General features: G+C 36.3%; 5 protein-coding genes across 7 annotated transcripts in view; 2 read left to right on the top strand and 3 right to left on the bottom strand.

Annotated features, from left to right (window-relative positions):
• The window catches only part of LOC107780028 (uncharacterized), a 14,695-nt gene extending 10,285 nt beyond the window's left edge, over nt 1–4,410 (top strand). The window contains exons 9-13 of the mRNA XM_016600535.2: nt 963–1,020; nt 1,117–1,231; nt 1,355–1,424; nt 2,640–2,711; nt 4,071–4,410. Of these exons, the coding sequence (XP_016456021.1) occupies nt 963–1,020; nt 1,117–1,231; nt 1,355–1,424; nt 2,640–2,711; nt 4,071–4,187 (432 nt within the window). The 3' untranslated portion in view covers nt 4,188–4,410. The remainder of the gene's footprint in view (nt 1–962; nt 1,021–1,116; nt 1,232–1,354; nt 1,425–2,639; nt 2,712–4,070) is intronic.
• An 8,768-nt stretch (nt 4,411–13,178) lies between these two features.
• Nucleotides 13,179–27,646, bottom strand: LOC107780029 (vacuolar-sorting protein BRO1-like). Of its 2 annotated transcripts, XR_012706882.1 has the most exons (10): nt 27,084–27,610; nt 25,652–25,959; nt 24,402–25,355; nt 19,388–19,477; nt 18,444–18,512; nt 17,473–17,613; nt 17,042–17,090; nt 15,929–16,032; nt 13,495–14,168; nt 13,179–13,410 (listed from the first exon to the last, which is right to left on the bottom strand). XR_012706882.1 is itself a non-coding variant. In XM_075248503.1 (9 exons), the coding sequence occupies exons 1-9, from the start codon at nt 27,448–27,450 to the stop codon at nt 13,581–13,583; spliced, it is 2,670 nt and encodes an 889-aa protein (XP_075104604.1). In that variant the 5' UTR covers nt 27,451–27,646; the 3' UTR covers nt 13,179–13,580. The 2 variants fall into 2 exon arrangements, 1 of the variants encoding a protein (XP_075104604.1); XM_075248503.1 differs by having other exon boundaries at nt 13,179–14,168; nt 27,084–27,646.
• A 1,295-nt stretch (nt 27,647–28,941) lies between these two features.
• On the top strand, nt 28,942–32,218 carry LOC107792799 (uncharacterized). 2 transcript variants are annotated; one of them, XM_016615046.2, is made up of 3 exons: nt 28,942–29,140; nt 29,946–30,019; nt 31,017–32,218. In XM_016615046.2, exon 3 carries the CDS (start codon nt 31,042–31,044, stop codon nt 32,044–32,046), a length of 1,005 nt encoding a protein of 334 aa, XP_016470532.1. In that variant the 5' UTR covers nt 28,942–29,140; nt 29,946–30,019; nt 31,017–31,041; the 3' UTR covers nt 32,047–32,218. The 2 variants fall into 2 exon arrangements, with proteins under 2 accessions (XP_016470532.1, XP_016470523.1); XM_016615037.2 differs by having other exon boundaries at nt 30,983–32,218.
• Nucleotides 32,219–32,566: 348 nt separating this feature from the next.
• LOC107792815 (fruit protein pKIWI502) lies at nt 32,567–38,958 on the bottom strand. Its single transcript, XM_016615057.2, has 5 exons — nt 38,211–38,958; nt 37,281–37,380; nt 36,920–37,015; nt 36,744–36,824; nt 32,567–33,056 (listed from the first exon to the last, which is right to left on the bottom strand). Exons 1-5 carry the CDS (start codon nt 38,789–38,791, stop codon nt 32,994–32,996), a joined length of 921 nt encoding a protein of 306 aa, XP_016470543.1. The 5' UTR covers nt 38,792–38,958; the 3' UTR covers nt 32,567–32,993.
• Nucleotides 38,959–39,772: 814 nt separating this feature from the next.
• LOC107792824 (ATP synthase subunit beta, mitochondrial-like) lies at nt 39,773–44,517 on the bottom strand. Its single transcript, XM_016615066.2, has 9 exons — nt 43,905–44,517; nt 42,071–42,146; nt 41,893–41,981; nt 41,693–41,810; nt 41,497–41,600; nt 41,239–41,397; nt 40,931–41,155; nt 40,522–40,833; nt 39,773–40,196 (listed from the first exon to the last, which is right to left on the bottom strand). Exons 1-9 carry the CDS (start codon nt 44,376–44,378, stop codon nt 40,083–40,085), a joined length of 1,671 nt encoding a protein of 556 aa, XP_016470552.1. The 5' UTR covers nt 44,379–44,517; the 3' UTR covers nt 39,773–40,082.
• Nucleotides 44,518–71,721: the final 27,204 nt, after the last annotated feature.

Here is a 71,721-nt window from a genome sequence, read left to right as displayed (position 1 = left end):
CTGACTTGCTTATTACGAAAACGTCCCTTTTCTGAGGCAATAAAATGTTTGATATGGAAGTCTTTTAGATGCTTCTGACTTCCACTCGACGTCTAACAAAAGTATTCCGGCTAATGGTAGCAAGGGGAGACAAATGTGTCATGTGAAATTTGTATGACAAGAAGGTTCCAAAAGGTTGCCCTTCTTTTCAAACATTGTGGATTCGTTAAATGCTTGGGAGAACTGGGAAACTAGTTGATGCTAGGAAACTGATTATACACAGCTGAGTTATGCGAAGCAAGAGTTGTTTGAAAGGGAAATTGGCAGTGGGTATTTTTTTTTTTTTTTAGGTAAGTAGTTCGCAACAACAACAACAACATACCCAGTATATTCTCACAGTAGTTCGCAGTGGGTATCTTAATCTAGTGTCAGTGTTGGTTTCAGTATGCTACAGAGGTCAATATAGAAACCTTAATAAGGTTGCACCAAATTCAGTGAAAATTTTCTCCAATTCAAATTATTTTGAGTCTTTTTTAGTTAGATGATTAGGTGAAAGCAGTTCAGGAAAAAGGGAAACTTACTAACAAATAACAGTTAGTTAGAGAAGGCATAAGGCTTGATGATATGCTAGTGTCGAGACGAAGTTTAAGCATTCAGGGTACTACAAGTTGCTAAGTAAAATCAACCGAGAATTGGCCTTATCTTTCTTACGTTTGACCTACTGATCTATCCAGTTTACCCACTTAATGGATTGAGCGAGTCTCCATTTTTACTGATTGTACTGGCAGGTATTCATCAAAAATTAGTTGTTTCTTCTTCATCTCTTGCATGTTTTCAAGCTATTGTAGAACCGTTAAGGTATTACTCTTACAAGAGGAAAAAACAAGTGTACAATTCCGAATCTGTTTGTGTCAAGCACTTCTATTGGTTGTGTAGAACATCTATCATGCATGATGTTTGAAGAATTTGGTCCTCTCTCTCAGGGTCAGAGTAAGGCTAAGCGGCTTTCTTCCCTATCATCATCACTTGCTACAGTTGATTGTAAGGATTTTTATTCATCTTCTTAGTTAAAAAAAGAGTTCGATAGTTGATCATCCTCATTATGGATGAAGGTCTTAACAGAGGAATTTCTTGCAGTGAGCCCTTCATACAAAAGAGCAACCATGGATCTCCTATCTGAAGGTCTTAATAAAGGATATGCAATCATAGGAAAAGTTCTGTTCTTCGCTAAGAATGAGAGTTTAGCTCCATTGTAAGTTACCTTGATTTCTACTACCTAGAGTAGCTCATCTTTTATCACTTTGCTCATTATTTGTTCCCCTTGCAAATGATGGCATTATAAACTGATTTTTGAACTTGTACTTGTATTCCACAGGTACTACGTGCTATCTGATTCCAATCACACGTTTTATGTAATTTCGGTGTATGGTATTCGCAGTGATGCTGTAAGTCATCCTTCTAGAGTTGTTTAATGTCTTTTCATACAGTTCTTTGTTTGTGTTACTCAGTTCATGAGAAAGGGGATCTTGTTTCGTAATTGAAGAAACATAGGCAAGTTAAGCAACCAACATTTTTTGATATTCATGTCCTTTTTTTTTAATTAAGTAATAAATTTCATTAAAACAAAAGGCAAAAGATGGCCATATACAAGAAGCATACCAAAAATAGAAAACCTTACAAAAAGACATGGTTTCTACGAATGCCACCCACTCATCTATATAGAACCCTGTGGGTACACCAAAAAACTATAATCTAAAAGAGGTTAATATTCATGTCCTCGTTTGTGCTTAACAGCAGCGGTGGCAATATGCCTGATAATTAATACTCCCTCCGTTCCAATTTATGTGAACCTATTTGACTAGGCACGGAGTTTAAAGAAAGAGAGAAGACTTTTGAACTTGTGGTGTAAAATGAGTCACATATATTTTGTGTGGCTATAAATCATTGCATAAAGGTAAATTGTTTCCAAATAAGGAAAGAGGTCATTCTTTTTGGTATGGACTAATGAGGAAATAGGTTCACATAAATTGAAACGGAGAGAGTATAATTTTTTTCTCATTTCACTTTTCCTTCTTGGAAGAAGAATTAGTTGAAGTGTAGGTATCGTACTTCAGAAATACCTTGGCCTCTCTTAACATAGAAGAAGAAAATGTTATATAGCTGGATTAACCATGAGCCTGAACAGTCTATTTCATTGACCTCCAATAGTATTACTGTAATGTTGAACACCGCCATTTAAGTTTTCATTTTCAGACATCTTCAAGAAGAAATTTTTTGCCCAGGCTTGTTCTTTGCATTAATGTAAAAAGTGAATGTATCATTCAAGATCTGATTTTGATCCACACTTCAGTCTGACCCTAGATTCGATAAAGTGAATACATTCATTAAGTGTTTCTTACTTCAAGATTGTGAATTTATCGCCTCCTCTATCCTGCATTGACTCAAAATAAACAGATTAAATTAATCAGAATATAACACGTAGAGCCCATAATAGATTACTTTTTGAGAGGGAGAATTGGTGAATGTGGAACTAACCATGAATATTCTATTTTACCTGAACTTAAGGAAGTAACTAGACACTTTTGGGTTGCTTTGATCCTTTTCCCCAAGCTTCCCTTAAATTATCACTTAATTCAATTATAATTTACTCCTACTGACAGATTAAAGAAGGAGATCAGGTCACCTTAATGGAGCCTTTCTACCGTTTTGTAGATTTTTCTTGGAAAGGAAAGGTAATTATTTATGTTATTATGCAGTAATTGCAGTTTAGTCTATTTATTTTGGAAATGTCAGAAGTTCTTCTCTATCAAAAGCTTCTTGGTCCTGGCCATCCGTTGGTTGCGGCCAATATTCTGGCTTTTGTCCATTGACAGTTTAATGGTTCGATCTGGTTTTATTCATAATCGCATCTGCAAGTCATATCCTATGGGTTTCAGCGGTATCTTCTCTAGTAGAGTGGTGTCTTTTTATAAAAAGAACTTTCTCAATGGAACTAAAAAAGAAGAGTTTGAGCTCTCTTTTTCTCCGAAATTTACTTTTAGCCACCTGTGGCGGCTATGTGCATGTATTCCAACAGGTATATATTTTGGTAATGGTTATACTTATACTAGAGAGGAAATCCTTGAAACTCGACCTCCCCTTACTCCACACAGCTGGTTTGATATACAATGCACGTGCCAAAATCAGGTGTCTGTTCCACTTTAAAACATGTATGTTGTTTTCTGTTTTTTTCTTTCTGTGAACACCTCCGGACACCCCTTTATAATCATTAAAAGATGGTACTAGCTTGCGAAAATCATTGCATTTATCATGAATTTCACTTTATCTACAGAATAAGCAAACTCATTTTGTAGGCTTTGACCATGGCCCAGGTAAAATTGCCGTGTTTGTTATATGGTGATAAAATGCCATCTGTGTTTTCTAGTAGGTTTGGTACTCTTGTTTACTGTTCATGTTGAATTCAAAATCCTACTTACCCACTGAACTCTAGCCAGGCATCCACACTATTCCAAACCCAGTTCAACACACACCTGACCCGCTTGCTCCCTGTTCTCACCCTCTGCTGCTATGGCTAGATCGTGGAAATTTGTAGCATAGGATACAGTTAAAAGCAAAAAATTCTGATCCAGCAGTGGATAACATTAATTCTAATCACCTCTTCCAATTGCCAGAAGTAGATAGAAAAAATGAAAGCAAGAAAGGATTACTGAGTTCGTTGTCTTTCTTTGAGCTCCTAGTATAGTGATCCTTCTCCAACTAGGATATAATATTGCCAACATTTGCACCAATTACAAGTGAGAAAACCCATAGGAACGTCATTCTGTCTTTATGAATATCTTTATAGAAGCTGTCTTTAAATAGAGGGAATGTGAACCATGTAATTTAGCAATTTTTGAAGTTGAACAACAATGAACTAGTTTCTTACGGATTCTGGAATGAAGATTGCCACTTTTGGCATGTGAATGGTATTGCACAAGATGGTTTAGGCTGGAATAATTTTATGGCGTATGTACTAACCAGTTGCCTTTTACATGTGTTTTCACAATAGTTTGTTCAAATTCTCATCCTCAACAAGTTAATTTTGAATACAGCGGTACCAATTCAAATCAGTACGAGTGGATTTTGTGGAACAAGTTCTTGTAAATGGAAAATGTTTGTTTCCTCATCATGCAGCTCGTACATCAATCTATGCGCAACTCAAGGCATGAAGAATCGATAAATACTGATCTTGGCAATTTTCTTGTAAATTTTGGCAATTTTTTGCTGTGAATTGATTTTCATGTAAATACTGATCTAGGCAAAATAGCTGATTAAAGTTCAAGGAGTGCTTGTTAAATTGCCTGTCAAGCAAAATGGACTGGGCTTTTTGGTCTTCCATGTATCTCTTTCTTCTTCATCTCAAAACTTATACACTTTCTCAGGTGTTGAAAATTGATGTGCGAGAAGCTCTTTTGCTTTCTTATTTTGTCTAATGTCAACTAACCAATTCGTTTCCTTAAGCATGATTTTGGGATGATATGTTTTCTAAGTAGATTATTGACTTCTTAAGCAAATGCATCATCTAATAGCATCAACAGCCATCTGATTTGCTCATCCTAAGCTTGAAGCGGACTTGATCTGATGATGTAAGTTGATTGACTGTACAAAGTTGAAAATGGTCGGATTCACGGAGAAGGGATTTCCCGTGTGTTAGTATAACTTATCTTTCGAACACTAGTTCATCAGTTGAACCGGAAGAAAAAAAAGAAAAAAAAACTACTTTTGATATTCTTTTTGGGGTCATAAGAATATTATGCACGGTCACATAAGACATGAATTAATGATTATGTCCATTTTTTCGTGGACCGGACTTCGATTGGCCTATAAATTAGTGGAACCATCGGATACTGCCTTGTGAGCAACTCATCGTGACTAGCGTCTTTGTTTGGCATCTCGGGGTCATAAGAGTACTATGCACGATGACATGGAACCTACCTATGTTGTGCATGGCTAATTGGATCCTATCGGTGCTCAAAAAGTTGATTGACACGAATTAACCTGAAATATGGTGGATCCATCGGAAATGACTTGGTGACTAATCTCGCCATGCTTGCCATGACTAACATCGACTTTTAGCATTTTGGGATCATGAAACATGATTTAATGATTATGTTTATTTTTTATGTATACAACAACAACAATCCATTATAATTCCACTAGTAGGGTCTAGGGAGGGTAGTGTGTACGCAGACCTTAACCCTACCCTAGGGTAGAGAGGCTGTTTCCGAGACCCTCGGCTCCCTCCCTCCAAGAACTCCCCACCTTGCGCTCTTGGGGTGACTCGAACTCACAACCTCTTGATTGGAAGTGGAAGGTGCTCACCACTAGAGCAACCCACTCTTATCTCATTTTTTATGTATGATGATGATTATACATGATGATTTTCTTGAATTTGGTGACGGGCTCCGATTGGCCTTAAAATTGGTGAATCCAACTAATACGGTCTTGTGAGTAATACTCACCATGACTATTGTCTTTTTTGGTGTTTTGGGATCAAAAAATAAGAATTAATAATTATGATAATTTTTTCGTGTAGTCACGGAGAAGCAATGACTATTATTTATTAGGTCATTTCTGACGGGCCCACAAAATTTATGCGATTCGGGGTCGGTCGCTCGAATTCATGAAGATGGCGTGGACATTAACACACGAATAATCGAAAATCGTGTTGAATTCCTGTTTTATGGCCTTAAAACGCCAAAAACAAGGAACGATCATGGATAAGCAATGACTATTGTTTATTAAGTCGTTCTGATGGGCCCACAAAATTTTAGACCCAAATTTTAGAAGATGGCGTAGACATTAGCACAGGAATAATCAAAAATCATGTTGAATTCCTGTTTTGTAGCACTAAAATGCCAACAGAAAATGAGGAATGGTCATGGGAAAACAATGACTATTGTTCATTAGGTTGTTTCAGATGGGCTCATGAAATTTTAGGCGATTCGGGGAGATTGGGGATCGGCTCAAACACTCGAAGATGCACATTGGTCTCGACCTTGTTGAGCTCTCCCTGATCAAAAGGTCCTATTTTGATGCCTCTTCGATCGTCTCTAACTCCCTAAAAACCTAGGTTTATCTGAATTTCTGTTTTATGGCCCTAAAATGCCAACAAAATAGGAACAATCATGGAGAAACAATGAATATTGTTCATTAGGTAGTCTTTGATGGGTCCACAAAATTTTAGGCGTTTCGGGGCTAGTCGCATAAATTCATGAAGATGACGTGGACATTAGCACACGAAAAATTAAAAATCGTGCTAAATTCCTATTTTATGGCCCTAAAGCGCCAAAAAATGAGGAACAGTCATGGAGAAGCAATGATTATTATTCATTAGATCGTTTCTGATTGGCCTACAAAATTTTAGCTGATTCGGGGTCGGTCGCCTGAATTCATGAAGATGGCGTGAACATTAGCACACGAAAAATCAGAAATCATGTTGAATTCCTATTTTATGGTCCTAAAACATCAAAAAGGAGGAATGGTCATGGAAAAGCAATGATTATTGTGCATTAGGTCGTTTCTGATGGGCCCATAAAATTTTAGGCGATTCGGGGCTGGTCGCCCTAATTCATGAAGATGGCATGGACTTTAGCACACGAAAAATCAAAAATCGTACCAAATTCCTGTTTTATGGCCCTAAAACGTCAAAAACGACGAAAGTTCATAGAGAAGCAATGACTATGGTTCATTAGGTCATTTCTGATGGGCCCATAAAATTTTAGGAATTTAGTGGCGGTCGCCTCAATTCATGAAGATGACATGGACATTGCATACGAAAAATCGAAAAACGTGCTAAATTTCTATTTTATGGCCCTAAAACACAAAAAATGAGGAACTGTCATGGAGAAGTAATGACTATTGTTCGTTGAGTCATTTTTGATGGGCCCACAAAATTCTAGGCGATTTGGGGTCGGTCTCCTGAATTTATGAAGATGGCATGGACATTAACACACGAAAAATTAGAAATCGCGCTAAATTCCTGCTTTATGGCATTAAAACGCCAAAAAAATGAAGAACAGTCATGGAGAAGCAATAAATATTGCTTATTAGGTAATTTTCGATGGACCCACAAAACTTTAGGCGATTTGGGGCCGATCACCCGAATTCATAAAGATAGCATGGACATTAGTATACGTAAAATCAAAAATCATGCTAAATTCCTATTTAATGGTTCGAAAAAGACAAAAAACGAGGAACAATCACGGAGAAACAATGACTATTGCTCATTAGGTCGATTCTGATGGGCCCACAAAATTTTAGGCGATTCGGGACCGGTTGCTCGAATTCATGAAGATAGCATGGATATTAGCACAAAAAGAGGTCGGTCGCCTAAATTCATGAAGATGGCATGGACATTAGCACACAGAAAATCGGAAATCATGCTCAATTCCTGTTTTATGTCCCTAAAATGCCAAAAAATAAAGAACGGACATGGAGAAGCAATGACTATTGTTCATTAGGTCATCTTCGATGGGCCTACAAAATTTTAGGCGATTCGGGACGAGTCGCCCGAATTCATTAAGATGGCATAAACATTATTAGCACACGAAAAATCGAAAATCGTGTTGTATTCCTATTTTATGACCCTAAAATGTTAAAAATGAGGAACAGTCATAGAGAAGCAATAACATTTATTCATTAGGTCTAGGGGTAGCAAGTGGGCCGTGTCGGCCCCTAAACGGGCCGATCTCGTGGGCCGGTTCCGGTCCTTAAATAAATGGGCTAAACGGTCCCGGGATAAACGTGCTTTTTGTAGGAATCAGTTCGGGACCGGACCCATGAACTCATGGTCCCGGGCTAAACGGGCCAGGTCTGCGGTCCCAATGGGCTAAACGGGCCCAACGGCTAAGCAGTAATTTTTTTTTTTAAAATTAAATATAAATTAGAGATAAAAAGATGTTAAAAAAATATCAAAGGCAATGCCTTGTAATTTTATTATAGCAATAAAAAATATGGCAATATCTTTCTTAGTCTTCCTCCCCCAATTGGAATGAGCACAACAAAGTGCTAATACCACCATTGAGAAGAAAAAGGAACTAATCAAGATGTGCCAAAATACAAGTTACATAATACATACTAATTTTTGTTCATACAAGTTACATGCTATCTCTTACAAACTTCATAAATCCTTCAAGGTTCGGAGGAAGTTCTGTTGGTGGTGGCGTAAAAGTAGCTTAGTCATCGCCGCTTCCGTTGTCGGGCGAAGCAGCATCCTCAGCAAGTTCAGCTAGCATTTATTTGTAAGTTTTGTCTACCTCTGATTGTGATTTATCAAGTCCAAAATTTTTTCTTTCCAAACGGATCCAATCTTTGAAAAGTACTGATTTTTCCAAGCTCTCCCTCATAGACGCTCTATAATCACCGATTTGAAGTCTTGCATGACTGAAAGTGCTCTCTGATGCCACAGTTGAAGCTTAAATAGTTAAAATGTCTCGGGTCATCCTTGAAAGAATCGAAAAGTATTTTTCTTTGTCCTTCCACCATTGCAATATATTAAAGGTGTCGTCGGGATTTACTTCCTCAAGTTGTTGCGACAAATAAACTTCAAGCTCATTTAGTTGTGAAAAATCATTACTACTAGAACCAAAAGAACCCCTAAACCCCGCCCAAACACTAAGTCCTCTTACTCCCGAAGAAGAAGAAGAAGAAGAAGTTGGAACATTTGGTCTAGTATGATTCAATGCAACTTGATAAGCATTATAAATAGTTTCAGCATTTGTTTTAATTGAGGCTATTGCTTCCGGAAGTTTAGGCAACTCATCATCTTTAAGTGTTAAACCATTATAAACAGTTTCATACCAAAATTGAGGACCTCCTAATTTTATACAAGGATTTAACAAAGCAGTAACACCATAAATATGGGGAATAGGGAAAAAAATATTTTTTAAACTTTTTTCTCATAGAATCAATAGCAAGTTGATAAATTTTCCTACCCTGTGAAAAATGAGCAAACAACTTTACAAGTTCTGCAATATAAACTAAACAGTTAAAAATAGCAGGATAATATTTCCCAGAAAATTCTTTTGTAGAAATATGAAAATTTTCTAAAATATCAACAAGCATTTTAACATTAGCCCAATCTCCATTCGTAAGGTAATCGTCATCATCACTTACATGTGCATTAAACGTTGAGTTTCTGGGGTTTCTATATTCATATGCAACAACCAAACTTTCATACTTGTAATTCCATCTAGTTGGACAAGGTTTAGAAACTTTTCTTTCTCTTAGGCCACAATCATCACATCTTTTAAAATATTTCTCTAAGTCTACTTCTACAGTTTGAATGAAAAAGCCAGATAAGAGCCATTTTAACCTTTTCAATTTGAATATTTAAAATTCTCATACCATCACCCACAATTAAATGGTAAATATGACAAATACATCTAACATGAAAAATGTTACTAAATGCAAGATTTAGCTTAGTGCTAAGCAAGTCTATAGCATTTGTGTTATTACTAGCATTATCCATTGAAACCGACATTATTTTATCACTAATACAAAAATACCTGCAAATATCTGTAATTATGCTAGCAATAAACTGCCATGTGTGACGTGAAGCAATTATTCTATAAGTAATTATGCGCTTTTGCATTATCCAATCTTCATCAATCCAATGACATATAACAGTAAGGTAATAACAGCCGTTGTTACATCTACCAATATCAGTTGTAATAGCAACACGACAATTTATATGAGTAAATAAATAGCGCAAATATTGTTCATATTCATGCTTATATTTATAAATATCGCTCTTTACAGTTGTGCGAGGAAAACCTTTATAAGTAGGATTAAAAAAAATTCTAATATAATGCACAAACGCATGGTCAAAAGGAAAACTATAGAGTAAGCACATAACAATTACCACTTTTTTCAATTTTTCCCGATCTTTTTCTGGATCATAATATAAGTGTTAATTTCCGATTGAAATTGATTTGAACCGGTACTAGGGTCAGCCTGACTAGTACTAGGTACACTTTTCCCCTCGGCTAGAGCTTTCAGATGTTGATATCTGACGTTATCTTTAGGGTATTTTTTTATGTGTCTAGCCAATGATCTTGTCCCCGATCGCGATCCAGTATATTTAAAAGCTAACTCCATACTACAAGTTTTACACTTAGCCTTATTTTTTGGAACTAGTTGAGTAAATAATGGCCAAATAGGAGATCTTTCATGCCGTTTGGTAGGTTCTCTAGAAAAGGTAAGGACAGTAACGGGAGTATCAAATGGATCATCATTTGGATTCGCAGGGTTATCACTAGTTGGGTCAACATCAAGAGCAGGACTAGTGGGTGTATCATCGTCCGGTTGAGTTTCATCAAGATCAATTTCCTCATCATCATTTTCATCAATAGTATTATAATTATTAGAATAGAGAGCATTCATTAATTCATGGTCTAAATGTTCACCGGGTGTAATATTATGGCAAAATTCAGTGTCGCTAAATTGTAATAAACCATTATCGGTATCAAGAATAGCAAGTGTAGGACGGGTATGGGATTTGGTTCGGGGAGCCGGGGGCAGGGGAGGAGGAACAACAGTACCACTAGATTCGCCAGTCTTGGATTTTCCCTTATTCTTATTTTTACCAAATATATTTCTTCAGGAAGACATCCTAATTAATCAAGTAATAGCAAATAAATAAAACAAACAAAACTATATTATTAAGACTTAAGAGTTAGAAGGAGTTTACCGAATTGACGAACAACTTGTTAAAAATTGACTATCGTTGAAGACTTGAAGACTTCAATTCACCAACTTCACAATTTTTTCACAAATTGTAACAACCTCAATATTTTTTGACTATTTTTTGGAATAAAGTAAGTAATAGTAGCAACCTCATTTTTTCACAATTGTTTTGACAAAGTAAAAAATTATAGCAAGTATAGAAGAAAATTAGAGAGAGATTTTGATAGATTTATATTGATTTTGTAAGAAAATGAAAGAATGGGAAGGGGGTATTTATAGTAGAAAATAGAGAAAAAGTATAATAATAAAAAGTTTGGGGTTAAAACTAAGTTGGGCGGGTTAAATGTCTATTTTTTAAATAGCCAACGGTTATTTTTTAAACCCCTAACAACTCTTTTTTTCAAAAGCCAAACGGCTCTTTTTTAAAAAAAAAAAATATATATTCGTTGGGCCCGCTAAGGGACCGGTCCGATCCCGGTCTCTTGGCGGACCAAACGGGCCCGGTCCTAACGATTCCTAGCTAAGAACCGGCCCATGAGATCGGCAAGAGCCCACCTCTAGCGGGCCTAACGGTCCAGCCCGTTTAGCCCACTTAGCTCGTGGGCCAGGCCCGACCCACTTGCCACCCTTAATTAGGTCGTTTCTGATGAGCCCACAAGAATTTAGGCGATTCGAGGCGGTCGCCCAAATTAATGAAGATGACGTGGATATTAACATACGAAAAATCGAAAATCATGCTAAATTCCTGTTTTGTGGCCCTAAAACGCCAAAAACGAGAAACGGTCATGGACAAGCTATTACTATTATTCATTAGATCGTTTCTTATAGGCCCACAAATATTTAGGCTATTTAGGGCTGATCGCCCAAATTCATGAAGATAGCGTGGACATTAGCACGCGATAAATTGGAAATCATGCTGAATTCCTATTTTATGGTCTTAAAAAGACAAAAAAAAAATGAGGAATGGTTATGGAGAAGCAATGACTATCACCCATTAGGCGATTCGGGGCCGGTCGCCCAAATTCATGAAGATGGCATGAACATTAGCACACGAAAATCGAAAATCGTGCTAAATTTCTATGTTATGGCCCTAAAATGCCAAAAATGAGGAACGGTCATGGGAAGCAATGACTATAGCTCAATAGGTCGTTTCTGATAGGCTCACAATATTTTAGGCGATTCGGGACCGGTCGCCCGAATTCATGAAAATGACGTGAACATTAGCACACGAAAATTGAAAATCGTGCTGAATTTCTATTTTATGACCCTAAAATACCAAAAACGAGGAACAGTCATGAAGAAACAATGAATATTGCCCATTAGATCATTTCTGATGGGCCCACAAAATTTGAGGCAATTTGGGGCTAATCGCCCGAATTCATAGAGATAGCGTGAACATTAGCACACAAAAAATCGGAAATCGTGTTGAATTCTTGTTTTATGGTCCTAAAAAGAGAAAAACGAGGAATGGTCATGGAAAACAATGACTATTGCTCATTAGATCAATTATGATGGACCCACAAAATTTTAGGTGACTCGAAGCCGGTCGCTCGAATTCATGAAGATGGCATGGACATTAGCACAAGAAAAATAAAAAATCGTGCTGAATTCCTATTTTATGACCCTAAAATGCCAAAAATGAGGAACGGTCATGAAGAAGCAATGGCTATTTTTCATTAGGTCATTTCTGATGGGCCCATAAATGTTAGGCGATTTGGGTCGGTCGCCCGAATTCATGAAGATGACGTGGACATTAGCTCACGAAAAATCGAAAATCATGCTAAATTCCTATTTTATGGCCTTAAAGCGCAAAAAAATGAGGAATTGTCATGGAAAAACAATGACTATTGTTCATTAAGCCGTTTCTGATGGACCCACAAAATTTTAGGCGATTCGGGGCCGGTCGCCCGAATTCATGAAGATGGCGTGAACATTAGCACACGAAAAATTGAAAATCGTGCTGAACTCATATTTTATGGCCCTAAAACGCCAAAAAACGAGGGAACGATCATGAAGAAACAATGACTATTGAGTCATTAGGTCATTTCTGATGGGTCCGCAAAATTTTAGGTGATTCAAGGCCGGTCGCTCGAATTCATGAAGATAGGTGTGGACATTAACACACGAAAAATCAAAACTCGTGCTGAATTCCTGTTTTATGATCCTAAAACGCCAAAAAAAAAGAGGAACGACTATGGAGAAGCAATGACTATTGTTCATCATGTTTCTTTGATGGGCACACAAAATTTTAGGCGATTCGCCGCGAGTTGCCCGAATTCATGAAGGGGTTTACAGGCCTAATTAAACTTGACCTGTCACATCTGAGTGTAACATCTCATTTTAAAAAACTATAGTAGAGAGCACCACTACACTGAAAACGAGCAAGGAATTAAAGACAGACATGCAGTACAGCATTCTGAAACTTATACAGTTAAACTATGGTGCCACAAAAATACTGAAATCAGAAAGAATTGTTGAAAATCCATATAGGTGGAGTAAATTTATAGTAGGTTTTCACCAGTATAGTGTTCTATCTAGTTAAGTTGTATATGCTCATGTCCTTAAACAATGGAAGGGAGGTCAATAAACACCTAAACATCACACTTTATTGTTTACTAAGCACTAGAATTTTAAATTATTGATCCAAAATACATTTGAGTAGAGTCGCGCCGAATAAAGCATGATCATACAAAGAGACCAAACCTATACAAACAGGTAAATGTAGATGTATTAACTTGCATAAGTTGTAATGTGAGCCAATGGAGAGCTAGCATCAATGGAGAATACCTGATCGAATCCCCTTTAGAGAAGGACTCAAAAACTTACTGAGACAAAATTGTCAAGGCTGCACATGAAGACAAATAGGAAAACTATCATTGCCGGTAATAGCCACTCTGATGGGGAGGAGGATGATATGGAGAAGGGACGGTATAAGGAGGTCGAGGCATAGAACCCAGTTGCTGAGGAGGTGCAGGTTGTTGTGGAGATGCATTATAGTAGGGACCCCGCCACCCAGGATACGCAGGTTGGCCATACTCGTGGCTCGGTGGTGGTTGCTGTTGATGTTGAGGCGGTGGATATGGGGGACCGGAAGTTTGCAAATGATAAGGCGGTGTAGGCTGCTGAGGAGGACCATAAGGTAACGGATTTTGAGTATAACCAGGCATCGTGGGCTGCTGCGGGTTACCAGCCATTGCGGGCTGCTGAGAGGGGTGGTAAGTAGGAGTCGGGGGTCGAACAGCGTTGGGCATATTCGCAGGGTCTGTTGGCGGTTGGGGATTGGATCTTGGCACCTGATGGGACTGAGGAACAGAAGGATAATTATAGCCATTTGAACCTTTATTGTCCTGGAAACTGAGACCTGAAATTTGTCTCTGAACCTCATCCATCATTTCTCGACACTGTATGTTTCTTGTCATCACAAAATCACTGCACTGTTGCTTTACATTTGTGATCGCATCCTGTTTAACCCATGAAAAATAGAATGTCAGTTCCTCATCCTCCGTTGAAGGAGCAAATAGATATCATATTTGAAATGAGATCAGCTCGGGGACAATAGAGAAATAAGATATTGAGCAAGACCTGCCTAAGTCGGCAGTCACAGAGAGTATTCAAACCAACTAAAACGAAAATCAATTATGTAAAAGAAATTCTAAGCTAAACGCACATTCCCTTTCCATCCTGATTCCAGACCAACTTACTGCTTTCGTTCGGTTTTTGTGCTTTAGCTTTCTAATCCCAGTATAATCCTTATCCTTCTTCATTTGTTTCTAGCATATAATACTCCTATATATTTGGAAAGTAGTATTATATTCCTTACAAGTTCGATTGCTACCTATGTTCCTTACACACGTACTAGGGTAAGAATTAGTTTCTATAAATTGAGTGATGAAATTAGTTAGGAAGCACAAAAGACCAGGACTCTGTATAATAAAAATTCAATAACAAAAACTTGTACAATCAAATGACATTCATAAATAAATCAAGGCACGTGTGTAAATTATTATTTAGTTGTTAAATTTGAGTTCTTGAAACTTTAAGAATCGGCTAAGCTGTTAACCGAAAGATAAGATAATGTAGAAAACAACTAGAGTATCATATCTTCTTTTTGGATCTTATTGTAGTAGTTTCTCTTTACCTTAGATGATTAAGCAGGTATATTTAGGAGTACAAAGAAAAGTTGCAAGCAAATAAAAACATGAACCAAAGTGAAAAAAAGTACATTAGGCTTGGTGGTTATAATTAGCTCTCATGATGTAACTATACTTTAAAGTGGAAATAATACTTACAAAAAGAAAAAACATAAATTCATTGAAAATAGTTTGAATAGGTGCTACCAATAATATTTAAAAGGTAGAGAGGAACATTAAATATCGCGAAAAGAAGGCCCATTTGTTTAAAAGAAGAGAGTGTTACAAATTCCTCTCTAGCATTTTAAAAGTGAAGAATAACTTCTTTGTTTTTTCTGATAGATTTAACAAGTCAAGAATAACTTTACGGAGTGATTGTATTACCATGTGGAAAGCCACTTCAACATAAACTGAGATGAAAAGAAGTGACACAACTAAGAAGTGAAACAAAAAGTAAGATAGCTTAAATATAGTTGGTAGCACGCAAAAAATGAGGTCTCAATGAAATGAAACCACAGAGAATTCACTCAATAAGTTCCTTTTTCGATCTCTTACAACTTCCAAATAATTATCATATGCAGATATACACACTGAAGAATTATCAATTCTCATGTCATATTTGATAAATTAGATCAGAACTTTCTATTAAAAATTAACATGTAATAGAAAATGAAACTTAACACTAAAAAGAGAGAAAACAACTCAATGACAGGATATTTCAGAAAATATGTTTTCTCAATAATAGAATACGATAAAATAAACACTTCTATTTTCATTTAGAAATAATATGCAAATGGTAGATTTTTTTTTTGTTTTTTAATACAAGCAAGTAAACCAATAATTAGGTGTAACTGAACTTCATGCCCTATCCTACTTCAGATAACATTTAGAAGAGGTTACCCATTGAATGGTCTTTAGCAGTATTGGAATACCATCAAAGATAGAGCACATCCATTAGGCTCACAAGCTTAAGATTTAATTGGAAGAGGAATTTAACCATGAATAAAATCCATCGAAGTAGGCTAGCCAACCCCTCCTCCCCTCCCCTCTCCCCTTTCTCAAAGTTCTCTAACAGATGCGAAACCTCATACCTGAAGTGTAACATAGAACTTCAATCCCTCGTTGATATTCTCCTTTATTTCTCGGTATTTTGAAATGGCAGCTTCAATTTGCTTATAGATTCGCTCACGGGATGCTGTAACATTGAGACATACACATTAAGCTGATAAAAATTAACTAATACTGCGTGAATTAGAAATCAACATTGGGACACTAATAGCAAAAACATTTCAGAGTAAAACAAATCAGATATCTAAAATCATATTTCGGTTGAACATGGTCATTGTTCCTTTGTTGGTGGTGGCTGCACATGGAAGCAGAAAGCTTCTACAATTCCTGACTCATTGACAATATTATACATGCCTTTTGGCTTAATTTCATAGCTCCTTAGGGTGTCCCTGGTTTCTAATATGTGTAGGGTGCACAAGGAATTCCACGCTCATTACTTTTGGGTCATTATGTTTCTAGGCATCTCATATTGGCTATTGCTAAATAAGAATACTAAATTGGTCTTTGCTAATTGACATTTTATTTGTGTTAGTGGAAAAGTCTCTCTTGTTAGTATCTCTCAATGTTGTATCACCACATGACATGTCAAGCAAAAAACTCAAAATTCCCAGCAGAAACCCTGAATTTTAATAAATAAATAAATAACTATTTTTTCCTTTGTAATCCTTTTCCACAAACTTTTTCTATAAATTGAAGTCACCTCCTTTGAAAACCATCCACATTGATCAGTCATGCTCATGTTGAGTACCCTCTTTTTTTTCCTTCATCTTGTAATGACCAACATATTTCCTGAGCTGAATTTTTAAAGTGGTAAAGGTTCACTCATAACTGAAAAACAGAGACTCTGGTGCAACAACCGAGAGCCTTGCGCATCCCGTCCAGCAAATGCAGATCATAAAAGTGGAAACATATCTTAATATGGGTGAGCCAGCAGCTCACCATGTTCCTGGGGAAGAAACTTGCAAAAACAAGAGACTGCAACTACATCTGCAACCTACTAATTATCTTTTCCAGTTAGTAAAGTGAACAAGTACACATACAAAACTTGTTTCCCAGTGCCACAAGGAACAATAAAAGTCAAAGCTTCACCATGCTTCAGACAATAACCCTGAAAGATAGAGCAGATTAAAACGTACCTTTATAATCCTCAAGATTGAAAATGGAAGCAAAATCCTCATTTTGAGCCTGCAAATGAAAAATATTGTTAGAGAGGATTCAAAGAGATACATTAAAATAATAAAGTCATTGTAGGTTGTTCTTTTCAGAAAGTGGGATTTTTTTGTCATTCGGCTTTAGTTTTCCACAAAGATCCTCAAATGTTAAGCATTTTTATTGTTCCCATACTACTACAAATATCAAGCCAGATAAATAAAATATTTAAACACGGAAAAGGAAGAAAATGCAAAAGGTGACATTGGACTAGAATGTGCAATACATGCATCATCAATTTACCAGATCAATATCCCTAGAATAGTTATGATATTTAAAGCTTAATGCAGATGCTTCAGCATCAGAAAGAAAAGAGTAGTAAAAGAAATTTCCCAGATATAGAAACTTTATATCGGACCTGAATTTGCAGCAACAGTTGTTCTTGCGCCTCAAGGTTCTGTGCAATTTCTTCACAAATATGATCATATTTTGCAATCTCCTTTCTGAAAAGATCCTCGTGGGAACCAGTGGATGTCATCAGCTTAGGAAGTATATCATCCTGTGCAATACCCCACAATATAAATGGTAAAGCTGGATCTCGCAGATCCTGGATCAGTGAGCAAGGAAGCAGAACAAATACCAAGAAACAAGCACCTTTCCGATGGAAACAGAAATGTTTGACTAAGACAAGTGCAATTCATTTTCAGTGACCTGTTGCCGATGGATGACGATTGAAGAGAAACCACTGAACCGAGTGATGAAGTAGTGTTAACCTTAGCTTCTTTAAGACTAATGCTATTTTAAATGTACTAAGGAGGAATCTGTTTTGACTTCCTAAGCTCCAAAAGGAAATGGAAGCTCTGAGAATCTGGTAGACTTAACAAGAAGTAGCTAATACATAACCAAAACTAGGGTCACGATACACTATAATGCCCCCAGAAGGACCAAGCACATAAAATTAGATGCACCAAGAGAATTCACTAACATACAATGAACAGGCCATCACTGCCAGGACAACCAAATGCAACGTTCCTTTTTATTTTTTGGGTTATTAAGCAAATGCAAGGATTTATTTACCAGTCCACAATACTTTAAGCAAACATATTATTTTGCTCACTTTGGTGCAAGCTTATGTGCTTGTACCATGATTAGTACTGTCAAGTAGCAGACAAAGTAAGACCTCTTACATGTGAACTAGCAAAAACCTTTGTTTCCCTTCTTTCGAGGAATTCAAAAGATCATACTTGTTCAACAATCCTATGAGCAAAAACAGAACATACATAACAACTATATATATTAGCTAAAAATTTCGGACTTAAATATATGCCCACCTCTTTAAAATAAGAAGTCAAAAGTTACACTAAGGTACAAGTGGCTATGTTATCATACCTTCCTCTTCATCTCTTTCAGCATATCTTCGAGCCCTGCCCGCTGAGCACCAAGACCTTCTAATTGTCTCTGCAAATATAAGCACCAATAACTTGAATGAGTCTGTGGAGGTAGTTATTGACTTTATTTCTTTATTTTTTACTTTTTGAGAAATAATCTATGGAAACTATTATTGTAGCTGCAACTTAAAGATTGTTCATCCAATAAACAAAATATCCCACAAAATGGATCCAACAAAAGTCACGAACTTTTTATACAACAGTAATATCTAGGCCATCTTGTGTGCACCTCAACTATTCCACCGTATACTTGCTACCTCCCACCGGCACAAGTACCGGGTAACACTCTCTATCAGGGCTTAGGCAGACAGGAAGAAATTCAACTATTTTGCATCTGTCATTAGTTTCCAAATTACTTTTGCAACATTCAAGGCTTACATGCTTCACAACACCCCAAACTTGCACATTGATTTGTTCGACACGAGAGGACTTTAAACAAGATTATCAGGCTACAATTGCTCAAATTTATTGAACTTCATTAATCAGGCTTGTTGTTAAGCTTTCTTTTCTACTGTTGTTACATACGATGAATTCATGTTTCCCATTTGTATTCACTAATAGAGTATTCTTTTAATACACCAAAACTTGCAGCAAAAATTTTCACATGTTGTCTCTGAAGAAAAAAAGTACTTCATTCTGTATTATAAGTAATTAGACAATTTTCAAACTGAAAGTAGCTATACCTTTATAAGAAAACAAACAGGTGCTGTATACTTTCTTTTAATAAATAGGTTACATTAACCCGTAACGTTCTTTAGTAAGCATCACTAGGTGTTTTCAAGAGAATATTCTATAGCAACTCTAGAAACACGGTTGCAACATAACCCATAATAAAGGATACAGCAAGAACGGCAACACACATGTAGCCTGGTTAACTAGTCTTACCAAGCTCTGCTTCAGAGCTCCCGCAATGGCGTCTTCATTGGCATCCAACGACATGATTGGTCTTGCCAAGGTTGGAAGAGCTGATTCAATCTATCATAGAGAAAAATACACAGGTTAGCCTACGCTTCTGCTAGCTACTCCAGGAGATATATAAGTATGTAAGTAATGACTTTAACTATTACATGGAATATACATACAACAAACTAAAGAGCAAGCACTTCAAAGTTGTGTAGTCAAAATCAAATACCAACGAATCCAAATCTAGTCATTTTAACCGGTTAAAATAAGAATGGCAGCATATATTAAATACATATTAAGAAAATCACCAAGCTCTCCCAACGGCACAAGCTGTCGACAGATTTTATCTTTGAAAGCTCATGAACTCAATTTCCACAATTTGACAACTATCCTAAGAACACCCACTAATAATATGTCTATGTATAGAACCAACAGTGTAACGATCCGACTTGTCGTTTTGAGAATTTACGTTCCGTTCAGTGACTTAAGGTCCCGAGCAATTTCGTAATATGTATTATGACCCGCGTGTGGGGTCGAGTTTGGTTTTCGGAAGATATCGGAATTTAATTGAAAGAACAATTCTCATTTATAAAGCTTGAATTTCTAAAGTTTGACCGAAGATTTGACTTTTGAGTAAACGACTCCGGAATGGAATTTTGATGATTCCAATAGCTTCGTATGGTGATTTCGAACTTAGGCGCATGTCCGGATTTGGATTTGGAAGTCCGTACGACAATTCGACGCATTTTGGCCAAAGTTGAAAAATGGAAGATTTTTACAAGGTTTGACAGCGAGTTGACTTTATTGATATCGGGGTCGGAATTCAATTCTGGAAATTTGAACAGCTCCATTATGTCATTTGTGACTTACATGCAAAATTTGAAGTCATTCCGGATTGATTTGATACGTTTCGGCACAAGATATAGAATTTGGAAAATTTCATAAACTCATAAGTTCGATTCGAGATGCGATTCGTTGTTTCGGTGTTGTTTGATGTGATTTGAGGCCTCGACTAAGTCCGTAATATGTTTTGTGATTTGTTGGTATGTTCGGACGGGGTCCCAAGGGGCTCGGGTGAGTTTCGGAGTGGTTTCGGACCATTTCTAGGCCATTTTTAACTACTGATTTTTGGCTACAGCAGTGTGCATCGCAGAAATTTCTGCTGCACAGAGCTGACTTTGGAAGTTTATATCTCGTAATCTGTAAGGAATTTGGAGATGATCCAAAAATGAAAGTTGTAGCCCTTTGAGTCTAGTTTCCAGAAATGTAAACCATTCATCATTTGGACATTTGTACAGAAAGTTATGATCGATTAACTGAAGCCTGGTACTGCAGTTGTTTTGCCTCGCAGTGAGCATCGCAGAAATTTCTGTTGCACAAGACTGACTTTGGAAGCTTATATTTCGTAATCTATAAGGAATTTGGCGATGATCCAAAAATAAAAGTTGTAGTCCTTTGTATCTAGTTTTCAGAAATTTAAACTGTTTGGCCGTTGGAGTTGGGTACAAAAAGTTATGGTTGATACACTACAGGTTGTTTGGGAAGAGTTTTGGAAGAGTTTGGTGTTTTGAGCATAAGCATGTAATGATCCAAAGGTCCATTTTTAGTTCTAGAGATTGAAATTCGATTTCGATACTTCCGAGAGTTTGATAATGAATTATAGGAATGATCTGGAATGTTTGGTCCAATTTCATCAAGTCGCGATTGGGTTTTTAGCGCGAAACATGAGTTAATTGTTTAACGAGCGAAATTGGTATCGCATTGAGCAAATGAGCTCCGAATTGAATTTCGATTAAACGACTAGGTTCGTATTATTATTTGTGACTCATAGGAACAAGAATCGTCGAATTCCGATTTCGTATGATGGAGTTAAAGCCTTTTTAGTGAAATATTAAATTGTTAGTGCAAGCAGGTTCTGGTGCGGACCTTTAGTGACGGGAAATGGACTTCTAGTGACGGGAAATGGACTTTTAGTGACGGGAAATGAGTTTTTATTGAGCAGTTTTGTTTTTTTAGCTCATTTCAATATTTTTGAAGCTAGGGAACTCGGATTTGGGCGATTTTTGAGAGGATTTTCACCAAATGGATTAGGGTAAGTGTTTCCTACTCGGTTTTCATTATATTTCATGATTCCATGATTATTTTCATCTTTTATTAGTGAATCAATTGGAAGAAAATGGGACTTTTGCAAAATCTTTCAAAAACAAAAATTTAAGATTTGGAGGTCGATTCGTTGTCGGAATTTGATAAATTTGGTATGGTTGAACTCGTATCGGAATGAGTGTTCGGATTTCGTGAAAATTCTATCAGGTTCCGAGAGGCGAGCCCCGCGTTGACTTTTTAGAATAAAATTTTAGGTCGACGTTTTATTATCCAGAATTATTTTCGATGAATTTTAATGAAATTATACAATTAATTTGGATAGATTTGAACTGTCTGGAGGTCAATTCAAGTAAGAAGGCTATTTTGGAATATCGGCCTAACTTCAAAAAGGTAAGTATCTTGCCTAACCTTGAGTGGGGGAAATTACCCCTTAGGCATTGAGTCTTATGTGAAAATTGTGTAATTGAAAACCATGTACGCGAGGTGACGAGTACGTACTTGGTTTATATGTGCAAATTACATTGGTTGAAATTCGTAGACGCCCTCATGTATTAAATTGAAAAATTGTTGGAACATAGTAAATCCTTGTTTGTTGAATTTATTTTTATATGATAATTTGGTGTGATTACCACCTTGATTTTTATGTGAATCCCGTTTTTTTGTTGAGTTGATATTTTCTGGAGATAATTTCATTATGGATTATTCATTTGCAAATAATTTATTAAATAAATTTAAAAGGAGGCATTAATCTATTTGCCAAAAATTTGGATTAAAGAAGGCGTTGCCGCTTGATGAATTACTTTCCAGTTCATGTTGTTGAAATTGGTATTGAGTTATAAAGGCCATAAATCATATTGAGGCAAGGTGTTAAATTGTGAAATATTATTTTGTTGAGTTGTTCACTCCCGGATATCTTGTTAAGATTTTGTGCACATTATGGTTGAGCCATGGGCTCCTTATTGTGGAAAATAATGTATTGTTTATTTTGTGTGGCAAGTTGTAATATTTGAGCACTTGGGGTGCAATTTGTGATATGTTTTGATATTTGAGCACTTGATGTGCAATTTGTGATATGTTGTAATATTTGAGCACTTAAGGTGCAATTTGTGATATGTGGTGATATTTGAGCACTTGAGGTGCAATTAATAATATGTTGTGATATTTGAGCACTTGAGGTGCAAGTTGTGTTATCCTATGATAATCGGGCACTTGAGGTGCGAATTGTGATATATTGTGATATTGATACGCATGCGGTGGTATAAGGTCTGGGTGTTGAAACGCATGCGGTGAGATAAGGTGGGCTTGATACGCGTGGCTAGTAGGGGAACTACTAGAAGCCATGTGGTGTGATAAGGGTGGCTAAAACGCGGGATGCTGTTTCGAAAAAAAAAATAATTTTTAAAAACTAAATGTGAAGGCTCCCGCGGTGATATAAGGAAAGACTGAAATTTATTTAAGATTTGGGACTACGAGGCGGTACCTCGGGAGTGCCCTTTGTTGATATTTCTCTATGGTTGTACTTGCCTTTGGTTATTTTGTTTTTCCGTGATGTGTAAATTCTTGTGTTCTTCCGTGATGTATTATGTGTTTTGTATTCTTTGTTGTATTGTGTTGGCTTTGGCTCTTCGTACGAGACTCTGAGGATTTGTGTTTCTGGTTTTTACTGGTTTTCGAGGTTTGAGTTGTTTTGAATAAAAGAAATTGCTATTATGTTTTAATTTAATAAATTTTACATCCAAATCAGTAGCTATCGGATGCTTCATTTTAATTGAAATGTCATTTTCTTCACCCAAACGAGTTCAAAAAAAATAAACTCATTTCTTTGTTGATTTCTTACTTGGTTTAAAAATTGTAAACTTACTTTATTGAAAATAAATTGATCCTGCGGGTCTTATATACATTGATATTTTGGTACGTGAGTTGTCCGTGCGGTTGTAATAGAGATATGGGCACAAGGTGCCGTGAAAATATGAAAGTGGGCTGAAGACCCGTATTTTATGATTATGAAATAAGGTGTCACAGAGTGACTTTTATTTGAAAGAAATATTCGAAAGATTTTTATTTGTAATTTATATGTGAAAGATTTATATTTGAAGGACTTACATTTGAAAGATGTATATTTTGAAGGACTTGATTAATTGGTTGTACTTGTGTTCATTATTCGCTTGAGCAATATTTATGGTATTCTTGTTGCCTTGCTGTTTATATCACTAGTTGATTATTGTTGCTATCACTGTTATTTATCTGTATATTATTTTTGTATGCTATATTGCAAAGGTTATTTGACTAGTGAGTGTCTTGATTGTACCTCGTCACTACTCCACCGAGGTTAGACTTGATACTTACTGGGTACCGACTGTGGTGTACTCATACTACACTTCTGCACATTTTTGTGCAGAGCCAGGTATTGGGGATATCGGACTCGGGCAGAGTTAGTGTGTTGATCGCAAGGATTCAAGGTAGAGCTGCTTGGTCGTCGCAGTCCCTTGGAGTCTTTCCATTTTATCTGTCAACTCTTATTCGAACAGTATTATATATTCAATCCTTGAGATCATTGCATGTATTCAGTTAGACTTCGTGACTCAGTACTACTAGTCTTGGGAGGTTGTTATATTTGTTTCCGCTTTTGGTTTCGACACTTGTATTAAATTATATGTTTCAAAAAAAAATGGCTCGTAATGTAATTGTAATCGACTTACTTAGTCTTAAAGACTAAGTGCCATCACGACGCATGTGGTGAGATTTTGGGTCGTGACAAACAGCATACGACGACAAATTTCTTTTCTACATGTCTTGATGAGTAAAGTTCATCGACAGAGCTAAATACGCATCACATGACTAGTTATCTAAAATAAGGTTTCACAAAGAATCTAAATGCTAAATAAATACATACTGGATGGCGATCAAGGATTGACATGAGTGCTGCATGATCCTTCACTGATCGTTCAATCCTGGCATCACTCTCTGCAGCTTGCTTCAAGTTAGCTGCAAACCTGTTCAATCTGTCCTGTAGGTTCTTTGTTAGAGTACTAGATTGAGGCCTTGTCCATCGTGTTCCAAATTGACTTCTAAATTGAGAATCTTCTGTTGCTTCTTTTTGTAAAAGCTCCTCAGTTTGGACCAGTAATTCCTGGTTCACCCTCTTCAGATCTTTGAGCTGCTGCAGCTCAGCTTCTAAACCAGCTGGACCACCACAAACTTGAACTGCCTCTACATCTTCTTTTAAGGCCATGGGCAGAGTTAAGTTTCCCTCCAAAGCAAGAATAGAATCAGGCAAGTCCATTTCCCTGAGCTTAACTCGAGCTAGCTCACTTCCCTGTTGCAATCTCTCAGCTTGAGACCTAATGACATCATCAACCATTTCGGTGTACCTGGAAAGAGCTTTAGCGCTGTTATCAGGAACAAGACTGGCAAACATCTTCTCCTTGCTTGCATCCAGGACATCATTCATTGGCATAGGCTTGACCAATGAAAACGCTGGAAGAGGAGCCAGAGAACTGGCTTGTGGAACTCTCATGAGGTATACTCTATCATTCTCCTTCACAGCTCTCGCCAAGTTTTGATTTAAATTAGCCTCGAGCTTATTAATTGCATCCAAGAGCTGCTGCGCTGCTCCCTTTGGTGATGTTTTTTTGGCCTCAGACAATGCACTAATCCCACTCTTCAACCTCGCAATTTCCTCTGCAATTTCTTCTTTCTCGTGGAGCTCCATACCGTACCTATAGCAGGCCTCAGCATAAAACAAGGCTGCCTTGAGCTGAACATGAGCCAGCCAACCCTTGTCAAAGTGGTAGTTCAGAGGTGCAACAGTTAATGCTGCCAAAGCTTCCTCGTAATAAATCCCTGCCTGTATTCATATGTGCAGTGCTCATTTTAAAATTAAATGTTGCATGTATTAGTGCAACGAGAAAATTCACCATCTTACACCAAAATAGCAGACAAATCAGAAAATGTCATTGCCAACATAATATCCAGAATGGGTTTTTTTAATATATTATCAAATATCAAGGATGCATTCGCTGAATCGTATGCAAGTCGAGTGTTTGTTATCTTCCATACAATCAAATAAAAGGTTGACTAAACTACAGAAAGTATGAAGTGGCAAAGGCTGAAATAAATAAGGTATTATAACCAATAGACAACCTGTCTTGAAATCTTTGCACAGACTCCAGGGGTGCTTCCCTTGGCAATAGTATTCTCAAAAACGCACTCCTGAGCCTGAGCTAGCATGAGTCTTTCCAACATCCCAGCACATTCCACTGACATGTCAACCGTGGTGGAGCTACCCATTGATGCCTTCATTGCCACATTGTCTCTCAGGAACGCAAAAGCCCCAGCTGCAGCAATAAAGGAATGTGATGCCTGCCTTCGCCCCTCCACAGCTGATCGATCCAGACTCAATCCCATCTGACTGTGCACTGCTCCCAAATTGAACAAAACTGCAGCTTTCTCTGCGGCAAACCAAAAAATAAAAAGCTAGATTACTAATATAACAAGATGATACTAACTAAGCATAAATTTGACTTCTGTAAATTCATAAGATCGCCATATCATATTGAGAAGGTACATGTTTGAATTATAATGATCATTCAGATATTGAAATGAAACTAATTATTAGTAAATACCTTTGCCCTGTTTGGTTTTGGACTTTCTACTTATATAATCACTGTTTTCTATTAAACTAGACGTCCAAATAGAACGGTAAGTTACCAGTGTTGCTAAAGGCTCAAAGCCCTGAAACTCGGTAAGTCCAGGTTGTGCGCTTCACCTCACTTAATTGGCTCTTTAGTGTAGGCGTCAAGTTGCTAAGGCATGTGCACTTCCATTGATGGTGATTGGTTCTGTATTAAAGTGCACAACATCATATATATAGCTTAAGTTTCACTCTTTTGTCCAGATAATTATTGTTTGTGTTTGCAGTTACATAATTTTTTGCTATTTTTGTTTTTCTCCGTTGGCGCTTTTCTTCGCTAAAGCTCATGCTTTAATTGCACTTTGCGCTTAAAGTTCCAACAAACTTTGGCGCTTTTTCGCTTTTCACTTTTGACTACTCTGTAATAGTTACTCTTTGAAAATATCAACTTTAGAAACTAATCAAAATATTTCAATGAAACTGATAGAGTCCATTACCTAATAACAGCATTTCTAAATAATCAGATCCAGTTTCCAGAATCCAAACCAAACAGGACCAACCTCCAATAATCTCTTTACCACTGCGACAGGCGATTAAAATTTTAATCTTTTTAAAGTTTAAATCTATTCAAGTTTTAATCTCTCTGGAGCAAATTCCAACGTTATCCCAAATCCAAATTCCAAGATCCTTATTTCATTTGGAAAGGAAAGTAAGACCAATATATGTAGCAGCTTAAAATCAAATATGACGCAATTTTAAGTTCTACTTCTGCATTATAAGTTGTACAATAAACAAGAAGCAAAGGAGAAGGGAAGAAAAGGGAAAGTATGAACAATGTAGAAGCTCAAAGCAAGTGTGAAGCAATTCTAAATTGTAATTCACGCATTGCCTATTGTACGCATAATTTGAAGTCCAATCAAATCAAAATTTACTTCAATATACCTAGATGAATATTCTGCTGCACAGCTTTCTGCTTGTTCTTGAAAGTATCGTACCAAGTAAAAAACACGGAATTGATGTGATCTTTATCAGGTGAGATCGGAAAACGAGATTCAACAGAACAGAGGGCTTTATAGTAATTTTGCAGAATGTCACGACGAGCAGGGAGCGAATCGGCCGGAACACGCTCGATTTCGGAGCGGTATTGCTTGAGAGTTTGGAGATCATCTTCGAGGTTTTGAGCTTCCCGTTCGGAGTAATTGAAAGCGATGTAGTTTCGTAATGGACGGTAGAGATCGAGTGATACGGTTTTCTTCTCGAAGATTGCTAACATGACGTTTGTCGCCGCCGTTGACGACGGTGACGCCATGGTTTCCGGTGACCTTTTGTAGCAGTGATGATTTCAATAGATACAGAGTTTGTGTTTAGAGCTTATGCGATGAATTCAAGCGCGTATTTTGTCCCAAATTTTCCTTTTGTTTCCTTATTGTAAATTTTGACAATTTCTATAAATGTTGTTTGTTTTCCATTCCCTCTTTTTTTCCACCTATAAATGTTGTTTGTTTGCTTAGCTTGAAAGGAAGATATTTTACCTTTTATATTTTAGGGGGCAAATGAAGAAATAAACACTAACGAAGACCAAAATTCCTTTTATATAATGATCTAAAAATATAATTTATGAAAGCACTTTAGAAACTTAAAATTTTGAGTTTAAGTTTCACATTTTAAAATTATAATTTACTGGGTGATTTTGACCAAAATTATTGGATATTATCGATTCCGTAAATTGAACTTTAATTATGTCGTAAAGTATTTTCTATTTTGACTAAGAATAAAAGATCACATGAATACCACCATGTCTCCTGATGATAAGAAGAAGACCAATGAGTTAATAACAGATTAATGGATATAGACCTTAACTTCTAAATTCTAATTTATAAAAATATAAAAATGTATATAGTAATCATTTTTGCTAAATTTCTCTTAAGTTAATTCCAGATTTTTTTTTATGTTGGAATACTTTCTTATTTAATCGCGCTACTTCCGAAAATGATAAACTAGCTCTCATGTAGCTATAGATTCCATATATGTATAAGATTATTTTCGTCTAAAATTAATTATTTTACTGCCTTAAATATATTTACTTCTATAAGATCGAAATTATTCCAGAAATCAATGACAATAAAAATATATTTCCTATTTCATGATCAAAAGCTACTATAGTAATTTTTCCACTTGTTATTTATACGTAAGTTTATAGTAGATTAAGTTACTAAACTGATAAACAAGGATTGTAACAATAAGAAATAAGCAGTATCGAGCTGCCAAGCATTTGATCGCGATAAACAAGGATCGTAACAAAGAGTAAGCATTCCATTCCTCTCTTTTCTATTTATTTTGGTTTCCCGCCCGGTAGTTCGACCGATCTGAAAATTTTATTTTGTGCATCACACAACTGATAACTGACACTACTTGTGTGGAGTCTTTTTTTTGTTCTCACAATTTTGTGGACCCAGAAATTTACGAATTCAAAAGTATAAGATATGAATCCATAAATTTACGAGATAAAAAAGAGAACTCACACAACTAATGTCCATTTTTTTAGGCACAATATAAAACTTTTCGACCCATCTAATTAAGTTGAAGCGCAGTTTAAGACCAAACCAAGCCCAATTAGCCTTTAGCTTAATTGAGCTAGTGTTTTGATCAATTAGGACCAATTGTCAAGTTCCTAACTCCTACTACTAATTTACTATTATTGAAAAAAAGAAATAAAAAATGGAGTAATAATTTCGAAAAGAAAAAAGGAAAAAGAGAAAGTTTGAACCCATTTCCTAGCAACCCGTTTTTACACCGCGTTGGAGTTCACAACACGCAAATAATTTCAAATTCATCCCTCTTAGCCCAATTTTTTGTTTTTCCTGTTTTCTATAAATAGCCCCAATTCCTCAAGCTTTTCGAACTCTCTAGAAAATTGAGCACCTCCTTTCTCTCAACGAGTTCAAGCCCCATCTTCTTTTTTCAAATCTCCCAGATTCTTCTCTTTTCCCATTGCTCTGGTATGTCATCTATAAACTTTAGCTACTTAAAAATTCATGCTTTCTTGTTTACTTTTTGGTGGATTTTATTTGGTGCCTTTACTAGCATTCTAGGGTTTTAATCTGGTGCTTCAATTTATGTTGAAAATCTTGTGATTTAAAGTCTGAAGAGTTTGATTTAACGTAAATCGGATAATACTGAGGTGCGGCTGGATCTTTTTCTGTAAAATTTGGATTTTTGGTGAATTTTATTTGATGCCCTTACTAGCATTCCAGGGTTTTATTGTGTTGCTTCAATTTATGTTGAAAATCTTGTTTTTTTTATTTTTTTTATTTAGAGTCTGATAATCGAATAATACTGAGCTGGGTCTGGATCTTATTTTCTGCAAAATTTGGATCCTGTTATATGAGTTATTGAAGTGACTTTTGGGTTTTTCAAGAGAACAGGCTTTAAATTATGCACACAAAAAAAGAAGAAGGGAAAAAACACTTTTTTTGTGTTTGTTTTGGGTTGGAAAGAAAGTGGTTCGGGAAATGGGGTTTGTGTTTAAAATTGCTTGGTCTTTGTTCGGCCTAGTTGATGCCCTTTAAAAAATTGAATCTCTAGGGTTCTAAATTTTCGCATTCAGCCTATTACTCTTTCATTATTGAGTTTCTGTTTTTGTTATAAAAAATTCAACCTGAGAGCTGATTATTTTCTAGAGATTGTCTGGGTTGATATGTATTCTCTCTTGAATCTAGAAAGCCGGTGTTCAGTTTTAATTTAGAGATGACAATTGGCTAGCTGTGAAAATTGTATAACCTCTTTTTTTGGGGTTGAATGCAGATTCTTTGGGAAGTTGGTTGGAGGGGTAATTTGAGCTCGAGAATTGGATTTGGTCATCAATTTCATTGTATAAGGTAAGAAACCTGTTCCAGTTTGTAATTCTTTTCCTTTTTCAGTTTTGTGTTATTTCATCCATCAATTCTAGCTTCATTTGAACAGCTTGGAGAGGTTAGTTTAGTAAAATGGAATATTTGTCCAGTTGATAAAGGAAAAAATCTAAAAGTATTTGGAACCTGTTTATGATCAAAAGTATACTATGAGATCTTTGTTATTTTGGTCTAGATTTATGGTCCAATGCAGTGTATTTTGATCTTGTTTTGAAAGAGATCCAAAGCAGTGCCTATTTGTTTCATTTATGGTCTGTGTGTTTTTCATTCAGTTAATCCACCATAGGTATTTGTTATGCTTGTTTCTCAAGTTTAACATCGGATTGACACGCTCTTATGCAAAGTAGTTTGATAGAGACGCGAATGGGTGTCAGCCAATGACAGTGATTAATATTGAATCATATGTTGTGTTACACTGTTATAGGGCTTCGCTTGGTGGTTGGCAGCTTTCGATGTTTGTAATTGTTTGCCATATCGATGATGCACAATACTGAATCTGGCTTATGCCAGTTTATTCTCAAATAATATGCTAATGAAAGGACATATCTAATTCTAAATATGAGATTTGAGCCTGTGATATATCCAATCTGATATTGCTGTGACAAATTATTTTTTGCATATCATTAGTGAATGTGGAATTATAGTCTGATACTATATTGCAATTAAATTTTATTTGCAACCTGAAGTCTCTCTCTCTCTCTCTCTCTTTGTGCATCATTTTCCTAATTGTCCACATTCCTTATTATTCTCTTGGTAGGTTTTCTTTGGTTAATAGCATCATATATGCATGCTTTCACTATAGGCATTTGCCGTTAAATTGGTTATTTTTGTTAAGTTTGAATTACATTTTACTTCATGTGAAATATGCTCTCGTTCAAAGGTGGTAATAATGGTGGAAGAACTAACATTGTTTCCTTTCTCTTCTTTGAGATGCACTTCTGGTCATCATCATACCAAAATGCAGAATTTTGTTTGTCTTTTACCTCTGAATGGATGCCAAGAAGTTCATGCAATTGGTCGAGGAGAAAAAGAAGAGAGCTCTTGAGAAGAATGAAGCCCGCTTGAAATGGGAGCAAAAACTTGAAGCTGCAGCAAGAGCAATATCTGATGCTGAAGCTAGAGAGAAAGCCAAGGCAGCTAAGCATAAAAGGAAATCGGACTTGGAGTCTGATAGTGCCAGTGACACTGATAGTGGATATGAAGGGAAAAAATCCACCAAAAAGCACCACAAGAAACATAGGAAGCACCATAGCTCTGAGTCTGGTGATTCGGATAGGAAGGAGAAGAAATCCAAGCGAAAGCCTAAGAGAAGATCCTCCGATTCGAGTGATGATAGCAGTGAGGAATATGATGGTGATTCAGAAGAAGAGAGAAGAAGAAAGAAGCGGGGCCACAAGAAGCGCAGGCATCATGATAGACGCGCAGATTATAGTTCCTCAGACTCTTCAGATGATGAAGATGTGAGAAGAAGACGCCATTCAAAGCATCACAAACGCCATCGACGATCACACTCGGATGGTTCAGAGTCTTCAAGTGATGATGATCACGTTGCAGCCAGGAAACGAAGCCACACAAAGCATCATAAACGTCAGGGAAGGTTTGACTCAGATGCTTCTGTCTCTTCTAGTGATGAAGAAAAACTGAACTGCAGTAATCACGGAAAACATAGGAAATGTCATCGCACGTCCCATAGTCATGATTCAAGGTCCTCAGATTCTGAAGCTTTTAGGCGTGATAGAAGTAGATCCCTAGGTAAATCTTCTGATGAGAATGAGGAACTAGATAAAAAAGAAAAGCACAGGAAGAATCATCATCGACATGGCCATCACCGTCATCACCGTTCCAACCATAAGCATCACCACTCAGATGAAGTGTCCAAGGACAAGCACCAATCCCACGGCGAGGAAGAGAAAAATGATGAGCCAGTGGAACGTGGTTCTGAGGTGCGCAAGGAAAGTGATGGCAATGGTGCTCATGATATTCAGAATGCTTAGGATGTTATGACTGCTTGCACTCAATTCATGTTGTTTTCCATTTAACTTCATTCTGTGGAGACTGTAAACTGCCATTGCGAATTATAGTTGTGCTGTAGTTTGTTTCGTATTTCATTAATACTGTTGAATCTTTCTATAGACCAGCACATTTATGATACTAGTGATTCTGCTATTGATTAACAGAGTAACATCGTGTGGCGAAATATTCCCTTTTTTTTAGTGGCACTTGCATGTAATTATCAGTTTTGCTGTGATTATATTGGGGTGCTTAGTGTTGTTTTGATCAGTACGCTAACCAAATCACAAATCAATATGATTGGTGGAATATGACATGTGGCTAGTGCCTCTCTTTAGTCAATCATAAGCAATCGAGCAGAAATAAATTATTCTCTTTTTATTTATTTGATATGCAAATTAGCTCTGAGCGGAGTCACTGTTGTGATTGTGTTAGAGTGATAATCTATCAGGAATAACTCTCATCCAATCGAATCCATTGAGTATCAACGACAGTTCTATGAAATTTGTGAATTCTCAAGATTTTATACCATATTGCACCAGAAATGGTAAAAAATATTCTTAGTCAATAATTCAATACAGCAACTTGATGCCTTGTGGCTTGTATATGACAAAAAGAAGGCGATTGGTTACAGGTCCAGAGGCGCTAATTACTAGCCTGCCTACTCAATAAAACAGAAACAAGAAAGGACAGTTGCATTTCAGCTTTCGCCCTCTTCAGTCCTGTTTATCCACCATTGATTGCATTAAAAGATGCTTCACCTCCTTAAAAGGAGCAGTCACTGAGAATTGGACTTTGTATAGGCTGACGAGAAGAGTCGTACATTATGCTGTTCCATGCTGGATTCCTTGTAGCCAGCAGGTGAAATTCAATGAATTGGGGTTTTATAATAGACAATAATACAACACGACGAACCAAAAATTATTTTTGTTTAGAAGTTCTTCAGAATCTTCTCAGTTGAGACTCCATCTGCTACAAGAAGAGCAGTCACCTCCTGCAAGAAGAGTCGAGGGATACAAATTGTAAATCTGGGCCCATGATCCAAAACATATTGATGCTTATGTTCTTGAAAGTGAAAATTTCTTCACACATGTCAGGTAATAGTACATGGCAATCGTAAACCAAGTTTGTTGAACTTTCAACAAGAACAAAGTAGAAAATACTCTTTCCTAAAAAATAAAGCAGTTCACTATAAGTAGGCTAGAAGTTATAACAATTTCCGGCTTATGGATTCTCTCACTCTGATTTTACTAAACAGTGAGTTGCAGAAATTCTACTTGAAAGTTGTCTAATATGTTGTTTGAATATTTTGGTCACAAACTTCATTAACTTTCAGTTAGAGGAACAAGTCGCTAAGTTTTACTCCTACTTTCTCATCAAACGTCTTCAGATATCAAATAACAGTTTTGAGTGTGAATAGGAATATCTATCACTAGGATATATTGATCTAATTCAAACAAAATTTACTTCCGTTCGGGAAGGAGAAGAATAACAAATTTCCCTAGTTTCCTGCTGCATATTTGGAAAAAAGCAAGTTATTCCCTGCATAAGATAAAAGGAGTACAATTCCGTAGACATCGCATCTATCTACCAGATCATGCCAATCCGAAGCTGTATACACACTTAGCGAAATGCACATGCTAATGCCAGTTACAAAGTAGACCTTTCTTAATGGTATCTAAAATCCTACGGGCTTAATCCCATACAAACAGCAAGAGTTCCAAACATACTCACCTTAATAAATGGACAAACAGAAAGAGATCTGCCTGTTGGAACCAGTACCCAATAATTTTTGATTAGGCAGCCCCTGGTTTCTGAGTGCCACCTTAATGGTGATCACCTGGCAGGCATACTCAGTTCGCTCCATTCAGCTCCCACTCAACTGCATCAGGGAACTTTTCAGTCCTTTAGTAGGCACTAAGTAATCATTTAACCCAGAAGTTTCTTTGCTTACATAAAATGCCCAAGTGAATATATTGACAACCGCACCCCAACCCTCAGCCACACTAAAGATAAAAAGGAAACAGATTCAAGCACCTAGTATCAGTACATAACCAAGTCTTGACGAAACAATTGCAGCTGCTCAAGCACCAATTGATCCATCTCATAATAGCAACGTGCAAAAGAGAGTGTAACCAGCACGAAGAAGCACTATAGGTAATTAATACAAACTATATGCTTCCACCTTCCTTGCCACCTTTTCTTGAGCCGAAGGTCTATCGAAAACAGCCTCTCTACCTCTTCATGTAGGGGTAAGGTCTGCGTACACACTACCCTCCCCAGACCCCACCCCACCTGTGAGATTATACTGGGTTTTTTGTTGTTGTTGTTGTTGTTGTTGTATATGCTTCCAAAAGCATTCAAGGGTTAAATAATTCATCAACATGGAGAAGAGGGATAATTGAGTGCTTCAGTCTCATGAGTACAAATCTCCAAAATGGAATTCAAGGAAATATGGTTATACCATTCCAACAGATCTAAGACTAAAATAACCTAAAGTTTTCTAATGACCTTCTGTTGAATTATGGTACTACTAGAATTTTAAACTATTAGAGGTGGGACACTTTTATTTATCAAATAATTTGTTTAATATGCTCCACAAGTACGGTTGAATCCTTTTTTTCTTTTTTGCTGGACAAACATGTTGTAATGCTTTGATGATGGGCGAAGGTGAGACTTAAGACTACGGCCAGTAGGTTCGATATGTACCTTGTTGAATTACGGATACCACACCTCAATATAGCCGCATGCACTATAAATTAAGATTTGTAGCACCTATTCAAGAGCTGGGGAATTGACTTCAACAAGCCCTTTCTCGCTCTTTCTAATGTCTCGGGCAAAGGCAGTGCAAGTGAGCCTAATAGAACCCTATTCTCTTTATCACTCAACATAGCTCATGACCTGGCACGAAAAAATATCTTAGATGGGCTGATGCGAATTTTGATCTATCAACAGAAGTTTCATTCCAACCACAGTATCAAAATCCCTTTTTCAATGAAAGTTGTAGTCGTGTCCTTCAATCTTTCTTTCTAGAGTGAGTCAGGCGTAAACTTTCCAAGAGGCAATACTAGTATTTAAGGACATCCTTCAAATGGATTCCCAAGCTACGTGATTCGCAGAGGGCTAATTATAAGTTCCCTAGGTAACATCTAGTGCTTTCAAAGGGAAAATGGGTTGTTAGAGAGCAAGAAAGAGTTCCTATTTCTTCTCAAAGCCTGGGGATAACTCAATAATCTTACATTGCAAGTATACCAACCGCATGAGTTCATTTGGTCGTACTAGTCTAGACGTAACCTACTATATGAAAGGTTATCCGATAAACCTTACCGTCATGAATTCTGGTGCTATCCGCCAAATCAATTGCTAAACGTGAAAACAACTCTAGCTTAATTGAAGCTAAATCTCTAAAATAGTACACTCACTGGATTGCTTGATAAGAAAAAATGTCATGGAATGTATTTCATGATAACATGATGTAACTCACAGGCTAATACTACACAACCGTCTACCAAAGTTCCACATCAACAATGTTCGACTTCAGTGTTGATCATACCGTTTTTCCCCCTTCTCTAGGCGTCATAGCACCAACTTTCCTAAGATATTAGTCTCATTTCAATTTTCAAACTGACCAAACTCATGTCCAAAACAAAATATATCCAAAGAAGTCTGTCATTAAGTGAGTCCTAAACCACTAAGTTCTACAATCCTATTTCACAGAAATATATCCAAGCAAGCCTCTTGTCTCATGAAAAAAGATTTTCTATTCAAATTTTATTACGCGAAAAGTCTTAAGACTCACAATTTAGCATTCATTCATATTATAGTTCTTATTCAATCAAAATTCAACTTATTTTTTCCTACTTTAGTTTTTAAGTTATTGACTACTAGTTTCATTAATCGTCCGAGTATGAGGTAAAATACAATGAGAATCACAAAAAATGAGGAACACTAAATTAATGAAGGCAATAGGATACGAGAAAAGCAGTAGCATTTTGCAGAAACTACCAAAAAGCATCTCATGGATTGTGTAAAGCCACAAAGTATTTTTGGGAGTTCACCACTTAACAGTTAAATGAAGGGTAGATCCCCGTGCACTGTTTTCCTTGCAAAAGACAACATTGGCAGTACACCAAAATCCAAATAGGCTTTACAACCAGCCAATGTTATAAGTCAAGAATGCATATCTGGCAAAGCCATCGTAAAATATCAAGTACATCAACCACACAAAATTATCACACTAACTGATGAGAATCACTTCTTTTGCTTGCCTTCTTAATCATCTTCTAATAATATATTCTACAACATAAAATTTTCCCATCCATTGGATGTAAGTTAAAAGACTAATTTCTTTACAGTTGTGGATCCCTAGCTCAGAGTTACTGTTGAGCACAGCTTTGTAGCAATAGTGGTCTACATTAATGCTGGTCAATGTCAAAATTATCAGTTTTCTTAATGCTAATCTACAGTTAACAAAGCAAATATTTGTTTTTGCTCTAGAATTCTTGGGATCAAATCTCAACTCTCTTGATTCTAAGATGAATAGAAACGTGGAGGTCAAGTAGCTGTTAAACAAAAACAAGTGCAAAACAAGAAAGACTATTGGCCTCTCCAAAATGGATAAAGAGCAAGGAAGAGCACAAAATATGATGAACAAATACTTTAAAGTAAACTAACTACAAACCTCAGCCATTTGCTTTTGACCACAGAGTACTGCTCCAGTGGATTGAGGACTAAAAATGTTTTTAGCTCGGGCAAATGAGGCCTGCAAAAGCAGATGGTGAAACAAATTTTATTGCTGAGCAACAGATAAAATCAAAATAAGATTATTAGAAGATACAAATGTAAACATATCATTACCTGAACAAAGCCACGTTCGCCTGTCCAAGCATCATCAGGCTGAGACAACACCGGCACAACCTTTACCCCAGAGGATGCCCAGTTCTCAAACCTATCCTATAAAAGTAAAAGGACGAAGAAATCAAACAACAGATACAAAGTTTTATCTTGTATTTCTGCCACAAGGAAGAAAGAAAGGGTAGTGTGTACGTAAAACTTACCCCTACCCCGAAGGGTAGAGAGGCTGTTTTCGAAAGACCCTCGGCTCTCAAACGACAGATACACTTTATCAAAATATCAAACAACAGATATAAAGTTTTATCTTGTATTTCTGCCACAAGGAAGACAGAAATTGTCTACATCTTGCGAGCACACAACAAACCTGGTATGCCATTCTCTTCAAATTCCTTGCACCATAATATAGCCGAACATCAGATCTCTTGTCTGCGCTAAATCCTGCCTCAATCAGCGATCGAATTGGGCTGCCATAAAAACAGATTAAGGATAAAGGAGTGAGATGCAGGAGAAAGAAAAACAAAATTAGAAAATAGAACAAAGACAAATATACAAACTAAACATATTTGCCAACATCCACTACACAAATATCGGATGGTAGTCAGGTGTTAAGAGTGAGATACATAACTGCATGATAAAGACTTAGACCATGTTATACTACAAAAAGTAGGCTTGCAGCTGTTGAGCTCATCACCTCTAGTCCACTACCAGATTCAAGATTGCAGCATTCAGTCTAGGCGAACTTCATCTTTATGATAATCATTAGTAACATCAAAAAAGACATCTAACCAGCTTACTGAAATGTAAAAACGAACACCCAAAGCTAATCTAAAGTTTACATGGCATCTCACACCTCTAACCCCAAGCATAGTGAGAAAGCATCTAGCAACTATGGTACAAGTTGAGTTGCATAATAATAGGCTTATCTAGTAGATGATTTGCAGATTCTCTTTTTTCTTTTTCTTCCTTTTTTTTTTTGATAATGGTAGATTTTTTTACAGGTTCTCCTTCCAAAAACAGGTTCTTGCATAAATGAACTATTGGTAAATCATCCATCTCAATTTAAACTCACTCTGAATGTATAACTTATCCTGAACCAAATCTTTCAAACAATCTCATAGACTGAACAACACAACTAAAACAAGAAATCCTCTTCTACATTGTAGCACAAACAGAACTACAAAATAGCACATTATATAGAAAAATAAGTACAAATATAAAGCTAAAATATTAGGCTTTTATTAGGAATAAGAAAGAGCAAGTAATTATCAAAAAATTCAAAGCATTAGGAGTTTACCTAATTCCGGATCCAGTAGCGAAGATTAAAACCGTTTGATACTTCTCTGGCGGAGATATTTGATCCAAATCAAAGCCTTTCCCCATGACCTGACTCAACTCCACAACATCGCCTTTCTGAAGTCCACAGAGGAGCTCCGCGGTGGATCCAGAGATACTTTTTATGAGGAATTCAAATACGCCTTTGGAGATGGCAAGCGATGGCGGCGATGCGATTGCTAAAAACGACGGCTTCTCGACGTCGGGAATGCGGAGCTGGAGGTACTGACCAGCTTTAGTGTGTGAGGCGGCGAGGTCAGGAGAATCAGATACGTCGACAGTGACGTGGAAGAGAGATTCGTCGGCGGCGGGTGAAATGGTGACGAGAGGTGCGTTTGTCCAGAGGTTCGTGTCCTGACGAACGGCGGCGGCGGAAATGGAAAGACGGCGGCGAAACTGGTGGCGGAGTTGGTGGTGGAGAGGTCTAAGGAGGGTCATGGATGGAGAGTGGAGTGATTGGATGTGTGAGGGAGCATGGGAACTAAGGTGGGATAGAGTGGGATAATTAGGAAATGGAGAAAGGGAGAGTGAAAGGATTGACATTTTCAATTATATGTTGTGGAGATGTGCTGTGGAGAAAGTTAGCGCCGCCGAGAAGAGTGGGCGGGTAATAGAAATTCAGAATACGCCGGCGTGCGTAGATTTTTAGCCAATAAATTGTTGGTTTCCACGTGTTCTATTCATGATAAGTTTTTGAGACCCTAGTGTATGTTCCATGCTTCTCCATCATTTCCATTTTAATAATATTTTTGGGAACTATTTCAAAAATTATTCAAACAAGTCCTTAATTTTTATTTTCTGCCTTAGATTCCTCCCGGCATGGGATAATATTAGGTATGTTATTGTTGTTATTGTCTATCTTAGATTAACGCTAAAGTTATCGTTGTGTGATCTACAGATCATGTGTTTAAATCGTAAAAATAACTACTAAATCTTGTAATCTGTCTACATCACACCCTAGGTACGATTTTTTCTGAAGTGCCTGGCACTGCCCTTTCTTCTCTTGATGCAATTCTTACATCCGAAAATTACAAACTCTACTAATTTGAGTTCGTACAGTATAAAAAACATACCCAGACGAGAAGAAATGGCTAAGAATGAGGAAATTCGTTCATCCCACAATCCCACCATACTCCTTATATAACATAGCTCACAATCCGACTAGATATTCTAGGTTCCGGTCCAACTATGTAGTCCTTAGATAACTGACTACCGTCAAGATTAAGAAACTAGAAATATAAATTAACCTAGAGAGGGACAGCAAGTAGTTATGCTATTTTGCTTCCACGAAATATACATGTGGAACCTCTAGCCGAGAGTAGATTTCCATTTTGGAAAACTAAGCATGTGATCAGAGTTCTACTCCAAATCAATTCGAGTACGCATGTCTACCAGACAATCTTCATTGGCTCTCAAGAATTGTCAACATAACTGCAATTTCAAGACTCTTTTGTTTAAGACCAAAATGCTGACTGATCGACATGAATGTTATGCTACTTTCAAAAGGTATTCACAGAATGAGGATGACGTAAAGAAAACCCTCATAATTTGGGCAACCAACATTCTCAAGATGAATTCAAAGTAAAATATACAAGTTCGCCGCTTTACCCCCTTTATTTTGCGACATAACAGAGCGTCAAGGGTGGGTGTTTGGCAAGAAGGCCTTAGCTCCATGTCTTTCCTATCACAATTCCGGATTGCATACAAAAACAAAAACCAGAAAATCTTGGACCCCTTGGTCCTCCCAAAAAGAATCCAAAGTGTCACAGAAATTTAAATTATTTCTGTAGTTATCGATGAAAGATAATGAAAGAAAGTCACTGGAGTCCATAATCTAAGCTGCAGATTCCTTGGCAATCTTCTCTGCCTTGGCAATGACCTCATCGATTCCACCAACCATATAGAATGACTGTTCTGAAAGGTCATCGTATTTTCCATCCAAGACTCCCTGGAAAAATCAATCACAGAAATAATCAGTATCAGATGCCAGTAAGTTATATCAAACTCGAATATGCACATAACAAGAATTTCTCATCTCGAATAAACTCCACCAAACACTTCAATTAATTTAGAATTTAATTGGAAATAGCTTCACCTCTCAACTTGCTGAAGAGGTAGACAAGGCAATCAGGAGAAATAACATGTAACAAAAGGGTATGTATTGATTCAAAGTAGACAACCCAAGTGTTTTAAGATCCAAGTGACATTCTTTTTTATGAGTTTTAAACAACCATAATAACCAACGACAAGATTTCAAATTTGAGATTCATTACCTGGAAACTGTTAATGCTCTCCTTCAAGTCAACATACTTTCCAGGGGCACCCGTGAAAACTTCAGCAACATGGAAAGGCTGACTAAGGAATCTTTGGATTTTACGTGCACGGGCAACAGTCATCTTATCATCTTCACTAAGCTCATCCATACCCAAAATGGCAATGATATCTTGAAGATTCTTGTAGTTCTGAAGAACTTTCTGTACCCCACGAGCAGTATTGTAGTGGTCCTCTCCCAAAATGTGAGGTGAGAGCATACGAGATGTAGAATCAAGAGGATCGACAGCAGGGTAAATACCAAGCTCAGAAATCTGGAATCCAATATATATGAAGTTAGAAAACTTAAAGCAAACTCTGCAACGGGTGAAATATAGAAGTTACAGAGCAAGTGAAGATATGACGTTATACTTGACGGGACAAGACAGTTGTGGCATCCAAGTGAGCAAAGGTAGTTGCAGGGGCAGGATCTGTCAAGTCATCAGCAGGCACATAAATAGCCTGGACTGATGTAATAGAACCTTTCTTGGTTGTGGTGATACGCTCTTGAAGACCTCCAAGATCTGTAGCCAAAGTTGGTTGATAACCGACAGCAGATGGGATACGACCAAGCAAAGCAGACACCTCTGAGTTAGCCTGTTTCAATGCAGAAGCAACAAGTTTAGCAAGGGTGAAGTTTGCATAAATAAGAAAACTTCAGCCATCATAGGCAAGCCAACCTGGGTAAATCTGAAAATGTTGTCAATGAAGAGAAGCACATCCTGCCCCTCAGCATCTCTGAAGTGCTCAGCCACAGTCAAGCCTGTAAGACCAACACGGGCACGAGCACCAGGGGGCTCATTCATTTGACCGTACACAAGAGCGCACTTGCTTTCACTCTGATAAAACCAATAAGACAAAATGTCAACAACAATCTGGAATAACACTGTGGGCTAAAGGGGTATAGCAAATAACTTCTGATTAAATAAGACGCGTACTTGCTTGTCACCAAGCTTAATGACACCACTTTCAATCATTTCCCTGTACAGATCATTGCCCTCACGAGTGCGTTCACCAACACCAGCAAAGACAGAGAAACCACCTGAAGAAAAAAGTCAATCCTCTGGCAGATAAGCTTCACACACTAATTTATATTTGAGCAAACGAAGAAGAAAACTCGGAAGCAGCACTAACCGTGTGCTTTTGCAACGTTGTTAATCAGTTCCATAATAAGCACAGTCTTCCCAACACCAGCACCACCAAAAAGCCCAATCTTTCCTCCCCTTTGGTAAGGGGCAAGAAGATCAACAACCTGGTCAGAAGTCAAGAGGCCAATATATGGTCAGAAAAGGTGATGGAAATAAGAGCACTGACTAAAATTCTAATTAGCATACCTTGATACCAGTAACGAGGATTTGTTGTTCAGTTGCCTGCTCAACAAAGGCAGGAGCTTCACGATGAATTGGCAAAAAGTGATCGGTGTCTGCAGCAATTTTTAGAGAGAAAAATGCAATGTTTAGAACCATTCACGTGGACAATTTAGAGAAGGGATAAACAGCACTTAAAACTTACTAATGTCGCCTCTCTCATCAATAGGCTCTCCAATGACGTTAATAATACGGCCAAGGGTGGCCCTACCGACAGGGACCTGGAATCACAATGGAAGTCATTAATTTCCGCACAAAATACGCGGCAAGTGAATGCCAGATCAATCTATTTATCTGCACTCCCACTGAAAGCAGGATATCAACTGAGATGAAACAACAATTACTATGCCTCAACTCCAAACTCTCCAAACTAGTTGCGGTAGGCTATAAGTTCTCAGTATCAATTCTGCTCCATTTGAACACAGTTTCATTCCATTACTCAACAAGTTTTCTTTTAGGAGAAAACAGAAGAAAGACAACAAAATTTTAGAACTGAACTCATGCGTAAAAGGAAATGACAAGTAAGAAAAGACTATATTCTCCCGCCCAGTGTTGTGAAGAGCGTGAAGCGAGGAAAAGCGACAACCCCCATTTCGCTTAAAGCGAGAAGAGAAGCGCTCGCTTTTTTGAAGTGAAGCGGAAGGGCAGTATACCATTCTGTTAAAAACTGGGCAGCATAAAAACAGTGAAAGAAGAACTGGGCAGCTTTTCAACGAAGAGGAGAAGACTGAGAAAGAAGAACGAAGGGAAAAAAAAATTCGCCAGCATTTCACTGCTATTTGGAAGTTGAAACAGTGAAAGAAAAAGAAAAAGACGAAGAAGAAGAAGAAGAAAGAGGAAGAAGAAATCACATATCTGTTGCTGCTGGTCGTATGTTGAAGTTGAAAAGTGTACAAGACTTGGAACCCTAGCGCCTCTTTCTCTCTGTTGCTGCTGGTCGTATGTTTTAATAAAAGAATACCTTTCTTTTTTAATTAAATAGGTTGGCAGGTGTTTAAAACAGAGAAGGTGTTTAAAACAGAGAAGCGCTCGCTTCGGTCGCCTCGCTTCTGCGCTTCTCGCTTTTTAGTGGGAAGCGCACGCTTTTGCCTACCTGAGTCGCTTCATATAGCAGAAGCGGTCATAGGGTCGCCTCGCTTCGCTTCTCGCTTTAGACCGCTTATCACAACCCTGCTCCCGCCGGAGGAGGAGGAGGAGGAGGAGGAGGAGAAACAAAACAATTTTGAAGAACAGACATGTTAGAAGAACAAAAGAGTTGCACAGCAGGAGTTTCTTTCTCATTCAAGTAGGAGAAAATAAGTGAAATGGTAAATTTTTCACAACATTTTACAAGCAAAATGATCTTTCAGAAACGAAAGGATGTGTAATACAATGGCAAATTCGCTCATCGGTTGAAGCAAAGAACTGTATCTCATCTTGTTGTGAATAAACATGAGTAATTCCACAAACCAGTAGATGCCCATTCAGAATTTCAACATACTCCATTCAATGGAAAATACAGCTCTTACGAGAAAAAGAAATACCTTTGCACGCATTTGAATCCATACTAGGATAACCAGACACATGCACTATATTTGGGAGCAAAGAAGCCCTTTACTATATCATAAGCAAACCTATATACCATACACTCAGCTCTAGTTACACATTTGCAGCTTCAAAAAGCTCCTAGGCTTTTTACTTTTTGGTATATTCTGCCCGAACTTTCAATATAGTTTTATTACTTTATCAAAAATACTTCAAAAGATTCCAATCAGTATGAAAATAATCGCCCTTCGATTAGTCGACCAAACCAGAAATCTATATCAATAAAATATTTCAATCAATTTCAGCATAAATCAGTGAATTAAACCATAGATCTTGTAGAATTATTAAATAAAATCGCTTCCTAGCAACAACACAGAAATATATCACTAACACATTGCCGAATTCCTTAAGAAATGTAAGTTCTAAACCAGTAAAGCAAAGATCAGATCACTCACAGTGATAGGAGAGCCAGTATTGAGGACGCGTTGACCACGAACAAGACCTTCAGTACCATCCATAGCAATAGTCCTAACCATATTCTCACCCAAATGCTGAGCAACCTCAAGCACAAGCCGGATCTGGTTATCCAAAACCTCAAGCGCTGTAAGGATCGGAGGCAAACCTTCGTCGAATCTCACATCTACGACGGCACCAATAACCTGACACACTTTCCCGATCGAACCAGCGCCGGTGAACTCATCGGTGATTTTTCCGGTAGGTTCATTACCGGAAGGTTTAGGAGGAGTCGCCTTCGGCTTCTCAGCAGCAGCTGACGTAGCGTACTTAACCGCACGGTTTAAGAGGAATCCTTTCGGTGAGGCACGTGAAGTAGTTCTGGGAATGGAATTTGCTAATGGAGATCTGGAAATAGCGCCGCCGCGTTGGGCGGTTGATCGGAGGAGAGAGGCTAGAAGCCTCCGAGAAGACATGGTGAGGTTAGGGTTTGGTCTATAGAGAGAGAAAGGTGAGGTGTAGAGAGAGAAAGACAGAGTGCTAGGGTTAGTGAGAATGAGTAGAGAGACGACTTTTTATCTGTAGAGGTGATGGCAGCAGTCAGTGTGTGTGAGAGAGAGAACTGTAAACCTCTTCACTGCTTTTACTTTTTTACTGTGTTGGGAAAAACGAGGAGCATTTGAATTTGCCTATTTTCAGTTTTCTAAACAAATTATTACTTGGAGTTGAAAATGAAAATTCCCAACTTTTGGGCAAATAATTCGGATGGTATGGTATTGTTCACTTGCTTGGTTAATTTATACACAATATTCGTTACAATTTTATTTTTCTCATAGAATATGAGTAAAACATTACCTGCACTCTTCGTTGATATTAAATTGATAATATAATTTTAATATTTAAAATTAAAGTAAAAATATACAGTATCATTTAATCTTTTATACTATGAACTTGTAATGTATCAAACTAAAAGCTCAACGAGAAATAATCTTTACATTATAATTTTTGCAGGATTAATTATTGTATAATCGTTTATTATGTTCATAAGTTATCACTGAACCAAATGATCCCTTAAAAAAATTATTGGCTCATGTACCAGTTATATTGTATGAAGGGAAAAGAGTCAAATATACTCATGTACTTTCGAAAAATATTTAACTATATCTTTCGTTATACTATGAGTCCAAATATACCTTTGCCGGCAATACTTTGGGTACAAATATATTCATCATTTAAACAGAGGGATACGTGTCATCGTCATATTGGTCAATCCTAAATATCTACTAATTAATTAAAAAAACTCATTACCCATACCCGAAAAGCAATTTTCTAAGAGTTTTTTTTCTAAAAATTGAAAAGAAACTGGAATTGTTTTACTAAAAACTGAAAAAACGAAAATATTTTTTTTTCAGTTTTTACAAAAAAAGCTGTTTTAAAAAAACTAAAAAATATTTTCTAAAGCAATATTTTTGTAAAAACTGGAAAACAAAAATTGAAAAGTAATTTTCTAAAGTAATGTTTTTGTAAAAACTGATTTCTTTTTTTTACCAAAAACTGAAAAGATCGAAAATATTTTTTTCCAACTATTAGAAAAAAATTGCTTTAAAAAATTGAAAAATATTCTAAAGCAATTTTTTTTGTAAAAAATGGAGAAAATAAAACTGAAAAGCAATTTTCTAAAATAATATTTTTGTAAAAAAAAAATATTTTAGTTTTTTTTCAGTTTTTAGTTTAAAAAAATTCAGTTTTTCTAGTTTTTACACGCTTTAGAAAATTGCTTTTCAGTTTCTTTTCCAGCTTTTATAAAAACATTGTTTTAGAAAATATTTTTCAATTTTTTTAAAGCAGTTTTTTTGTAAAAACTGGAAAAAAAATATTTTTGTTTTTTTCGGTTTTTAGTAAAATAACATTTCAGTTTTTTCCATTTTTTACAAAAAAACAAATTGCCTTAGAAAATTACTTTTCGGGTATGGGTAATTAGTCTTTTTAATTAATTAGGAGATATTTAGAATTGACCAATAGAACGATGATACATGTCCCTCCGTTTAAATGAGGGGTGGTATATTTGAACCCAAAGTATAGTGGCAGAGTATATTTGGACTCATAGTATAACGAATGGTATATTTAAATATTTTTCAAAGTACAGGGGTATATTTGGCCATTTTTCCTTGTATGAATAGCAATGTGAAAATTTTGTTTTTACGGAGGGTAATAATGTAAAAAAATTGTATAGTAAATAAAAATTAAAAAAAATTAAAAAAATTATACATTGGTAAAATAATTGATAAAATTTTATGTTGAAATAACATACTTTAAAGAAAGTTTTTCTTCTGTTTATGCATTTATACACACACATATATGTTTATGCATTTATATACATACATATATATTGTGTGTGTTCTTATTTCACATTTCTTTACCACATAAGATAATGTACATCTTATAGGTCATGATCGATTTAGTGGGCTTTTGGACTATGGCGGTTCAAAACTGATCTGTAATCGTTAATCGAACCAAAAAATGGCTTTATTGACTTATTGGTATCGGGTTATCGGGTTAACGGTTGGTGAACGGATTGAGATTTTATAATTAACGGTTTAACTGTTTGTGGGCGGATTACTCAATTTTGTTATCGGATAAATCCTTAACCCATTAAGAATTTTTATATTTATACTTTTACCCTTACGTATATAAAATAATTTTTGAAACCATAAAGTACTCTTTCTTGAATTCCCAACTATTGTTTCCCCTTTCTTTTGCAGTCAAAACATGTTATGTTTACAGTATATTAAAAATCATGTACTCAAAATGATGTATGTTAAAAAGTGACGTGCGTCTCTTCTTTCTTCTTCTGTTGTTGGTATACATATTCCTTGATTGTACGGTTGTCCTAAAGAGTAAGGGATAAAAGGCGCTTTCTTTTATGCCTTTTAATATATTAGTGGTAATTGAAATATGACAACTTACAGGAAAATATTCTTAGCTATGCAACCAAAAGAATTAGGGTTCAAAATAATTCTATTTGATTTAGCTGATAAATCCCCTGATAATCATTAATCTGATATCAATCCGCATGCTATTTTATTGAATGTCTAGCGGATTACTACATTTATAATCTGATAACAAATAAGTCGAACTATTAAGCGTAATAACCTACCCAATCTGTCTGATAAGCACCCCTAGTTTGAAATTTTGTGGATGATCTGAGTGAAACTTTTGAAAAATAACATTTTAGAATTTTTTTAATTTTTGAAAAATTCCAAATTTTATTTTTCAGGCAGAAATTGGAATTTTTATCACTGATTTAAAAAAAATTAATTTATTTTTTTTAAAAAAGTGAAAATAAATCGTATATCCAAACGGGCTCTTAGTTTAATGGTGGGAGCCAATTAATGCTTGGTATGGTGCGATTATTGTTTTTTAGTATGTGATCAATCAAATGATGCAATAGTTATTAAAAATTGTTTGTTCTTATGTAGTCAATAAAAACTCCATAAATTATGAAAATTTATATTTTTTTACACCCAAAAGAATGTTATATTATCTATGGAGTTAATTTCACAGAAAGTCAATCAACTTACGGTATAATTGCGCTAAAATCGTTAAGCTTATTTTTCTAACTAGAAATTCACTCAATTTCTACTTTATTTCATACAATATCATTCTTGTATTATCTTGCCAACTTCACCAAAAAAATCACAACCATTTTAAAAGTAAACATTCTTTTAAAGTAAAACAGCTCCAAGATAAGCTCTCGTTTGGCCATAGATTTTGACTTCAACTTTTTTTTAAAAAAAATTGAAAATATTGTTTGTTTATGAAATATGATCATGTTTTGGAAAAAAAAAATTAAAAATTTTCAAATTCCCCAAAACTGGTTTAGGACAGTTTTTTGGTGAAATTTTTTCTTTTACTCACAAAACTTCAGCTTCTCTTCAAATAAAATACATGTCCAAACACAACTTTAGCTTTCAAAATTTATTTTTTAATAAAACTTCAAAAACTCTTTTTCAAGTTTCAATCAAATATACGTCCAAACGCTAGCTTACCCATTACTAGTGGTGGCAAAATGGTTAAAAGAATACAGGTTAACCACCCATATCTATATTTACTTAAAAGGAAAGAAGTCAGACCTAAAAATTTGCCAAAGTGTTCCACATATAAAATGCGGACAAATTAGTTATTTTAGGTTAAATTAGTTTCTATTTTTAAATTTTGAATTTGAAAACAGTTAATTAGGTATTCTATATTTTTAAAAAAAGTAGTTTCTACGTTATTCTATATTTAAAAAAAGAAGAAGTAGTTTCTACATTTTTTTAAAGAAAAAGCAATTCCTATTAAATAGGTATATACATACATTTTGAAACCTTCAAAACGGCAACTGGTAACGCCATTTTCATCTATTTGCCCTAAAAATTTCATCCTCCAAATTCGGCACCTCAAACCCACGATGTCTCACCACGATATCAACTCTTTACCCACGAACTGTCGAACTCTTCTGCCCAGGATTCCAGTAACATGATTTCACATTTTTATCAAATCAGTTTTACTTTTACAGTATATAGTTATGTTCTTTCTCCATCGTGTGCATATCAAACAACAATTCTAGAGTACAAGAGGTGATTTGTATGATTTGTATTTCATGAACAATCTTTATTCCAGTTGAGATTGTATTCCTTTAACAGATATTTCCGTGAAGTTTTAGTTTCTACTTATATTTACAAATACCTCTGTCTATTTCAGGATATAATGGCGGATGGAATCAATTTTGTTACTGAAATTAACAGCAAGTCAATGAATTGGAAGTTAAAGGTTCGTATTATCAGGCTTTGAAAAAATCCGGATCGCGATAGGCCTGACAACCCTTTTTTAATTGAGATTGTTATGATGGATGAAAAGGTATTGTTTAAAACTTTATAATTACTTTCTATTTTGTCATTGTTTACATATGCGTAAGTATATTACAGTCATATACAGAATAACTTAGTCATTTTAACTAATTGAGGTTTTTTGTAGGGCGACCACATTCACGCAAGTATTGGCAGGTCTTTTATCCAAAGGTTCAAACAAGAAATTAAGGAAATTTCGTGGTTTGTCCAAATAATATGAAGCTGAAAACCAAAGACCACAAGTTTAAGTTGATGTTCACGCATAAGACCATTGTTGACGAAATACATGATCCACATTTCAACATGTGTATTTTCAAATTTAGAACCTATGAGCAGCTGTCAAATCCCCCAGAATTTGACAATACTGAGCTATTTGGTAATTAAATTTCTCTCATTTTTTTCAGTTTCATTTTACTTTGCCTTATTTGTTTTCTATCTTATGAGCTCTAAGTGTGAACTAAATCAATACTAATTACAGTACATAATATCAAAGATTAAGTTTTAGATTAAAGTTGAATTTCTTGACATTGTTAAATCCTCTGTTGAAAATCATAATCTGATTTCTAGAAGGCCTTTGTAGGCATATGGAACTAAAGAAAGGTTAGTACTGTACCATTTCTCTGAAGATCTCCAGTACAACGGTTTATTCTTGGTACTACTTTACATAGTATTTACATATAGTATTTCAGTGATTTTATGAAGGCCTAAGGTTAGCTTTTGATCTCTTACTTCCATAGGTAGCTAATGGAGTTCATGCCCACACTTTCATTGCATTCTCTGAAACCTTCCCTTTTAACAAAACTCAGAAAAATTGATACCAGCTGCCTTTGGAATATACATCTAACTGTTTAATTCTTTTACAATCTTCATTTATATTGTCTATAATGATTACTAATTTTGCACATATTTCCTTGCTTTGTAGATGTCATTGGCGAAGTTGTGAGTTATGAGGACGTAGAGTCTATCAAGCAAGATGATAACATCCGTATGTACATGAACATTGAGATACATTTTGTCAAATGCTTCACTTAAAGGAACTTGTGTGGAGGTCATCATTTAAATTTCATGTTACATTGCATTAACCATCATATTTTGCATGTCTTATCATTAACTTTGCACATAGCACATGAGTTGTGCTTATATTCACACAGGTAGAAAATTGCAATTTGCTTCTAGAGCTTCCCATAAAATATACTGGTAATTAAATGTTTGGTCAACTTTTTTATTCTAATGATGGCTTATTTTGATATATTCATGTTAGTTACAATGATTGTTGCTTTATACAACGGTTGTACATAGAATTTTCATAACAGATTTCGATTACCTTTTTTTCCCCTTCTCAATACAAGATGATTTACCACCTGTTAGTTCATTCTGGGTAATTTTTGTTTATAGGACATGTCCTGAGGAGTGTAGAGAAGCTGTAAAATCTTTGATTTGTGCAGCAGCAAGACTCGCCGACGTGCCAGAATTACACCTATTAAGAAGTATATTTACTGATATATGATGTCTAGCCCTGTCTTGCCTTCACCTTTTTATGTGAAAATTCTAACACTTCATTTTTATCTTGTAGGGTCCAGAAATTCGAACATGATTTTTAAAAGATGCTAAGCCTGTTCAACTTAAACAGGGTCAGGAGATCACAATCTCAACTGATTACAATATTAAAGGTGATGAGAGTATGATATGCATGAGCTACAAAAAGTTAGCAGAGGATGTAAAGCCACAAAGTGTGATCCTCTGTGCAGATGGCACAATCACCTTTACAGTTTTGTCTTGTGACAAAGAGAACGGTTTGGTACGATACCGCTATGAGAACACTGTTGTTCTTGGTGAAAGAAAGAATGCCAATCTCCCGGGAGTAATTGTGGATCTGCCAACATTGACAGATAAAGACAAGGATGACATTTTAAACTGGGGAGTTCCGAATCATATTGACGTGATTGCGTTATCTTTTGTTCGTAAGGGTTCAGATCTCGTGGAAGTTCGGAAGCTGCTAGGTGAACATACAAAGAACATTCTTCTGATGTCTAAGGTTTGCTTCTGACCAGCTAACTATGTAGTCTAATTTTTTTTCCATGAAGTTGCCTATTCACTTTATTGCATCATTGTTTTGTGTTTGTAGATAGCTTTCGTGGTACTTGAGAGTCATACACAGCACACTAATTTTGCAGAAATGTAATTAAATGATAGATTTAATCTTACTCCTTTTCCCAAGAATTGAAGAAATAACATCATGAGTTGGAACTAAACTAGGCGAGATCCTTTTATACTGAACATCTGGGATCATGAGAAGGTTAGAGATCCTTTCCACTCTTGTGTTTCTTTTGGGTGTGTTGGATGGGTGGGGGGCAGAGATGAAAAGGCGTGGCTTTGCGAGTTAAGCAAAACCCCATCTTCCTCACTTGATCAAAGCCGAAAGGCTGATAAATGTATTGTTTTTAAATTTTTGCAGCTCAAAGAAATCTCTTTGTTGTATAAATTCAGTCGAGATATTTTTTTCTGATGTAGATAGTTGTTCGTGCTGGTGGACTTTCATAGCGGTAGTAGTTAGAATGACTGTAATAAGTGTTGCCATCTTTTTATGCAACTATATATGTGTGGTTGAGGGTGGATTCACGTGGAGCAATAAAGGCAACATATTGTTCGTAAAATCTTTTAACATTTCACATTCTTTTGTTTCACTAAGAGTACCAACTGTTCTACTTATTATTTCATCTAATATTCTACAACATACATTTGTTTCTACAGGTAAGAAAAGTTACCTTAAGTATGCAAACTTTGCCTCAGCTATAAAGGAACATGTAGCTTATGATGAATGTGTTTTCGATTGCAACAACATCACTGTTATGTTTGTAAGTGACATAAAATCTTGATGAGAATTAATATTTTTAATGTATGCATTTCATCTAAGACTTAAAACTGTTATATAGATTATGCTAACAAGGATTGGGTATTTCCAAGATCTTAGTTATCCATGTGAGTCGTCGTTTATATCATCAACCAATATGACTGACTTGATCATGTTCTCATATACTTCTGATCCAAAGTACACCACAACAAAAGGTGATGTCTTATTTACTGTGAATTACACATATGTATAACTGTTCTTTGTTTTTCTGATAATAACTTGAGACAAATTTCTGCTTTTTCAGGTGGCCTAATCGTTTTTAAAGCTAAGTACTTATGTAGCATTACTCCAGTGTGTTGTAACAGCTAAGCTATTCAAATTTACACAGAAATTGCTAATTTAGTTTAGAAATGTTGTAATTAATAGTAAAAATTGAATGTTGCTGCCTTCTATCGCACGTATGTTCTCTTGGATTTGGTGTTTATCCAAATTTAACTATAACAAAACTCTCGGTTATTTTATATCTACTATGAATATATGTTTGATTATTGGTTGAGATTTTGTATCATTATTTTACTTTCCCTGCAACTATGGACGATGTGTATATGAACTTGAAGTGAATTTTGGGAAATCTACTTTAGCTTTTGGCTTATTACAGTTATCCAACCTTCTCTGCTAATCATGTTTCTGTGCATAAATATTGGTGGTCCCTCGCATAGATACAATCCTATAAAATTCATATATTTATTTTTTAAATGAATTCTTTTGAATGTGATCGCTAAATTTAGTCTACAATAAAGACATATTTCTATTATATTATTTTTTTCTTTGAAACAATTCGCGCATCGCGCGGGTACGTATACTAGTTATTCACTATAAAATGGGTTGGATAATGAACTTTTTAAAAACGAGTCAAATATGGATTAGAACCATATTGTCCATTTAAAAAATGGATAACCAATGGGTTTACCTTTTACATTTGTAAAATCTCAAATTGGGGGTTCCTCAAGTTTGGGAGATTAGAAATTTTCCCAAAAGTGATCATATTGAAGAAGTCATGGATAATATGGTTACTCTTATTATCCGTCGGTTAACCCATGTTTATCTGTATTAAATATGGGTCGAATCGGATAATTTATCTGTTTTCGACTCGAACCATATCCCACCCGACTCGTCCGTTTGCCGTTCCTACCCATTACCCAAAACCCGATTTTGGGTCTGAAGTTTCGGCCCTCGAATATTAGTTTTGCAATGTTTATGATGCAATCAGTGAAGATCGCAATGGAAATTCGTTAATCTAGGAGCTAATGCTCGAAGAAGATGGCAGCTAGATCAGGGTAAAACCAAGAAATTAGCTAGAAGAGAAATTAGAAGAGAGAAGAGTAGAATGATCTTATTTCATGAATAAATTCAATCACAATGTATTAGTGTATTTATATCACCGTCTAACAAACAACTCTACTAATTATAGCCTCTCTACAGTGCTCTTTCCCCTCTAACTGTTTTAACTAACTTTCAACTAACTCGGAACCAACTATAACTAACTCCTCGAACAACTATAACTAACACGATGCTAACTAACACGATACTAACTGCAATGCTCATTTCTCCAACAATCTTATACTTGCATCAATACCCCTCGCTTAAAGATTATTCTTTTCGTCAAGGATGGAATGCAGGGAAGCGGTGTTGTAATTCTGACATATATTCCCAAGTTGCTTGTGTGGCATCAATAATTGCCCATCTAATCAAGACTTGGCATACAACTTTGTTACCTTTCTTAACCATTTGCCTCTCTAAAATAGATTCAGGAGTAAGGTAATGTGGACTGGAAAGATGAAAAACTGGAAGGTGGTTAATGGTAGTAGGAAACTCAAGGCACTTCTTAAGTTACAAGACATGAAAGGTAGGGTGAATCATCACATCAACAGGAAGTAACAGTCTATAGACAACTACATCAATCTTCTCAACAATAAGATAGGGCCCAAAATATTTAGCTGCCAACTTGTTGAAGGGTCGAGTAGCAACTAACACTTGTATGTAAGGTTGGAGCTTTAGGTAGATCCAATCACCCACATTAAAAGACCTGTCAGTCCTGTGTTTATCAACCATGTCCTTCATTCTTTGTTGAGCTTGTGTGATATGGAATTTCAGCAACTAAATCACTACCTCTCTGGCCTCTAGGGACCTGTCAACCATCTAAGAAACAGCTTCACCAGGCAGGTAAGGAAGGTGAATGGGAGGTTTCTGCCCATATAAAACCTCATAAGGGGTGCATCAGATGGCAGTGTGATTAGAGGTATTATACCACCATTATGCTAATGACAAGTAGGAAGACCAACCATGGGGATTATTAGAGCATAAACACCTTAAGTAAGTCTCCAATGTTCTATTCAAAACCTATGTTTGACTATCGGTCTGAGGGTAGTAAGTTGTTTATCTCTGCAATTGGACACCTTGCAGTGTGAAAAGTTCTTGCCAAAAACTACTGAGAAACACAGGATCTCTACCGCTTGTTAATATAACAGGCATGCCATAGAGTTTAAAAATGTTGTCTAAGAATCATTGAGCTACAGATTGAGCAGTATATGGATGGGACAAGGCCATAAAATGACCATACATACTCAACCTGTCTACCACAACCAAGATCACCTCCTTGCCATTGGACTTATGTAGACTCTCAATAAAATCCAAGCAAATATCAGTCTAAACTCCTTCAGGGATTGGTAGAGGCTGCAACAATCCAGGAGATGCAGCATCATCATATTTGTGCCTCTGACATATATCACATTTCTGATGTATATCCTGGTATCCTGGCTAAGAGTCTTCCAAAAGAACATAGACTGCAATCTCTTAATGGTGGCATCCATACCATAGTGACCTCCTTGAGGAGTGGCATGTCATAGTTCAATGATAGTTGTTATAAATTGTATATCATCACCAAACCACAAGCATGTCCTTCCACCTTAGTTGGATGTTACACTAGGTATATGATTTATAAGGTTGATGTTGTAGCTTAGTGATCACCAACTGCAGTGCTGGATCAATGAACCAGGCATTTTGAATCTGAAGGAACAAGGAATTATTTGGAGTTAGCAAAGAGAGAGTTAACAACTCAGCATCTGGTTTCCTTAACAGGGCATCGACAACCCTGTTTTCCACTCCCTTTTTATACTCAATAGAGAAATCAAAAGCCATGAGCTTTGAGATACCGGCTACCTGAAAATCAGTATGAAGTTATGAACTTGTTGTTCCAAGAGATGTTTTAGGGCCTTCTGATATGTCCTCACAATGAATGGTCTTCCCAACAGATAGTGAGACCATGTGGTAACAGTAAAGATGAGTGCCAACGGTTCTCTGTCATAGACTGACATTGCCTGGTGTCTTGGAGCTAGAGGATTACATCGATGTAAGCTATAGGATACCCTTGCTGCATTAGCACTGTTCCAATACCCTTCCCACTAGCATTAGTTTCCACAACAAAATATTTAGCATAATCTGGCATTGCTAAAACATGTGCAGAAACTAGTGCTTGTTTCAGCTGGTTAAAAGCTGCAGTGCATTCTTCAGTCCAAGATAAACCTTCCTTCTTAAGTTGATCATGCAATGGTCTGCATATAGCACCAAACCCTTTGATGAACCTCATGTAGTATCCAACAAGTCCAAGAAATCCCCTCAATTGTTTAATATTGCTAGGAATAAGCCAACTCTGTACAGCCAGTATTTTCTTTGGATCAGTTGAAGCCCCCTCAACACTGATAAAGTGACCTAAGTACTCCACCTTCGACACCCCAAATGCACACTTAACCCTCTTAGCATACAATTGATAGTGTTGCATCAATTCAAAGACAACCTTCACATGCTCAACATGAGCATACATGCTTTTACTATAAATCAAAATGTTATCAAAAAATACTAAGACTGACTTCCTCAATAATGGTTTAAAACCAGAATTCATAAGGCTTTGGAATGATGAAGGAGCACTAGTTAGCCCAAAAAGGCATAACTAAGAACTCGTAGTGACCTTCATGAGTTTTGAAAGTTGTTTTGTGAGTGTCTTCCTTTACCATTCTCAGTTGGTGGTACCCTGCTCTAAGATCTATCTTAGAAAACACAAATGCACCACATAATTCATCAAGCAAATCTTCAATAATGGGTATAGGAAATTTATCCTTAACTGTCATATGGTTCAACTCCCTATAGTCAATACACAACCTCCAACTACCATCTTTTTTCCCTACCAACACAACATGTGATGCATAAGGACTAGTATTGTGTTGAATTACCCATTGGCCCATCATTTCTTGAACTAACTTCTCAATGATATCTTTTTTTTAATCCCAGAATATCAATATGTCTTTTGTTCATAGGACTTGCAGACTCTAATAAAGGTATTTTGTGGTCAAAAGAGCCTCTATGAGGGGGTGAGGTTGTAGGTATGTGATGACCCAAAATGTCATCTTTAAATTTAATAAGTAATTCTGTATTCTAAGACCTCAAAAAGTACCATTTATCATTCCTTGACTTGTGTGCGCTGTCCGTACAATTCTCCGGAAAGTTTTTATGTGAAAAATGGATTAAATGTGAAATAGAGCTTTAAAACTCAACTGAGTTGACTTTGGTCAATATTTTGAGCAAACGGACCTGGATCAGTATTTTAATAATTCTAGTAGGTCCGTATCGTGATTTGAGACTTGGGCGTATGCCCGGAATTAAATTCCGAGGTCCCTAGCCCGAGATATGAAATTTTGATGAAAAATTAAAAGCTTAAAAGGTTAATAATTTTTAAAAAATTACTGATGTTGAATTTATTTACCTCGGGTTCGTATTTTAGTTTTGGAACCCGGTATATATCCACTATAATTTTTATGACTTGTCTGTCGAATTTGGTAAAAATTGGAGTTGATTTGACGTGATCCGGACGTCCGGTTGTAAAAATATAAGTTTTAAAGTTTTCTTGGAAATTTTTTTTGATTTGGTGTCCGATTCGTAGTTGTTGATGTTATTTTGAAAATTTGATCACGCGATCAAGTTCGTATGATATTTTAGGACTTGGGTGCATGTTTGATTTGAAGCCCCGAGGGCTCGGGTTGGTTTCGGGTGGTTAACAGATCATTTTCGGACTTGGGAAATCTGGTTTTCTGCAGACTTTAGGCTTCTGGTGTGTTCTTCTTCGCGTTCGTGAAGGTACTATCGCGAACGCGAAGAGCAAATTGGGGTTATCACGCTTTGTACTTCGCATTCGCGACATAGAGACCGCGTTCGCGACCGAAGGCTCGCGTTCGCGAAGGGAAAGAGGCTGACCAGGATTATTGCCTTCGCGTTCGCGAAGGCCAAGCTAGGCAAGCTTCGCGTTCGCGAAGTAGCCCTCACGTTCGCGAAGTGTAAAATGGGACAACACAAATTTATGCTTCGCGAACGCGAGGCACTGACCGCGTTCGCGAAGGGTAAAAGTTCCAAAAACAGAACTTTAGTTCTGGAAAATGGGATTCGTCCCATTTTCAACCCTTTTTCATTTTTGAGCTCGGGTAAAGCGATTTTGGGCAATTTTTACGGAAAAATATTGGGGTAAGTGTTACTTATCCTATATTGATTATATTTCATGATTTCATACTCATTTATATCATGAATCCGTGAATTTATGGAAGAAAAATTAGTTTTTTATAAAATCTTTCAAAAACGAAAATTTAAGATTTGAAGGTCCATTTGACATCGGAATTGGATAATTTTTGTATGGTTGGACTCGTCTCGGAATGAGTGTTCGAATTTCGTAAGTTTTTTCGAGATTTGAGACGTGGGTCTCACTGCCGAATCTTTTAATGAATTTTGGATTTTTATCCGGAAAATTAGTAAATTCATATGGAATTAATTCATATGATTCGTATTGAGTATATTGAATTGTTTATGAATAGAGTTGAAGCTTTAGGAGACAAATTTATAAAGGAAAAGTTGTGGTTGAGTAATTGATTGGAATTTGCAAAACGAGGTAAGTGTCGTGATTAACCTTGACTTGAGGGAATGGAACCCTTAAATTATTTGTTTTGTGAATTGCATGTGAACGGCGTATAGGCGAGGCGACGAGTGTCTATACGTCGTCAAATTAATTATTTGCCTGCTTACTTGAAAAATCATAAATTATTTTAAATCATGAATTAATTATTATAATAATTGTATCTCTCCTATTCTTTGTCAAATATTAATTCTTGAATTCCTGCCTTAATTGTTACATGCTATTTGAATTATGTGCCTTAATTGTTATTTGATATTTAGCATATTAAATATTAAATTTCATATTTTCTCTCTGATTTCCATAATAATTTGCTATTTGCCTTTGTTTGTTTCATAATTAAATCATAATTATTGTATGTTTGTTGTCTTATAATTTTATATTAATTGTTGTATTTATTGGAGAAATTTCTTCTATAAGAATTGGTAAATGAATATGTTGGAGGATCGGGTTGCACGCCGCAACCGAATTAATTATAATAAATATATTTGGAGGATCGGGTTGCACGCCGCAACAGACTTATTAAAAAGTCCATATTGGAGGAGCGGGTTGCACGCCGCAACAGACTTATTAAAAGTCCATATTGGAAGATCGGGTTGCACGCCACAACAGACTTATTAAAAAGTTCATATTGGAGGATCGGGTTGCATGCCGCAACAAACTTATTAAAAGTCCATAGATACAGCCTTACTAAGAAACTCTCCTAACTCACCGCAACAGACTTGATTAAAATGAATATATTGGAGGAGCGGGTTGCACGTCGCAACAGAACCGAATGTGAATATATTGTGAGAGCGGATTGCACGCTGCAACAGAATTGATGGAAATGATAATTGGTTATGACTGCTGAGTTGGCTTCAATTATTATAAACGAGTTACCTGATTTATTTCTATTATTATTGTTGTTACTAATATTGCGTACATGTAATGTAAGTAACCTGCCTTATCCTCATCACTACTTCGTCGAGGTTAGGCTCAGCACTTACCAATACATGGGGTCATTTGTACTGATACTATACTATGCACTTCTTGTACAAATTTTGGAGTTGGTCTCAGCGACGTACCATATACTTGCTCGAATTTCAGCTACTCAGAGGAGACTTGAGTTTTAACTGCACGACGTTCGTAGTTCTGAAATCCCCGTCTACTTTGCTTTAGTTGTGTGTTTATTTTCAGACAGTTTTATTTTATTCAGACCTTTATTTGTGTTTATTCTAGAAGCTCGTGCACTTGTGACACCAATTCTGGGATGGTATTTAGACACCGTTGTTTTTATGGATTATTCACTATATTTCAGACTTTACTTCCGCAATTGTTCTTTGTTATTAATAATTTTAAAAATTGTTTAAAAATGGATAATATTATTCTAACGTTGGCTTGCCTAGCAAGTGAAATATTAGGCTCCATCACGGTTCGAAGGTAAAAATTTCGGGTCATGACAAGGTACTTCAAAACTACCTGAGTATTGCTTGATAAGAGCAGATAAGGCAAGTGTAAGTGTAGACTCATGTGTTGCTTGTATATTGTGGCACTGCATTCCATTTGCATATCTGTCCATCAATGACACCATGAAGAACTGGGCCTCTAAGTCATTTAGTTTGGGTAGCGAAGTAGCTTTAGTTGACTTCAATTGGTTATTAGTACCCCTCGGCACATTTTTCTTGCCTTGGTGCACAAACTCAATAGTCTTGTTCCTTGAATCAAACATGATTCTTCCTAAGGTGTTAAGCCATTGCACTCCCAACACTATATCCATATTTTCTAATGACAACAATAGGAAATCTGATGAGAAAGTTGTTCCTTGCAGTAGCCACTGTAGGTTCTTGCACACAACAGTAGTCTGCACTTTTCTACCATCGGCTGCACTGATAGATTGCTCCACTATAGAGCTAAATTGGCACCCTAGTTTCTTGGCTACTTCCTGATTAATAAAGTTGTGTGTACTCTTAGTATCAATCAAAATTTGTAATGGCCTTTTTTCATGATAACCCGTGACTCTAATTGTTTGGTAACCAGACACACCAGTAAAAGCTTGCAATGATATAGTCATAAATTCATTCCCAGGCTCTAAAACTTCTTGGATCAATACCACCTCTTCCACCTCAATTGTTGTGGTCATTTCTTCTTCACACACCTTCACCATAAACAATTGCTTCCTCGACTTGCATTTGTACCCTGTCTCATATTTTTCATCACAAAAGAAACACAGATCCTTAGCCCTTTTATCATCCATCTCAGCGGCAGTCAGCCTCCTTCCCAGCCTATTTGGTTTGTTTGAGCTTATATCAGTATTTCTTTGGTGAGTAAGGTTTGGTGCAAAGGTTTTCTGGTTGTTTTATGATCTGTATACAATTGGAGTGGGTAGAATATGATTGGAGTTAGAATGAAAGGATCTAGAAACAGGTTTCAATCCCCAAGTTTTGGCTTGAGCATCAAAAACTTCCTCTTGTAATATGGCAATCTTATATGCTTGCATTAAGGTTCGCGGTGCTTGAATTTTGACGGCTTTATTCAACTCTGGTTTAAGTCCCCCTAAGAAACAACTAATGGCATTCTCAGTAGTCATATTTACAGCAGTTAACAATCTGTCAAACTCTGCTTGGTATTCCTTAACCCCAACAGTTTGGCTTACATTCTTTAAAGCCTCCATATAATCCTCAAAATTATCCCCAAACCTTTCATTCAAGGCTAGCACATACTCAGTCCACGGTAAGTCTAGGGTAGAAGACCTAGACTTCACATAAGATATATGCCAAGCAATGACATCCCCATCCATAGGAATAGAGGCTACCTTCACCCTTTGTTCAAAAGAAACCTCATCCATGGAGAAGTATTGATCGACCTTATACAGCCATATACGCAAATCTAAACCAAAGAATCGAGGAAAATTTAGTTTTGAGAATCGAGTAAAGGAGTTACCATTTCCTTGATGAGCAGAACCATTGTACGTTTCCTTGTTTCTGACATCCATTGGATCTCCTCTGTTAGTCGAAGACTCGGCCACAATTTGTTCCTTTCCTCTTAGAGTGATGATTCCAATGGCTTCCTTAAGGCCCAGCAGTTCCTTATCAGCTTGTGAATTCCTCTCACTCATGCCATCCATCACCTTCTGCAACTGCTTTTGAATCTGAGACAGCTTGTCCTCCATTTCATCGACTGATTTGTCTTGATTTTTGCTTAGAGTCATGTTGATTAATCCTAGAATCGAAAGCTCTGATACCAATTGATGCAATCAGTGAAGATCGCAATGGAATTTCGTTAATCTAGGAGCTAATGCTTGAAGAAGATGGCAGCTACATCAAGGTAAAACTGAGAAACTAGCTAGAAGAGAAACAAGAAGAGAGAAGAGTAGAATGATCTTATTTCATGAGTGAATTCAATTACAATGTATTAGTGTATTTATATCACCATCTAACAAACAACTCTACTGATTATAGCCTCTCTACAGTGCTCCTTCTCTCTAACTGTTTTAACTAACTTTCAACTAACTCGCAACCACTATAACTAACTCTTCTGACAACTATAACTGACGCGATGCTAACTAACATGATACTAGCTGCAATGCTCATTTCTCCAACAATCTTATACTTGCATCAGTTTACCATGTGATTTCAGATTGAAAGCAAAACGATTTGATTACAACATGGTCAACTATTTTTTTCTTCTTCTATAATTATCATTTGAATGTGATATTTTTAGTCACAACAACAAACAGTTATATGGCACGAAACTTCTCTGAGTTATATTGTTGGATGAAGTTACAAATTATCTACACTGAAAATTGAAATTGGCAGAACTTTCTATGTCAAGTTGGGTCCTTGTACCAAAATAATATACTTCACATATTTCAAATTAGTAGAATTTTCTACGCGTTTATTATTCAACTTGGAGAGTTAAAAGATGAAGTGAAAAATACTTCTATCTGACGATCAAATTTTTGGCATGGGTAAATTATTCGTGGAGCTCTTTTACTTTAAAATATTTTTTTTTTAATGAAATGAATGTGATTTCCGGTGAAGTTGGCTCGGATAATAGCAAAAATGATATTGTATGAATAAAATGAAAATTAAGTGATTTTCTGGTTAGTCTATAGTGGCAAGGGCGAAGCTACATGTCTTTTGATCACCCTTCATCGAAAAATAAGAAAAATATTAAATTTCAGAGGTATATAACATATATTTAACGCCATTTGTCGAGAAATTTTTTCACTTCTTTCAGATTGGATACTTTTGAAAAAAATTCTGGCTTCGCCACTGTATAATAATGGGGATCCACTAGACTTAAGTTCATTTAGTTTAGAGAGTTGGACTGACCTAAATGAACTTATCAAGATTACATGCTAAAGACCCGAAGTTAGCAGAAGCTATAAAGTTGTATATAAAGTTATATACATATCCTTTATTTGGTTTGACTTCCGATATTTTGTTGGTTTAACTCCAAAGTAAACAATATAGTAACATCTTCTTTCTTTAATGCCAGATACCAAATTAAATAATATATATAGTATATCACTTGACTAAGTATCAAGTTATAAAGTGTAATTTGAAGAAAAATTAACCTAAATACTCTGTTCATTCAGTGACTTAAACTAAAAATATCCGAAGAATATATAGCATATGTATAATACGTGTATAAGCTAAACATGAACTAAGAAAAGTAAATTGAGAATCCAATTGGCTATTTATGTAAAAATTCCTTATCTGATTTGTTCTCGCCTATTCTGATTGATGAGATGTGAGGCAGCGTTAATGAGAGACTGGAGGTTTGGAGGCAGGCCTTGGAGTCCAAAGGTTTCAAGTTGAGTAGGACTAACGGGGGAAGCAAACGTGAAAGTGAGGCTCGACTCTCAAGTCATCCTCAAGAGAGAAAGTTTCAAGTACCTAGGGTCAATTATCTAGGGAGATGGGAAGATCGGTGAGGATGTCACGCACCGTACTGGGGTAGGGTGGATGAAATGACGGTTAGCATATGGAGTCATATTTGACAAGAATGTGCCACCGAAACTTCAAGGTAAATTCTACAGAGCGGTGGTTAGATCGGCCATGTTGTATGGGGATGAGTGTTGGCCAGTCAAGAATTCACATATATAGAAAATAAAAGTAGCCGAAATGAGGATGTTGAGATAGATGTGCAGGCATACTAGACTGGATAAGATTAGGAATGAAGATATTCAGGAGAGGGTGGGCGTTGCTTCCATGGACGACAAGATGCGAAAAGCGGGACTTAAATGGTTCAGGCACGTGCGGAGAAGAAGCCTAGATGTCCGGCTAGGAGGTGTGAACGGTTGGCTTTGGCATGTACGAGAAGAGGTAGAGGGCGGTCGAAGAAGTATTTGGGGCGAGGTGACCAGGCAGGACATGACGCGACTTCAGATTTTCGAGGACATGGCTTTTGATAGGAACGTGTGGAGGTCGAGCATTAGGGTTGTAGGCTAGGGGGCAGTCAAGCGTTTTTCCCTCTTTATACTGGATAGTCTGATAGAGTTTTGTCTAGGAGTGCTAGCGGTTTATGTTGTGTTCACACTTTTTTTTGCATAGTATTATGTTGTTGCCCCTCCACTTATTTGTTGTCTCTTACGACGATGTTATTATTTTTTCTGGTTTCTTTTGTTGTTACAGATTTATTCTTTTGTTCTTTTATGATATTATTGTATTTTCTGTTGAGTCGAGGGTCTTCCGGAAACAACCTCTCTATCCTTCCGGGGTAAGGGTAAGATCTGCCTACACTTTACCTTTCTCAAACCCCACTAGTGAGATTTTACTGGGTTATGTTGTGTTGTTGTATTTGTTCCGGCCCTTATAGGTCTTATAAGCAGGTCCATATGTTAGCACCAATCGGATAGCACACATTTATATTTTCTCGTTTGTTGTTCCCAATTGTATGCATAAATTAAATTAATATTACTTGAAGTTTTCCTTTAATGTTATGTTAGCTCTTAAAGAAAATAAGCAGGGAGACTTTTTATTGACCTCTTCATATCACTACTTTTACTTTTTACTATGTTGGAGAGAAAAAAGACGAGGAGCATTTGCCTCTTTTCACTTTCTTAAAACAATTATTACTTGGAGTTTAAAAGAGAAAAACGAGGAGCATTTGCATTTGCCTCTTTTCACTTTCTTAAAAAGATTATTACTTAGAGTTGAAAAGAAAATTTCCCAACTTTTGGGTGAATAGTTCGGATGGTATATAGTCCAATTGTTTGGTTAATTTATACAATACAGTATCTCGTCACAATTTTTTTCCTCACAATAGTACACGATGTGTTATTAGTTATTCACACTCCGTGATTATATTAAATTAAATAATTTAATTTTAATATTTAAAAATTAAAGTAAGAATATATATTACTTAACATTGTATACGAATTTATAATATATCAAACTAAAAACTTACTGAAAAATAATCTTTACTCCACATTCCTTGCAATATTAATTAGTGTATTACTAATCTGTTTATAGTTGTCTTTAAACTAAACGATCCTTTAAAAAAATTATTCGTTCGTAATAATGTTATATAGGAATAACAATGTCGAGATTTGTTTCTTCGGTGGATAATAATGTAAAAAGTATGGTATAGTGAATAATATTATGCATGAATTATTATGCAATGCTTAAATAATGTAAGAAAATTTATACTGTGATTACGTATAGGACATTTTTATCTTACCTTTATCCACGTATTGTGTCACGACCCAAAATCTCACCCCACATGTCGTGATGACATTTAGTCTCTAAGACTAAATAAGCCAATTATAATAACTATTCAAGCCATTTTTTTTTTAAAAAAATAGATAATCGAAACCAACAACGGAAATATTCAAACAACCTCCCAAGACTGGTAATACAGAGTCACAAACTCTAGCTGAATACATGAAATGACTTCGAGAATCGAATACACAATATTGTTCGAATAAGAATTGACAGTACAATAAAATATAAAGATTCCAAGGGACTGCGACGACCAAGCAATTCTACCTTGAATCCTTGCGATCACACTCTAACTCTGTTCGAGTCCGATATCTCCAATACCAGGCTCTGCACAAAAATATACAGAAGTGTAGTATGAGTACACCACAGTCGGTACCCAGTAAGTATCAAGACTAACCTCGGTGGAGTAGTGATGAGGTACAGTCAAGACACTCACTAGTCTAATAACCAGTACAATATAACATATAAAAATAATAGGAAGCTAATAGCAATGATAACAACAATAATCAACCAGTAATATAAATATCAAGGCAGCAAGAGTACCATAAATATTGCTCAAATAATAACGAACACAAGTACAACCAAATAATCAAGTCCTACAAAATATACACCTTTCATCTATAAATTTTTCAAATACAAATCTTTAGAATATAATCCTATCCAATAAATATATCTCGAATGTACTTCCTTCAAATAAATATATTTCAAATATAATTCTTTCAAGTAAATATCTTTCGAATATAATCCTTTCAAGCAATATGTTGAATATAATTCTCTCAAATAAAAGTCATCGTGTGACACCTCATTTATAATCATAAATAATACGGGTTTCAGCCCACTTTTATATTTCCACGGCACCTCGTGCCCATATTTCTATCATAACCGCAAGGACAACTCACGTGCCAAAAATATCAATATATAAAATCCGTAAGATCAATTTATTTTCAATAAAGTAAGGTTACGATTTTTAAATCAAGTATGAAATCAACAAAGAAATGAATTTATTTTTGAAATAGTTTGAGTGAAGAAAATGACATTTCAATTTAAATAAAGCATATGATAAGCTACTGATTTTGATGTAAAACTTATTAAATTAAAATATAATAGTAATTTCTTTTATTTAAAATAACTCATTCATCGAAAACAAGTACAAAACCAGAAATACAAATCCTCAGGGTGTCGTACGAAAAGCCAACACAATACAACATGAGTAAACAACAGGGGCGCTCCCGAGGTACCGCCTCGTAGTCTCAACAGTAAATGCACGATAGGGCACCCGAGGTACCGTCTCGTAGTCTCAAAAGTAAATATGCAAGACAGGGGAGCTCCCGAGGTACCGCCTCGTAGTCCTAAAAGTAAATATGCAAGACAAGGGGAGCTCCCGAGGTACCGCATCGTAGTCCTAAAAGTAAATATGCAAGACAAGGGGAGCTCCCGAGGTACCGTCTTGTACTCCCAAAAGTAAATATGCAAGACATGTGGAGCTCCCGAGGTACCGCCTCGTAGTCCCAAAAGTAAATATGCAAGACATGTGGAGCTCCCGAGGTACCGCCTCATAGTCCCAAAAATAAATATGCAAGACAGGGGGAGCTCCCGAGGTACTGCCTCGTAGTCCCAAAAGTAAATATCACAGTATAATACAACTTGTACCTCAAGTGCTCAAATATCACAACACATCACAAATTGCACATCAAGTGCTCAAATATTATAACATGTCATAAATTGCCCATATGCCACAACCAACTCCCAAGATACGACAAAATTAATTAATTCCACATCAATTAGCCCAAGGCTCCACACAACGTATATAATACCTCAAAAAAAACAACCACAAGGATGGAAAAGTAACTCAGCATAGGACAACCCCTTCTTAAATCCAAATTTCCGATAAATATATAATGCCTCTTTTTAAACTTATTTACTTAATTATTTGCAGATAGTAAAATCCATAATATAATTATTTTGGGGGAATATCGAATCAACAAACATAAAGAATTCATATAAAAATTCAAGTAGCAATCACACAAATTTATCATATAAAAACAAATTCGACAAATAAGGATTTGAGGCATGGCAAATAGAAGATTAAATAAATGTCCACAATTATTCAGTTTAATGCGTAAAAATACTTAAGACTTTAAACCAATAAGTTTTGCACATACAAGCCCGAGTACATGCTGGTTACCTCGCGTACGCGGCTTTTCACATTTCACAAATTGCACATAATACTCAATTCATAAGGGGTAATTCCCCCACTCAAGGTTATGTAAGATACTTACCCTTTTGAAGTTATGCCGATATTCTAAAATCACCTTCTTACTTGAATTGACCTTCGGACAGTTCAAATCTATCCAAATTAATTGCACAACCTCATTTAAATTCATCGAAAATAATTCCGGATAATAATACGTCGACTTAAAAATTTATTCCAAAAGGTCAACAAAAGTCAACGCGGTGCTCGCCTCTCGGAAACCGACATAATTTTCATGAAATCCGAACACCCATTCTGATATGAGTTCAACCATACCAATTTTATCAAATTTCGATAATAACTCGACCTCCAAATCTTAAATTTTCGTTTTTGTTACAAATTTCTCCAATTTCTTCCATTTGATTCACTAATAATTGATGAAAACAACCATGGAATCATGAATTATAATAACTTTTGGATATAGAACACTTACCCCAATCCATATGGTGAAAATCACCTCAAAAATCGCTTCAATCCGAGCTCCATAGCTCTAAATATGTTTAAAATGGCTGAAACCTCGAAATATAGCTACTGCCCATGTATTTACTCTTCGCGATCGCGAAGCACAACTTTTCTCAGCCCAAAATGTGCCTTTCGCGATCGCGGAAAATGCTTCGGGATCGCGAAAAACAAGTGCCCAGCTCTTCTAGACAATCTCTAGTATAATGGTCATAACGTTTTGTACAAAACTCCAAATTGCAAATGGTTTAACTTTATGAAAACTAGACACCAATTTCTTCTTAGCGATTTCCAAACTCTTCTTAGACAGCCTGCAGTATATCAACATTACTTATTGTACACAACTCAAAATGCCAAATGTTTTATTTACTGAAAACTAGACACAAAGGGCTACAACTTTCATCATCTCCAAATTCCTTATAGATTGCGAGATATAAGCTTCCAAAGTCGGGTCAGTGCAGCAAGATTTTCCTCTACGCGATCGCGAAAGGCCTTTCGCGATCACGATTCACTGGCCATTTCCCCCCATTTTGTAATTCGCAATCGCGTCCAATTCCACGTGATCTCATAGCACACTGTTGTAGCCAAAAACAAGCATCTAAAATAGCCTAGATATGGTCCGAAACCACCCCGAAACTCACCTGAGCCCCTCGAGACTCCGTCCGAATATACCAACAAGTATCAAAATATATAACAAACTTAGTGGAGGCTTCAAACCACGTCAAACAATGCCAAAATTACGAATCGCGCATCGAATCGAATTATGAGTTTTTAAATCTTCCAACTTCTATATTTTGCGCCGAAATGTATCAAATCAATCCGGAATGACTTCAAATTTTGCACACAAGTTATAAGTGACGTAATGGAGCTATTTCAATTTCCGGAATCAAAATCCGTCCTCGTTATAAAAAATTCAACCTTCGGTCGAACTTTTCAAAAAAACTTCTATTTTCCAACTTTCGCCAAATGTATCGAATTGTCCTACGGACTTCCAAATCCAAATTCAGACACACGCCTAAGTTCAAAATCACCATACGAAACTATTGACATTATCAAAATTCCATTCCGGGGTCGTTTGCTCAAAAGTCAACTCTCCGATCAACTATTTCCATTTAATCTTATAACTAAGAATTATTCTTTTAATTAAATTTTGAATCTTCCGAAAATCAAACTTGACCACATCCGCGGGTCATAATGCATATTACGAAATTGCTCGAGACTTTAAGTTACTAAACGGGGTATTAATTCTTAAAATAATAAGTCGGGTCGTTACATATTGTTAGTCCAACTAAATAAGTCTTATATTCCAATTAATCTCCGCCAGAAATAAAACATTGGGGGTTTTGGCACTTTCTAGATACGTATAACTTTTATTAGTACTTCACCTCTCTTCTTTATTTATAAGTGTTTTACCTTTGACTTTGTGGATAGGAACTACCAAATTTTAAGACCATAAAATGAGAACTCGGTCTGATTCCCATATTTTCGTGTGCTATAAATGTTATAGACCACGCCTTCCGTGTGGAATCTCCTAGCATTTCATTTGTAAGTAAGCTTTTGAATTAGAGAACTTTATTAGATAAATAAAATGTGCATCGTTCGGCAATTGTGTTGTGGATACTGCAAAACCAGACTAAAAGGTGTGAATATTTTAATTTTTAACAAAAAAGAAAGAAAGAAATTATACACTCGCAATACTTAAAGCGTGATTTGCAACTTAAATCCCCCTCCCCCGCTCCCCAAGGCCCCAAGTATACAACCGCCTCTTCATTGTAACTCAACTTCCTCCTTTGAAGAAGAGCATAACAGAGGAGGAAGAGTAGAGATGAGCTCTAACAGTGAAGAATAAGAGGAAGAAATTTATGAACCAGACTGGATAACTACGGGAATTCGAATGGCGGATTCATTTAATAGCTGGTCGAAGAACCAAAGGTGATTAAGATGGCAGATTTACTTCAGAAGTACAGTTGGCAATAACATGGGCGCCCATTAGCTAAAAGAGTTTCTACTATGAACATTCGAATCAAGATATGTGTCGAACTTCTAGATGACTATGCGAAAACGAGGCATTTGTATCAAATGGCGGACTACACACTGCAACCATGTATATAAGTCTTACTATCAGAGGCGGATGTAGACTATGATCTATGTGTGCAATTGAACACATAACTTTCGATACAAATTATAAATATATACGTAAAAATCTATTAAAATTTTGATAAATGTTAAGGATGAACCCATAGTTTTAACAGTATAACTAGTTTAGTGCAAGTTTGAACCCACTAAATTTAAATTCTAGATCCGCCCTTACTTACTATATGTTTCTAGAGTAAAGTTTTACTTTTAGTTCGGTCTTAGTGTGGATTATCTTAAGTGTTTGCAATATATTACCTTCGATCTTGTAGTAAAAAAATATATTTACTAATATGAAGATTTGAGTAGTTTAATTTAAAATTCTAAAATATTTCTACTATTAAAAAGTAGGTAGTCTTTCTTTCTTTCTTTCCTTTTATAAAAAATATTTTTTTCCTACAATTTTCAATATTGTCTAATTGAAAATAATTATAAAATTCGTGTAACGACCGAGCCAGTCATTTTGAGAATTTAAGTATTGTTCGGCGGCATAAGGCCCTGAGCAGCTTCGTATTATGTGTATTGACTTGTGTGCGTGGTTGATTTCAATTACCGGATGATTCAGAGTGATCTAGAATAGAGTTTCGTCGGTTTCGTTAGCTCCGTTGGGTGATTTTGACTTGTGTGCAAAAATTTGAGATCAATTGGACGTGATTTGATAGGTTTCGGCATTGGTTGTAAAAATTTAAACTTTCAAGTTCATTAAGTTTGAATTGGAGGGTGATTCATATTTTTAACGTTGTTTGATGTGATTTGAGGGCTCGACTAAGTATGTATGGTGTTTTAGGACTGGTTGGTATGTTTGGTTGAGGTCACGGGGTACTCGAGTGAGTTTTGGATGCTTAACGGATCAAAATTTGGACTTGTGTAGTTGCTGAAGCTTTCAAGCTTCTGGTGTAATTGCACCTGCGGTGGGGTGGCCGCACGTGCGGACTCGCACGTGCTGAAGGGAGCTCGCAGATGCGGCCCTAGTCTAGGTAACTAGTGGTCGCAAATGCGACAAATGGGGCGCATAAGTGGAGCCACTCATGCGGAGAAGGGCTCACAGAAACGGAAGGTGAGCTAAGTGAGGATTTTCGTAGAAGCGGACAAGAATCTGCATACGCGCGCTCGCTGGTGCGGCCTTGTGCTCGCAGAAGCGGACCAGAGGACTTAAGTCATTTCCGTACCTACGATGGATATTCCACATGTGCTACTATGGTCCGCAAGTGCGGTCATACCTGGGCAGAATCATATAAGTCGAGGGTTTGGCCATTTTCTTCATATTTTGAGTTTTGGACCTCGGTTTTGGGAGCTTCTTTGAGGGTTTTTCAAGAAAATCGATTGGGTAAGTGTTATTTACCTAGAATTTATTATATTCCATGATTTTATCTTTATCTTTATCATTTAATTTGTATTTTAGTTGAGAAAAATAGAGGTTTTTGAAGAATCATTTCAAAATAAAAAATCATGATTTGAGGGACGAAATGGTATGGAATTTGATAATTTTAGTATGGCTGAACTCGCATCGGAATGAGTGTTCGGGTTTTATGAAATTTGTCGGGTTTTGATGTGCGGACCCGGGGGTCGACTTTTGGGTCGATTTTTAGATTTTGATAAAGATTGAGGCTTTATGATCCAAAATAGTTTCTTATGAGTTTTATTTGTGCTTTGAAATTATTTTGGTTAGATTTGAGCCGTCCGGAGATCATTTCACCCGAGAGGTTCATTTTAGAGTATCAACTTGTCTTCTTTGAGGTAAGTATCTTGCCTAACTTCGTGTAGGGAAGTTACCCCTTAGGATTTGAGTCTTTTATGCGAATTGTAATCTGTGTACGCGTGGTGACGAGCACGTACCCGAACTTATTTGTGGAAAATTGGCCTTTTAGGGGTTCTTAGGTCCTTGTATTCACTGAATATTCAGTTGTTTTCATTATGATTACGTTTCTTAAATTTTTAGTTTCACTTCTACCTGCTTTAATTGGAATTAATTGCTTCATGATCCACTCTTTTTGTTCATTTGATCCATATGCGCCTTAACTGAAATTGTTATCTCTTTTATTTCCATGCTGTCTTTTCCTTAATTGCTTATCTTTATTTGAAGTTATAATTATCTCTTCTGTAATTTTTCATCCTTAATTGAGGCAAAGATTACCCTTATACTGCTTATCCTTAATTGAAGTTGTTGTACCTTTTTCTTAATTGCCCAACCTTAAAAGAAGTTAGATATCCTATATTTTAGTTGACTTGTCCTTATCTGGAATTATTCGTCTTGTGTTAGCTCCCTCGTTGTCGAACTGTATATTGTGGACCATTGTTACATAGTATTTCCTTTCTTGTTGAGATGTTCTTATTATGACTAACATTCTCTATTATGGCTACTCCTTGTGAATTAGTTCCTCCATTTTTTTGAGTTCTGAAATTTCTGAGTTAACTTATTTGTCATACCTTTGTATTATTATCATTGTTGTTGTTGTACTTATTGTGGTGATGCACTCCGTGCGATTGTTATTATGGGGATGTATGAGGTTTCTGTCGTGCTA

Source organism: Nicotiana tabacum, chromosome 24 (assembly GCF_000715075.1).
Source record: "Nicotiana tabacum cultivar K326 chromosome 24, ASM71507v2, whole genome shotgun sequence".
In the NCBI taxonomy this organism is placed as follows: Eukaryota; Viridiplantae; Streptophyta; class Magnoliopsida; order Solanales; family Solanaceae; genus Nicotiana; species Nicotiana tabacum.
Note: the sequence above shows the minus strand (reverse complement) of the source record. Positions and strands in the feature narration are given on the sequence as shown.

Bases quoted from the DNA above. Each gene is read 5' to 3' on its own strand.
- LOC107780029 (XM_075248503.1), bottom strand. From the start codon at position 27,450: ATGGCGTCACCGTCGTCAACGGCGGCGACAAACGTCATGTTAGCAATC. The intron at 25,356-25,651 runs GTTGTCTATTGG...ATATGAATACAG, and splicing joins GTGCAAAGATTTCAAGACAG to GCAGGGATTTATTACGAGGA. The intron at 18,513-19,387 runs GTAAGACTAGTT...TTATATTTGCAG, and splicing joins GAGCTCTGAAGCAGAGCTTG to AGACAATTAGAAGGTCTTGG.
- LOC107792799 (XM_016615046.2), top strand. From the start codon at position 31,042: ATGGATGCCAAGAAGTTCATGCAATTGGTCGAGGAGAAAAAGAAGAGA.
- LOC107792815 (XM_016615057.2), bottom strand. From the start codon at position 38,791: ATGTCAATCCTTTCACTCTCCCTTTCTCCATTTCCTAATTATCCCACT. The intron at 37,016-37,280 runs GTTTGTTGTGTG...TTACTTTTATAG, and splicing joins TGAAGAGAATGGCATACCAG to GATAGGTTTGAGAACTGGGC. The intron at 33,057-36,743 runs GTTTGTAGTTAG...CTCTTCTTGCAG, and splicing joins GTCAAAAGCAAATGGCTGAG to GAGGTGACTGCTCTTCTTGT.
- LOC107792824 (XM_016615066.2), bottom strand. From the start codon at position 44,378: ATGTCTTCTCGGAGGCTTCTAGCCTCTCTCCTCCGATCAACCGCCCAA. The intron at 41,811-41,892 runs GTATGCTAATTA...ACTTCTGACCAG, and splicing joins TCCTCGTTACTGGTATCAAG to GTTGTTGATCTTCTTGCCCC. The intron at 41,156-41,238 runs GTTGGCTTGCCT...GCATTGAAACAG, and splicing joins ACATTTTCAGATTTACCCAG to GCTAACTCAGAGGTGTCTGC.